This window comes from Gopherus flavomarginatus, chromosome 4 (genome assembly GCF_025201925.1).
Source record: "Gopherus flavomarginatus isolate rGopFla2 chromosome 4, rGopFla2.mat.asm, whole genome shotgun sequence".
Classification (NCBI taxonomy): domain Eukaryota; kingdom Metazoa; phylum Chordata; order Testudines; family Testudinidae; genus Gopherus; species Gopherus flavomarginatus.
The window spans coordinates 9,161,031-9,233,119 of record NC_066620.1 but is presented as its reverse complement, the minus strand read 5'-3'; the positions used below and the strand labels follow the sequence as shown (position 1 = coordinate 9,233,119).

General features: G+C 43.6%; 1 protein-coding gene across 1 annotated transcript; it reads left to right on the top strand.

Moving 5' to 3' along the window:
- The first annotated feature begins 12,455 nt into the window (after positions 1-12,455).
- Positions 12,456-61,255, top strand: HAO1 (hydroxyacid oxidase 1). Its single transcript, XM_050952203.1, has 8 exons — positions 12,456-12,836; positions 21,346-21,497; positions 40,982-41,237; positions 46,047-46,222; positions 49,157-49,248; positions 54,841-54,999; positions 55,217-55,286; positions 61,046-61,255. The coding sequence occupies exons 1-8, from the start codon at positions 12,700-12,702 to the stop codon at positions 61,114-61,116; spliced, it is 1,113 nt and encodes a 370-aa protein (XP_050808160.1). The 5' UTR covers positions 12,456-12,699; the 3' UTR covers positions 61,117-61,255.
- Positions 61,256-72,089: the final 10,834 nt, after the last annotated feature.

Genomic DNA, 72,089 nt, shown 5'->3' with positions numbered 1-72,089 from the left:
TCAAAGTGCTGTACAGACATTAATAACACCTCAGCTTTAAGAATGTCATGTTCCTTTGTCAAGTAGACTTGCAATAAAACAGTAGCGGCTCGTGGAGAAAATTTACTGTTTGGCTTAAGTAACAGGTGGCATTATAAAGGGCAGAATTCTCCTTAATGATTAATGTGGTAACCGTGCAATAATAGCAGTGTCAGTCCTGAATAATATATGGAAGGCTTGTACCTTTTCACTGAAAAATGTCTTCTTAACCTTAAGTCATGTTAGTATAGTATGGAAATGTTTACGTCAGTATTAGACTTGCAGTTTTAGCATTGTCTGTGTTTCTGGGTTATTTAAAGGATTAATACCTCTCATTTGTGCCAACTGAGAAGACCGTTGGTCATCTCATCACCTCCGTCCTCTGTTTTGATTCATTTTACAGAAGTAGAATTTGTCCTTGCATTTGGAATAAAGACAAAATGTCTTTGAAAAGAAGCTGTTTTTCACAGTTAGCTGAAATGGTTTGAGTAAATGTAGCACCGTTAACGCTGGTAAGATCCGTTGATGGGGAGGGCACACTTTCAAAGGGTGTCTAGTGATTTTGGATTCCCAGTTTAGAGACTTACTTTTCAGAGGCTGGTGCTCAGCATATTCTGGAAATCAGACTCCTGAAAGTGCATCAGCATGAGCATCCAAAAAGCAAGACATCCACAAACCAACAAGTTAGTCTTGAAATGTTAAGGCTACATTTCTAAAGAGGGCACAAATGAAGCTTTGCCTTTTCTACTGATGCTTCCGATAAAGTTTCAAGTGAAATGCTAATCTGTGTAAATCTTCAACTATAATTACTCTGTTGGACAACATTTTTTGTTACACAGCTTTTTCCTGGAAATATTATGCAAAATTACTTTTTATACTAAAAATTCTGCGAATTTAAGCCATGGGTATTTGTACTGGAATTCCATATAAATTTTTTTATTTATGATTTGGTTGTGGCTAGTTTTTATTTTTCAGAACAATTACATTTGATTAAAGAATCCGACTGTGTCTCCAGGTTGCATTTGTAAATAGTTTATAAAGGATTAATAAATTAAGATGTTTTAATGTTTAATCAGTTAGTTTTACAACACCTGTTGATGTTTAAAGCTATCTATAACACATAGTGGTGGTTATAACATGCTTATAACATTTATATATCATTCTTAACCCTTTAAGTGTACCATAGATATGAAATCTGACCAATTTAATACTGCATTCTCCTTACAAGTATCTCTGCAAACCCAATTATGAAGTTGATAGAAGTATTTTCCTTAACCAAAATCAGGCATAGAAATAAGAGAGCCTAAGACACAGTTATTTTGGTAATTATTTTTAAAGCAACAGACTTTGTAATCCCAAATGGCTCAGTATATTAAGATGAGACGTAAAAAAAAAGTATATTCAGTAAGGAAGCAGAATTCTTGCAATGCTCTGAAATGCTGACTGTATTTATTTGCTGTAGTTGAAATTTGTAGTTTCGTGTTTTGGTACAGAGTTAAAGCTCACTCTTTGTTCATTCAATGAGTTGCTAATATGGGCTGAAATTTCAAGTGAAAGTAAGACAGCTGATGGGTTCTAATATTAATACGAAACCAGGTTGCAACTAAAATGTCTCTTTAAGGTTTTGCATTTTTCTAATCCAAAACACAGTGAAACATGAGATGCAAACTCATGCATATCAAAATATTCTCATATGCCCTTTCGGTGAAGCATCTGAGTTTTGCGAAGCTGTCACCTTTTCACTTGCCGTAGATGAGTGATCTTTCTCTTTATATCTGGGCTGCATGTTTCTCAAATTAGACCCATGTGGCCTTTGTGAAGGGGTTTGCTATCCTAGCTAAGTTTGGTTTGAAGGGTCTCAAAGTCAAATGGCCAGTGTGTGTGTGGTTATAAATCTGACGTCAAATGCCTCTTCTTCATTTTGAATCCATGCTCCCTCCCTCTTTGACTTAATTGACTTCCAGAGAGACTTTCAAATCCAGGTATCTAGGCTAAAGCTGTCTGCATTTGAGGTTCAGCGTGACTATTTTCTACAGCTCCACGGTTTGAATCTCAACATGAAATGTTAGAATCTTGTTCTCCACTATAATAAAGCTGTGGCTAGCTGCAATGCCAAAGGCCAGTGTAGTCAGCCTGAAAGCACTACCGTCCTAGAAGTTAATAAGGAGCCGTTACCATTTATTCAGAGTCTAAACTCTGAGCCTAAGTGAAATATCGAGGACAAAGATCTATTCAGTTTAGTAAGTGGCTCAGTAGTGCAGGTAAGTAGGGATTTCCTCACGCTTCATCATTGCTCACCACAGCTTCTCATTCACTCATTAAACTATCTGGGGCCTGAGAGAGAATACTTACTAAGTAACTGAAGCACTCTCAACTCTTTATCAACACTTATGAAATATTAATTCATTATTCCCTCAGTGTTTCATTAGACAGACCTGCTTTGTGGAATGGAGAAGGCCGTATTTTTTTTTAAATAACTTTTTTAGTAGCTGTTTCCTTGACTGGTATATGATTATGTGGTCTTAAAAAAGAAGAGAGTGTGTGTGTGTGTATATATAGGACAATTGGAATAGCAGATTACAAATTCCTATCAAATCCTTAATTTTCCTCATTGGGAATTATGTGGGGGGCGTTTAATGGATAAGGATTTAAATCAAGAATTACTCTGTTTGGAAAATGTCTGTTGGAAATAAACCTGCCATAAAAGCTTAGTTCCCAGTAGTCATTCCCGAGCACACTGTGAATGATGTCAGCTTTGTAGTTCTCCCTTCTTTCAGTAACCTCTTGCACAGTCTGTAGAATTTGCTGTCTCAAGAGATCATGCAAACGCTGGCTGGATTTTTGTGATGGTCTGGATAATTTTCTGACTATTAGCTACTGGAACACGTCAAAAGATGGAACTTCCATCCCAGAAGAAATTCTAATATTCTAATATTTGTGTGTTCTGAATAGGGCCAAAAACTTAAAATATCAAAACTTTGTGTGGAACAAAAAGTTCCATAAAATTCAGAAACTAAGGATTCAGAAACACCAACGCATTTCAATCAAAATGAGACATTAGGAGATTCCCAAATTGAAACATCCCATTTTTGGTTCCTCGACCAAAGTTGAAACATTTAATTTTGGATCCATTCAACTTCAGTCTGGATCCACCTGAACCATGGTACCTCGTGCCGCCATTCTCCTCTAAGGATTGGACTGCTCTGCCATGTTACACCTCCCACAATGCATCCTGGCAACTTAGGCCAGTCCCTCATGGGAGGTACAGTCATGCCAGGCAGCCTGGTGCATAGTTTAGAATAAGGTGTGAGCCTCCCCATGGTGTCTCAGGTAGAGGTGAGGGGATTTTTTTGCTGGAAAATCAAAAATTCATTCAAACTGACATTTTCCCAAGGAAGACTTTGTGTCTATGGAAACCAGACCTTGTGAAAAAGATTAGACCAGAAAATTCCTGGCCAGCTCTTTTAAAAATCTTTGCTACTGATAATAGGGGAGATCAGACTTCAGGGCCTAGGCTGACTGCTGCAGAGGGTCAGTAAGGAGGTTTTTCTGTTGCCTACTGTATAGCACAATTAGGTGTGTTTTTGCCTTCCTTGTAAGCATCAGACATTGGTCAGCATCGAATGTGGGTCTCTATTTAACCAGCTCTTTTAAATATGGCAAGAGATGAGATCATCCGAAGGTCAGTGGACAAATGTCTGGCTCATTTCAGTAGCATGTTACTTGGAAGCAGCTCAGACTTGTTTACTTTAATAACAGGGTGACCTTTGCCATGGTACAAGGATGCATCTCACATTAAAAGCAAACATCTTGATTTCTGAGTTATAATCAACGAGTTGTAATTCATCAGACAGTAATCCATTTATCAATGTGTGAGGAATGTATTTCCCTGGCAGTTGAACATGGCTTTTCTTAGTTGTGTTGGTCCCTGAAAGTGGCTCCTCTGTAGGACGGCTTGACGGGTGGCACTCGTAGAGCAAGTGGCCATCCCACTCCCTCCCCTCCTCCTTGTCTTGGGCCAGTATATTCCTCCATGACACACCCAGAATCCATTGGCATGGGGAGTGAATGGACTATTGCAGTTTCTCTCTGCCTGGATTTTCTAGATCTCTAACACAGAGCTACAGCAAAGCCACCTGCCCATCATCATGCTGCTAGTGAACTGGGCAGTAGTAGAGGAAATTAAAATTGCGACTTGCTCCAGCAAAAGTTTCAGCTCCAAGAGGGGCTCGTTCCCTTTCCGTCCCCATCTTGAGTGTTTAACTTCACTTTCCAGTTCTTCACACTCACCATAGGCACTGTCCCGAGAAGTAAGCAAGGGGCTCCTGGTTCCCAGCATAAGTAGTTGTGCTGCCGGGGCACATGCCTGGGATGTGGGAGAACCAGGTTCAAGTCCCTGCTCTGAATCAGATGGAACAGGGACCTGACTCAGGTCTCCCACATCCCAGATGAACGCCATAACCACGGGGCTGTCAGCTCTTCCAAATAGCGAGCAACTCCGTTGAACTGTGAAACCTAACCCCCAATGTGAAGTATCTCCTCGGAATTCGTGCAGTGAATATAGCTGGAGCGGTGGAGTGGTGTATGCCGTTCAAGATGAGCAAAGAAAGTGGGCTGTTTTCATGGAGAATGAAGCCTGTTCTCGCATTCTTTTGTTGGTGTCTAGAAGGATGCTAAAGCTCTAGGCCAGAGGTTTTCAAATGATGGTGTACATACTTGATCTCCAGGGGCCCACAGAGTCCTGGGTTTTGGGAGGAAGGAGAGAGGTGGAGAATGCACAGACTGAGGCAGTTGCTGGCTGAGAATCCCAAAAGGCTGTTTCTCTTGCAAACCAGCATGTGAAATGGAGTGGCCCGGGGAACCTGTGCTCTGATTATGCGTTTCAGTTTGACAAGGCTTGTGCCCTGCCACTTCACACTACGCACCTGCCCTCAACTCACAGGTTGCCACTGGGGAGGGTAAAATTCATGCATCAGTCCCTCACCTCTCTGTCATTATCTTAAATTTCAGTTTGAGACTCTGGCTGCAGCTGGGGAAGGATTTTCAGACCCAGGCTTGGTCACTGTTACAGTCTGGCAGAAAAAAGATCCACACAGGAAAGTGATTTGTTTAGATAGGCATGGAAGGGAGCATATACATGGTAACCAATGTTGTTAAGGGCCTGCCCAGGCCAGGCCAGACTTGAGAGGCATGTAGCTATGTAAATAAAAGGAGATATTCTTTCTGATTGAAATGTAGAGAAGTCCCCCTTCCTGACTGATGTGCTGGTGCAAATAATGTATATCCAAATACAACAATGGATCAATATCTGGATACTGTAGCATGTAAAACACTAGACTTTTGAGACCTGATATTTCAAAAGACCTCTGCACTCTGGAGTTCCCATGCAGGCTCCTGAGTGAGTGGCTGGATGTGCTCAGAATCCCGGAGCTCCTCTTGGGAGTTCTGGCCACTTCATTTAGGAGCCAAAATGGGAATTTTGCTCTTTTGAAAATCAAGACCCCAATTGTGGATGCAGAGTCCTCTTGAAAATCTGGCCCCTGGTGTTCAGTTCATACAAATAATCCTTTGCCCTCACCAGGAAGGGACAGCTTCCAAAGACAACTATAATATGGAATGCATTGCTTGGCTGGGGTAGGGAGAGGACATCTTAGCATGAAATGGAACATTTTTTTTTTCAAATATCCTCTTCACATGGCATAGTGACTATCTTACAACGGAGGAAGGACGGTTCTGTGGATAAGATGTGGAAGTGCTGGGTTGAATTTTCAGCTCTGACTGTGTGGTCTCACTGTGTGACCCTGGACAAGTCATAGAATCTCAGGGTTGGAAGGGACTTCAGGAGATCATCTAATCCAACCCCCTGCTCAAAGCAGGACAAATCCCCAGATACATTTTTGCCCCAAATCCCTAAATGGCCCCCTCAAGGATTGCACTCACAACCCTCAATTTAGCAGGCCAATGCTCAAACCGCTGAGCTATCCCTCTCTTAACCACCGTCTGTCTGTTACCCAGTTGTAAAATAGGGATAATTACACCTGTCTGCCACTCTGTGCTTCTGAGCATAGATTCATTAATGTTTTCAAGGCATTCTGATAGCACCCTAGAAAAGCTTTCACATAAATAAGCAATTTGGCTAAACAACTTGCTGCAATGCTTTTAAGGAAGCACTGAGGCATTCTACCAAAATATGGAGTATAATTACACTTGAACTGTGGATAGTAGTTCATCTGAGAACAAGTGAACCATCAAAGACCACCCCATCTGATTCTAACTCGTAATCGCAGAGTTGCCTGTAGAACTTATCCTCTTTGATTTGCTTCATTAAACAAAGAGCTGATTGGTCCTATCTTTCCAGAAGTGCTGGGCCATCCTGTCCCCAATATAGAACACTGCCTATTTAAAAATGGACTTGCCTGGCACTCTGACAAGGGTGGGAGCAGTAGGAACCTTTCTATGGTTGGCCCCATCCTAGCATACATCTGCCCCTGCACTGAAGGCTGATCAGTGGAAGGGTGTGAGAGTTGGTGGGTGGGGATTATGTACTCACAGGATAGCTGCCTTCTGACACGAGGGAGCCCTGCTACTCAGGAAGAGTCTGGGGAGCAGCACAGAGGTGTTAACTCTGCAGGACTGGGGGTTCCCTGAGCCCTAAGACCTGTGGAGTGGCAGCTGCACCCCCTGCAGAGCCTGCATGCCCAAGTGGCTGCTTAGACGAGGACTTTCATGTGAACCTCGCAAAATTTCCTGACCCTGTCTCCCTCCCCCGCTTCCAGCAGGTGCTATCACTAGTGTGCCCAATTTGGTGCTTCACCCAATCCACACGGGCTGAACTAAACCATGCTCTAACCTAATTTGGCCACCTCCACGGTTGAGAGCCCCTGCCAGACTCAGCTGCTTGGCTGTGTGGATCAGATCTTGCTTTGGGAGGCCAGCTTCTCAGGGGACCTGCCGCGATACTTCATCAGCCTTGAAAAAGGAAAGTTCAGCTTCTGCAGAAAAGTGCTAGAATGTAGGGTATAACTCAGCTGCTCTCCTGTTGTAAAAGCATTATATGCTCTAAAGGAACCAGGCCTGTCTGACTTCATAGCCAAGGTGAGTGAGCGGTAAACAAAGAGCATAAACGCGAAAACTAGGGTTAATATCACTCTGATTCAGTGATCAAGAGCCCTCTGTAGGAACCTGAATAGAACATCCTCTCCACTTTAATCACTGGAGGCGCTTGTAACACAGATAAAGATTTTTTTAAAAGAGCACATGATTTCTGTCTTCATTGTCTCTTTAATCCTGGGAAAGGGCAGGGTTCTGTGACAGCCTGGCTAATCTTTCACTGCGGTGTCACTACCATGGTAACTTTCCAGTATCTGCCAGGGAAACAAATGAGAAGCAGTGGTAGCTACAGAATAGGATGTTAACATTGCCTTGATTTCTATCCCCTTTCACCCCCCCTCCAATTACATTTGAATGTTTCAGTTGGATTGCGCTTTGACTTTTATCAGCCATCTTTGCCCTTGTCATTCCAGCGAGCTCTTTGCTGTGCCTCAAAATGCCATTGTCTTTCCCTAAGGTGACAGACCGTGGAGGTCTCATTAAGCCGACAGAAGGAGACGTTCATCCTGCAGGACAGCAATTGCATAGGTTCATTAAACTAAAGGAGCCAATTACTTGTAAAGAAGGACTGTCAGAGCTAGCATATAGATCTTTTTCAGATGCAGCGAGGAGGCTGTTCAGTGTACCGGGCTGTACCTGCAAGGCCAAATGATCAGACCCATTTTTGACGTGCTTTGTAATAAATTTGGAGGTTCCCCCGGGTCAGAAATGATCAGATAGCAGTAACCACACACTATGCATCTCATTGGTAGCCTAAGAAGACCGCTGTGCTGCTTAAGAATAAGGAGTGCCGATGGGCAGACTCGTAAACCCCCTGTTCTCATGCTCTGAGAAGGGGGGTGGGATAACGTGTTCACAGTCAATGCAGAAAGCTCACTGCAAAGCACCTTTGCTGGGCAACATAAATGTATCCTGCCTCGCTGGCTTGAGCTGCCCCACCCTCTACTTGATGGTCTTGGGTTGGTCCCAGTGGGTGAAGCAGACCCATCTTGGTGGGGTACATGACAATCTGATACGGATCAGTACCAAGCTGCCCATGGCATCTGGGACACCGATGTATGATATCACCTGCTGCTTTCCCAATGCAAGACATAAAATTAGCCCCTATGTGTAGAGGTCAATTGCCACCCCAAACTAGGAGGCGATGTTACTGAAAAAGCTGCTTATCCCATCCTATCTCCATCCTGGCCTGGTACCGCCTAACAATGCTATTCAGAAGCATGACTATGGCATTCATGTGTGGTAGTCTGAGTGTGCTGTCCAACATGCACAATATATCAAACTCCTTCTGAAATTAGTTGGACCCCTTCTTCTAAGCCAGTTCCTTACAGCCATAGGGCACAGGTACTTGATGACTTCTGCGCCTGACATCATTACAGCCTTGCCGTTTGGGGAAGGACGTGTTTAAACAGTGGTGCCTTGCGGCATGCTTCATAGGCGGTGTGAGTGACATCTCTAACACCTGAATCAGTGAAAGCAGTGCTGCTGTGGAGATGGCAGGAGCGCCAAGGGTGATTATACATTTAGTACATTTTTTTAAAAAAGCATTTCATTCCACCTTCAAGGCAATTTGCTTGGATTATGGCATATCTTTTTGCAGTACAACAGAGTGAATTATTTGCTGTGAAAATGAATTTGAAAAAATGTAGCCATTCTTTTCTGCTTGCTGAATGTTCATCTATAATCAGAAGATGCACACAAAGATGTATAAATTACGTCTACATCAAAAACATGGGACAAATTCTGGCCTATCATGGAAGTAGCTCCATAGTGCAACCTTTGCAATAGTGAGCTTAGTGACCCAGCCCTATCCACTGGCCTTCCTTACCCACCTTATCTCTGCTAAGAACATGAATGATCTGCCTGATGTGTGTTCATAGTCACCAGTGCCGGGTCAGGGTGGCCTATGCATACGAATAGGTGGACCACATTTTCTTAGACTGAGGCTGCAACCAGGAGTGTCCTTCCATGGTTGCCTGTCATGGGACAGTCCTGGAGCAGCTTTCCCACATGCTTTGGGAGGGGTTTGAAACTGAGGTGGAAGGTCTCTCCCGTTCCTTGAGGATTTTCTGGCATATGGCTCTATGCACAGAGCAGCCAGAATTTGGTCCTACGTTTACCTTCTTAGCAAGTCTGGACTGAGCATTCTTCCCTGGTGTGTGTGTCTGTGTGCGCGCGCGCACACGCTGTAGAATGGGAGAGGAAGCATTGGCCTGTGCACCAAATAACTTAGTGACATAAAGCCCGTCTCATTTATAAGCGTGACTAATGAAATGAAGTAGTGGATGGGGGAGGTGGCATGAACGGCTTGCGAAGAGCAAAGCAGCTAAGCCAGGGGTGGCCAACCTGTGGCTCTGCAGCCACATGTTGCTCTTCACAAGTTAACATGAGGCACCTTGTACAGGCACCGACTCCGGGGTTGGAGTTACAGGCGCCAACTTTCCAATGTGCTGGGGGGGGGTGCTCACTGCTCAATCCCTGGCTCTGCCACAGGCTCTGCCCCCACTCCACCCCTTCCTGATCCCTCTCCTGAGCCTGCCATGCCATCACTTCTCCCCCTCTATCCCCTGAGCCTCCTGCATGCCACAAAACAGCTGATCAGGAGGTGCGGGGAGGGAGGGGGAGGTGCTGATTGGCAGGGCTGCTGGTGGGTGGGAGGCTCTGGGAGTGGGGGCAGGGGGAGCTGATGGGGGCTAAAGATGCATTAGTGTGGTTCTTTGGCAGTGTACATTGATAAATTCTGGCTCATTCTCGGGATCAGTTTGGCCACCCCTGAGCTAAGCTATTTTCAGCAGTTTTTGTGCAAATTATCAAGATTATAAACAGACATACAAAGTAGCTTTGAATGCAGCTGCCTGTATTAAAATGTCTGGCTATCACACAGTATTTGTTCTGTGGTGTGCATTGGGGTAGGTGGCCTGTTTAGCATAGACTGTATGCTTTTGAAATAGTAAAAGTAGGATACGGCCCCAATTTTGTATCACGAGGGGTGAGAGAGATCAATTAAACCATTCTGGATTTTGCTTGAAATTGACATGGATGTGTGAGCTGCATTCCTTAGATAAAATATCTCCTGGTATAATTACACCTACGTTAATATTCATCTCCAGTAATTCCTCTCATGAAAGTTCTCAGCAGATAAATACCCATAAGAAGCATAAACCTTTCTCTCGCAAGCCTCTTAGACTAATCTTCCCTTCATATGGGAAAAGCAATTAGAGATATACAGCTTTCTCTCTAAGTGCTGTAGTTTTCTTTAAATGTTTCCCAAGGCTGACTGTATGGCCAGCACTACCCGTCCTGTTCTAATCCCTAAGGTGTTTCTCAAAAGATGTTAGAAAATCCCTGCTGAATTGTAAGTGGTTTTTCTCAGTCATCTTTGGACCTTATACTCTGGACAGCGTATCCATAAAACAGCGATGTACCTTTAAAACAAGACAAAGGCACTGTTCTAAAACATAGAATCTCTATCGTGTTACAGTGCACTAGGACATATTGTGATTCAGTTTTTATTTGTTTGTTTATTTACTGTGCAGCCTCATTAAAGAAATATAAAGCCATTCTAAAATGCAAATGGTCGGGGGACTGGTGGATGGCTTTGTTTTTTGATTACATGCAATTCCTGATTGGATTGCACATCACAAGTAGATACTGAGCCTGATTCATCAGCATGTTACTCCAGTTTGAAGCGGGTGTAACTTCAATAGTGGAGTCATGCGGTGAGAAATCAGGCCCTGTGTTGACCTGTGGTGACTAAAATGTGACCTACAGAGCTTGTAGGTAACGATCAAAGTTCTACTGTACCTCTTCCTATGGCTTGGAAGGATTACATTTTAATTAAATTCTAGATTTCTCCCTCTACCCTAGTGGTTCTCAAACTTTTGTACTGGTGACCCCTTTCACATAGCAAGCATCTGAGTGCGACCCCCCCCTTACACATTAAAAACACTTTTAAATTATTTAATACTCTTACAAATGCTGGAGGCAAAGCAGAGTTTGGGGAGAGGCTGACAGCTTGTGAGCCCCATGTAATAACCTCATGACCCCCTGAGGGTCCCGACTCCCGGAAAACATCTGCATCATTAATAATTGATACCTACAGAGCAAGAAATTTAAAAACGTAAGATCTGTTGTGCTTGTAAGTTACAATTCTCTCTGGCAAGCTGGTAAGAAGAAATTAATGTTATATAGTCAAAGTACTATGATTTAATTTCTAAATCTTGACTTGTTTTACAGTTATTGCATTGGGGATAAATAATAGCTATTAGGTGAGTTCATTTTATTTCCAGCAAAGGCATAAATCTCGGTTGATTGCAGAGTTTCAAAAAGACTTTGCAAATCATTACTTGTAGACAATGTCTTTAGGTTTAGATAAAAAATAAATATAAATGTTATCTGTTCAAATAGTGAAAAGTAGAATCCTGCCTAACCTATGCATCTTTATTTTGGGACTGCAACCATATAGAAACCACTAGTCCCATCATGCACTGCTCCTCCCAGTATGGAGAGAGATTTAAGGCTATGGGCCGGACAGGCAAATGAACTGGAGTTGATGAGGTCTTAATAATATGGGTGAACATGGAGTTTGGGTATGGGGGGAGGGAAGACACAACCAGGAGTTGATGGGGTGGGGGAGGGTAGCTAGTTAGAGAACCAAGGTCACCCTCTATCTACCCCCGCCCCCACAACTCCCCATCACAAACCAACAACCCTCCACTCACTGTTCTGACCCCCTCAACAACCTCTCCTTTTGCTGGGGCATTCAGCCTTCTTCCCACTGGGGTTCTCACAGGGCTGGCCCCCACCTGCTAAGCTTGTGTCTGCAGAGGAGGAATGGGCAGAGGCTTCTGCTGCCCACAGCCCCTCCTCCAGGGGAAAAGAGAAAGCACAGCACCATTGATCTAGGTGTTGATCAATGAAGCAGTGAGGGGCCAGTTTTTCAAGTTACGAGTGGTTTGTAGAGGTGGGATTATTTATATTACAGAAGTGGGCTCTGCTGTGCTTGGCTCTGTACAAACACACAGTAAGTGCTTTGGGGCAGGTATTGTCTCTTACTGGCTGAGTGGACAAGATGGGGCGGGAGAGTGGAAGGATTATCCCATTTTACAGAAGGGGAACTGAGCCACAGGGAGAAAGTCACTTACCCAAGGACAAGGAGTCTGTGGTAGAACTGGGAATTGAGGCCAGATCTCCTGAGTAGAGGCCCTGACCTGAGGGACTAGCCTAGGTTAAGCTTTAATTCATACATCTCTATAGTGCCAATATGTTTGCTTATTTATTCATTTTTATTTCTTGTTTCTCCTTTTCCCCACTTTGTATATCTTTACATCCAGGATCTGCCCTGAACCCACTGGGCACATACCTCAAACTGTGAATCAGAACAGAATGGCAAAGTCCAAAGAGAATGGCCAGACTCACGCCAGGATTGTTTGCACATTTTTAAAAGTCAATTCAATTGATTCAGATACTTGAACTTTGGAAAAGTTCCCACATTAATTATTTACAGGCTGAAAAATAGAGCTGAAAAAGAGTGGGATATGAGAAGAGACTTATCCTGCGGGGTCTGCAAAAATGTCTGGAAAACCAGTTTGTGTTGGTGATTTTGAACAGTATGCCAAGAGAGTTCTTCCAAAAGCGGTGTACGACTATTACCGATCAGGAGCAGACAATCAACAAACATTAGCAGATAATGTAGCAGCATTTTCAAGGTAGGAAAAAGACAGAGTCACTCTTTAATATGTTGAAAGTCTTTACTAGGAGTAGAGCTGGTTGGGGAATATTTTTTTTTCTCTGCAAAAAAATAAAAATAAAAAACCCAAACAAAAAAATACAAATGAAAAATTGTTCATTTTCTTCGATATTTTTCTTTGAAAAGAGAAAATAAATTAGATTTTAAGTAACTTTTTTGTGAACATGGAATTTCTTGAAAATTTCATTTAAAAACAAAAACCAAAAATATTTTCCATCCAAAGATGGAAAATATTTTTGGCAGAGTTTTGGTTTTTGTTGGGTTTTTTTGACCAGCTCTTACTGGGAGCCAGATCAATTTTCCATTGAAGTCTGTAGAAAGACTTCTATTGACCTCAGTGTGCTTTGGATCAGAACTGGGATAAGCACTATTTAATCTGCTAATTGAGATTTTAATTTTTACAGTCGTCTTCACATGTCTGCTATCAGGGTATATTTCAGCCTCCTCATTTTTTCTGGGGGTGGGGGTGGCAAATGAGAGATGTGGGAAAACTTCAAAACTGGATTGCACTCCAGCAAATTTGCAACCCACACTCATGTTTGTTAACTCGGACAAATATACTAGCAGCGGTAGGTAGCAATCTTTAGATCAGTTTCAACCTTCGTCAGATTCTCTGTGCGAGGATGAAACTCAAAGGGATTTATATCATATCTCAAAATAATGAATTACTGCTCCTCCATTCAGTTATTCAGACTGCCAATGACGTGCATTCCTGCAGAGCAGCTGACTCCAAGCTGTGTCCTATTGGTGCATCCAGGGGCAAACCACAAAACCTAGTGCACATTCTGAGTGCTTAGGTTGCATGCTAGACATCTCTACCAAGGCCAGCCATTACTGGCGGGCAGTCAGAGGACTAGACCAGTTCTGTTGGATGGAGGGTTTTCTCAGGCCCGGTCTATGCTAGAGCTTTCAGCCGGCTTACCTTCACCGCTCAGTGGTCTGGAAAATGCACCAGAGACAAAAAGCTGCTTTTCTGTCTTTTCTGTTTTCTTTTCTTTTCTCTTTTTGAGTATGTTTGTCATATTTTGTCTTAAAGAAAACAGGATCAGACTTCAACAACCATCTAAACTAACTTTTCTCCAAAAAGGGCCAGTTACTACCATCTTTTATTCTGTCTAAAAGCCAAACAAAGAGGGACATTCCCAATAAATAACTCTGTGCAGCTAAAGGGAAGATTATAAGGGATATGGCTAAAATGAAAATCTTACTCTTAATAGTTTGTATTTCTAATGCTGAAACTGGTTTTCCTTCTTTTTCTGTATCTTTAATAAAAGGTGAAAATGATGTTAGTGGTGGTGGTTATAACTGGAGAAAGCCAGCCATAACTTGACATGAAATTTTGGGGCCACACTTAGCCATTTAATATAACAGGAAACAACTAGAAAGAATGAAATGCAGTGTGTGTCAGTTTCTGTAGCTGTAAAGTGTGGACAAGAATTACTACCTTCCCTTGTAAAGTGCTTTGAGGTCTAGTGTTGAATAGCACCATAACAGACCCAGTTTTTCTTAGTATTAAACCACAACTGCTGTTTTGGATTTTTCCAACAACAATTCCCAATAGCAAAAAGTAACACTGAAAAAATATACTGGGTCTGCTTCCACTCGCGTATAAATGTCCACGAGAGACCAGTTTTTATGCTAGTCATAGTAACTTTCTTGTATTCGTTGATTTCTCAGTGATTGTTAACACCTCTCAAGAACTTGAGTCCGTATTGCAATAAGAGCCAAGGTTCACATCCTAATGTCAGGATTTTATTGCTAACGGTAGAGCCCTGGGATAACATGGTGGTGATTGTTGTAAAGATGAGATTTTTAAGGTCCGAGAAGATGTTGGGATGTCAGAGCACGTCATCCCTACAGAATATGACCTTGCTCACCTTGCATTTGTTTTTAGCTCATGTCTTTCCCAGGCTGTGCTGCCTGGTGATTAAATTCACTCTGAAAGTTTTCTAATTACCAATCAGGGTGAACAGAGAATGGATTTTAGGACAAGGTCAGGATGTCTTTGGCTTGATGGCACTCAAGAAATCAATCTGAAATCTCTTCTTTCAGCATTTTAAATGAAGAGCGAAGGGGGAGGGGAATCAAATTTCTGATAACCTGTTGTGACACACTCTGCCGTGGACTTTGCAAAGGCATTTGGAACAAGCGATGTTATATTCCGGGACACATACATGGAACAGTGACCTCTTGTTTACCAAAGACACAGCAAAAGATCATTGCCTGGTGGCTAGGTATTAAGGTCATTCAAATGACTGGGCATATGTATTGGGGAAGACTGAGAATGCAGTCAGGTTCAAGCAGGTATTTATATTCAGTTAAAAAACCCCCCAGGAATGTTTTGTATTTTATACAGAAGTTCAAAGGAACAAAGAGGAACATTGCCTCTGGAAAGCCAAAGTACTTCACTGAGTAGCAACAAGTCACTGCATTTGGCATCTCCCTCTTCAAGAGGTGTGTTTGAACTGGGGATGATTTATGGCTTGCGCTCACTTACTCTGGTCAGCATCTTGCTTAAGCCTGTCAGGTGTAAATTCTCAACACCGAGTGCTGCTGATGGAGGATAATCCCATACTGTGTATAGCACATGTAGGAATTCCATCACACTGCCCTGGGAGACTAAAGAATCTACTGTGAACACATGCATCGTGCTCTCACCCCATCGATAGCAAAGGGGGAATGAAATATTTTCTTGTTCCTACTCCAGAGGGATCTCCAGAGAAGCAGGTGGGACGTACCCACTATTAAATGGCTTGTTTGAATAAATCTATGGAAATTTCCACCAGTCTTTCCCCTTTTAATGAGGATACGCTGGCTCATTTCTCTGATGTCTGTCATCTAAGGATCTCCAAGTGCTTTACAAGAAAATTAACGGATTCAATTCAAAACAGCCTGTGAGAGCTAATACGTTTCCTCTGGGTAACAGCACCAGCCGTGACAGTTTATGACAGGAAGTGCAGAGCTGTAGAGAGAAGTAAGGTAGCAGAATGAGTTAGAATGTGCCTGGGATAAGAAGCTTGATTTCACAGTATGTTTATCTAGCAGCACAGAGCTGGGGCATTAATTAGCACTGACTCAGAGGGAACGAAGGAGAGTTGGTTAGAATGTATCATATTTAAACATTTCAATGAGATTTCAAATACTTGAAATATGAAATCAAATAGGCGGAAATGTCAGTGATTTTTTCCCCTTCTTGTTATAAACCTAATTTAGAACTGATTGAAATTTTTCAAGTTTTGAAACTTCAATGGAATTCAAATGTCAAAATTAAGAAAAAATGAAGCAGGGGAGAGAAAAGAAATTCCTTAAATTCCTCCTCCCTCCTTTGTTTTAAGCCGACTTTGGAAGAAAGCTACTGTGACATTCCCCAGGGTACAATCTGGACCGTTTGAACAGCTGTGTCCCCTAAAATCTCTACCCTGGAATGCCTCTTGGCCTGCTCACACTGACTTCAGCATGCACATTCACTCCCAGCTAAATACGTGAGCACTCTGACCAGTCATTCATGAATTACTTACAGGCCCACACCCACTAATTCCCAGCCCCGGATTTTCCCCCAGCAATGTGCGTCTTGTACTGTCCAGCACACTACAGAACAATGCACGCTCATAGACAGTCCATCATTTCATCAAAGGAAATCATGTATGCGTCAGCCTTGCTATTCCAAATGGAGTTTTCCTCACACTCTAATCCAAACACACTGGTTAAGATAAAACAATGAGATACATTTATTAACTACAGAATGATAGATGTTAACTGATTACAAGTGACCATCACAGCCACTGACATCACAAAAGCTACTTCCTGTATCACTTAGATGTACAAAGGTGTTTTCCCATCCCAATGACTGACCGCACAGCACATGGTTATGCAGGTTACATTAGCTTGGGAAAAAAAAGTGGATGCTCAATAGATGATTATTAAAAAATATATATACACTGTCTTGAATATATGTCCAGGAAATGCTATTGTTCCAGGGCCCGGAGGAACCACGTGTCATTTTCTTTATTTTGTAAGAATGGATGACCTTGTAAAACCACTGCTGAAACGGGAGCATTGGTCCAACATCTGTCTAGAACTTGCTCCATGAAAATGTTTAAAGGGGAGAAGTATCAAAAAAAGGAAACAAAAAAGAATATTTTAGGAGCCATATATTAGTGATAGTAGAGGTCCAAGGGGCTGGGAACTGAGGTTATTTTATTGGTTATTCTCCTAAAATGTGGATGCTTATAAACAACAACCGAGCCTCCTGATTCTGCAAATTTAGGCTGGAAATCTCATCAAAACTGTCTTTTTAAAAAAAGGGATTTTGGTACTTCTGTGTCTGTTCCTGGCGAGAGTTGTGGTATTTTGGCATCTACGGCTTGATCCTCAGTGGTATCCTTAGGCAGAGCTACATTGGTTTACAGCAGCTGGGGATCTGAGCAGGGGTGCTGGAACAATGTGAATAGAAGGGGTGCTGAGAGCCATTGACCCAAACTGTAAGCCCTGTATATAATGGAAACCACTTCATGCCAGGGGATGCTGCAGCCCCCCCAGCACCCCTAGTTCCAGCACCTATAGATCTCAACCTGACAGAAGAAAGCATGGCCAAAACCTGAAAGTAGAAGGTCTGGGGGTGGAAAACCTTTCATAGACTATAAGGTCAGAAGGGGCCATTGTGATCATCTATTCTGACCTTCTGCACATTGCAGGCCACAGAATCTCACCTACCCACTCCTGTAATAGACCCCTAACCTCTGGCTGAGTTACCTCAAATCATGCGTTAAGGACCAAGTTACAGAGAATTCACCATTAAAACTGCCAGAACCATAAGGTTTTATTTTAAGTTTGCCTGGAAAAGTGAGCAAAGGTTTTAGAGGGATTTACATTTTCTGCCCTGTTTTGCCCATCCCTGCTTTATAAGCACTGGGAAAAGTTGACTCGGAACATCAGAGGAGACCAGTTGCAGTAAAGCAAGGAGTAAGTGTTGTTTGGTGGCAGTAGAACACACAGTTCACACCAATCTTCTAGTGTCATCTCAGGCCAGAACAGAAAATGGACCTATGGCTTCATATAGGAAGTCTCCGGAACTCTAGGTTGTAAGTGCCAGAACGGAGAGGCTGATGGGGGGAGAGGGAGAAGGAGCAATGTCCTCTTCCTTGCAACCCTCGACCTATCCTTCACCAAAACACAACAGTCAGATTGGACAGGAGGAGGTCTTGATGGGAGTGGTAATTCCTTATTTAGTGGGTTGCTAGGCACAAGGCTGAGGGCCGTGTCTTATGTGAATGTAATGGATGAGAAATAGGATAGATTGTAAACTCTGCGGGGCAGGACCCATCTTTTTGTTCTGTGTTTATACAGCCCCTAGCACCCTGGGGTCATGGTCCATGACCAAGGCTCCTCCGCAGTCCAAGAATGCAAATAACGCTCGCATAGTTAAATCACACGGCTACTTCTTCACTTATTCCTGAGCACAATCTCTTGAACTAAAGAGACGGTAACATTTTTCTCTTCCCAGGAAGAGAGCGCTTTCCTGGAGAAGTAGGATGGTCTCCTGGGTAAGACGATGCAGGGAATCTGGGTTTAATTCCTGGCTCTGCCACAGACTCTGCCTATGTGACTGGGAAAAGTCACTTCATCTTTCTGTGTCTCAATTTTCCCTCTATAAAACTTGTTTTGTCTACTTAGATTGTAAGTTTTCAGGGTAGGGATCCTCTCTTATTATGGCTTTATAATGCCTAGCATAGGGCTTCTCAAACTGGGGATTGAGACCCCTGGGGGGGTCACACGGTTATTACATGGGGGATCACGAGGAGTCACCCCAACCCTGCTTTGCCTCCAGCATTTATAATGGTGTTAAATATATAAAAACGTGTTTTTAATTTGTAAGTGGGGGTCGCACTCAGAGGCTTGCTGTGTGAAAGGAGTCACCAGTACAACAGTTTGAGAACCCCTGGCCTAGCACATTGGAGCATTTAGAAGGTACCCTCATATGAATAATAATAATAATAGAAGTGGTGCTTGAAAGGGAATCCGTGACTCTAGTGCAGCCTGAGTGGCTGGACTCAGCAGTACTACAGAGGTAGCCAGGTAGCTTTTAATTAGTTTTCTTTAGTTAAAATTCAGGAGCCACAATCTAATAGCAAGCAGCCATGCCTGGTTGTGCATTAGCAAGACACTGATGTGTGTCTTGTCACTGCATGCCAAAAGCCCCCAGCCCTCCCTCCTTGTGTCTCACAACGCACTCAAGACATGCACCAATACCTACTAACGCACACCCTCTTGTGGCTGGTGGTAATAATGGCTCGATCTTTACTGTTGTCTTTCGGAACTCAGCCTGTTGGTCGCAGTAAGCGTGACTTGACAGACAGCCCAGCGTTAACGTCACCACATGCATATTTGTTATTTCTATTGTGATATCAGGGGGAGGGAGGGGGTGAGGCACGGAGGGGCCGGGACCCCACGGTACTAGGTGCTGTACAAAGACTCCCTATCCTGAGTTGCTTACTGTCTAAGCACATGATATTCAGCTTTATTGCGATGCAATACATGACTCATCTGGTGCCTGTTTTGGAATACCGTTTCGTGGCATCCATTTTGGGAATCTGGCCCTTATAAAGAACCAGAATGGTGTGCTCTTCATCGGTGTGATCTCCGGGCATTGAAATGGATGGGGCCCAATACAGAGGCTGGGATGGTCAGGCGGATTCTGGTCATTCAAGGAGTAGAGTGTAATTTACCCATTGGCCCTACCTAAGAGGGAGTGTGTGGCTGTGCATAAGCAGACCATGCAACAAACGGAGCATTTCAATTCATTCCATCCTGCCCCACTTGCTCCAGGAAGGAAGTAATCTTGCTGCTGGTACAGATCAGTAGCAGGTGACTTTCCCCTCTGCACTGGGCCATTGCTTTTAAGTGGAGAGGGTGAGGGAAACCAAGGCTCTACTCATTTCCTTCCCCTCCCCCCCGCTACTCAAACTTCTCCCCGTTGCTTGAAAAATCAAAGAAGCATTTTACCATCCAATGTATTTACATGCCACTCCTCTCAAAATGTGCATGGGGCCTACCCAGTTACTTGTCACATAATCGCTCACCTGCTAGGATATTCACTGATCACCTGTCTACTCATTTGTCACTTAATGCAGCCATTGAGTTGACAAAAATTAAACTGTCAAACTAATTTAGCTCGTCCCACAGAGTAATCTTGCGATTTGCATCTAAAGAGCAAGCCCAGTGGAGCGTGTTCTCCCCACAGGGCCACCAGTGATAACACAGGTAACCCATGCCAGGGGATGAAAGGCTTACCTGGGACTCCCTTACTCCCCCTGACTGGGTGCGATGCGAGGAAGATAACCTCACCTTAAGGAAAGAATATGGCATATTATAGACAGCCAATGCACAGAGTGTCAGCCGCACAGGGACAAAAGTGCATGAGATCACTGACCATGCTGTACCATTTTCCATGAAATGCTCGTTTCCAGAGGCTCGCAGTTCCACAGGGGGAAATAATCGAGGGATGTTGAGATGAGCAATAATAACTTTTCTTGCTATCTGACAGTGACAGACACCCATTTCTGCTCAGGGATGGAGACTCTCATATAACTGTTTTGCATCTGTTAGCTGTTTTTTTTAATACTGTGTCAATTGATAATGTTCTGAGGCAGTGGATTCTCAACCAGGGGTACACGTACCCCTGGGGGTACACAGAGGTCCTCCAGGGAGCACCTCAGTTCATCTAGATATTTGCCTAGTTTTACAATAGGCTACATAAAAAGCACTAGTGAAGTCAGCACAAACTAAAATTTCATACAATGACTTGTTTATGCTGCTCTATATGCTATACACTGAAATATAAGGACAATGTTTATATTCCAACTGATTTATGTTATAATTATTATGGTAAAATGAGAAACTCAGCAATTTTTCAGTGATAGTGTGGCTGGGACACTTTTGCAATTTTATGTCTGATTTTGTAAGCAAGTAGTTTTCAGGTGAGGCAAAACTTGGGGGTGCTCAAGACAAATCAGACTCCTGAAAGGAGGACAGTCTTCTGGAAAGGTTGAGAGCCTCTGTTCTAATGCTTTTCACCTCTTTCTCCCTTTATTGATTCCTTTCCCACCTTGCTTGGTACATTTCATCAGCTTCACAGAAGCTTGGGATAGTAAATTAAATTTAAAGAACAGGGAGTCCTTGTGGCACCTTAGAGACTAACAAATTTATTTGAGCATAAGCTTTCGTGGGCTAAAACCCACTTCATCAGATACATGCAGTGGAAGATACAGTAGGAAGATATACACACAGTTAAAGCTGTGTTCCTTCCTAACTTTTAACTAACCCCTGCCTACTTTTCAAATAGCTCTCAGGGCTTCCTTCTCTTCTCAACCTTTCCTGACGATTGCCCCGATGAAAGGAAACCTGATCTCATTTCTTGTGAGCTGTGAATAATATAGTTCATTTTTTCTCCCACCTCCCCTTTCTCTCAGATTGAGGCTGTACCCACGGATGCTCAGGGATGTGTCTGTCATGGACCTGTCAACCTCTGTCTTGGGGCAGAAAATCAGCATGCCAATATGTGTTGGAGCAACTGCCATGCAGCGCATGGCTCACGCAGATGGAGAAACCGCTACCGCCAGAGGTAAATCACCACAGCAGAGAAACCCCTCTAGCAAATAAAAGAGATGAATGGAATGAGACTGAGCATGCAGCTCTTGAATCTTTGCTCTGTTTCTTGCTAGTGATTCTTTTCTACAGATGGCTTTTAGTTGTTGCTGTCAAGTTTTTTGTTTTTTTTTTTGTTCTCTCTCGGTGTGCATCAGTGATGAGCATTCCAACCTACGGTGGGGAAGGTTTCAGCAACTGAGGCAGAGGGCCCAAGTTAATAACCATTTCATAATCCCTGTTTCAAAACAGCTATGCATAATTGACATAGAAAAGCTGTAAGAGCGTTTTGAAACCACTGATCGTTAAGCCCATATACAAGCAGATAATAGCCTCCCCTTGTTTGAGTTGTATGCACACCTAATCCCCTGCTAGTCTAAGTGGTGTAACTGATCCTTGGTCTGGGTCAGGGAGAGATGGGGTAGGGACAACAAATATTTCTCTGTCCCCAAGAGAATGACATTTTTCAAAGAATACAGGTGCCTACATATTAATTCTGTTGTGGATGGGTCGAACTGGGACACTGTGTGTGATCAGCGTATCTTCCACCATAGTCTCTTTCAGCCAAGTAAGTTCTGCTTACTGGTTTGCTGTTCCTAAGGGAGTCACCACAGTTATGCCCATATGGTGGGGGGTCCCCTCTCTGTGGAGTTAGAAACTCCCACCTCTTGCCTTGGGATGGAGACCCCTACATCAATCTTTGGGGAGACAGGAATTCACCCATAATCACTCCATCACTGTGGTCAGTAACAACCTATCATCAGCAAACAGCCCAAGTGTTGCTCCAGCATCACTCCCCAAGTCACCAATCGGGGCACCTCTTTCCTTTGGGCTGAGGCTGATTCTCTGTGCAGTGCAACCTCATTGTGGACAGACAGACCAGCTGCTCCCTTGGCCTGTCCCCTGTCCCAAGCTCTGTGTCCCTGCAACGGCAGCAGGCATCCATCTGCAATGACCCTCCACTGTTCCTTCCATAGTAACTTTCTCAAGGTTATTTCCATCTTCTAATGTGACCAAACTACATCCAGTTGCATCTGTTGATTTCCAACATCAGGGTCTGTTTCTCTACAATAGTATCTCTAACCCAGGCATTCGTCTTTTTTTTCCATCCAGGAGATACGCAAGAGTCTTTGCCAGCACCACATTTCAAAAGCTTCAATTTTCTTCTTGTCAGCAGCATTAACTTCCCAGGACTCACATCCATAAATCGCTAGAGAAAAAATTAGGCTTTTCACCAGTTGCACCTTCGTACATTCCGAGATACACATTTTTTTCCACACTTTCTTAAAGGAGGCTATAGCTGAGCAAGCCGTCACTAGCCTTCTGATTTCTTCAGAGCAGCCTCCTTGGTTGGTGTGCCTGATCCCAGATAATTGATTTCATCTACTGCTTCTACAGCTTGTCCGTTAATTGTGGTGTCCATTGGCATCCTGTTTTGTTAGTCATGCATTTTGTTTTCATTGCATTCAGGAACAGTCTATATTCCTCACAAACTGTTTTTGCAGACTTGTTGCATTGCATCTGTGTTGTATCAAAGAGTATCCACCAGCATATCTGAAGTTGGTTAAGAGGTGTTCCCCAGTGAAGATCCCAGCTCCTTCCACTTTGTCAAAACCTTCCAAGGCTTGTCTCATAATAAATTCTGTTTATATATTAGAGGCTTGGATACAATATACACCCTTGTCTCACATCCCTCCCAGTGGAAATCCACTCATTGTCACCGATTGCTGTTTGCACTGTGGAATGTTGTTCATGGTAGAGACTTGCAATGAGTTCAGTGGTATGCTTTGAAATCCATAGATCTACCAGTACCCTCCAAAGGCAGTCGTGTTGGATGGAGTCAGATGCTTTTGAGTAGTCCATGAAGCACATGATCAAGGGATGATTGTACCCATTGCATTTTTCAATGGTGTGACGGATATTCGCTATTCAGTCGCATGTGCCTTGACTCTCTCTGAAACCAGTTTGTTGTGGTAGAACTTCTGCTTTTATCCATTTTGTGTGATCCTGAATAATATAAACCAGAACTTTGCTCACGTGTGATATCAGGGAGATGGTATGCTAGTTATTACACTCTGTATGTCTCCTGGTTTAGTTAGAGCAGAAAAACTTTTTTTGTCTGGTCTTCTTGCCAATTTCTTGTCATCTATACATCATTCTAAATTTTCAACATAAGATCAGTACCCTGTTTGCTAATCTCTTTCAACAATTCTGCAGGCACATTATCTACCCTGGTGCATTCCCAACCTTCATTTTCCGAAGAACATAAGAATGGCCGTACTGGATCATATCAATAGTCCATCTAGCTCGGCATCCTGTCTTTTGACAGTGGCCAGTATCAGAAGCTTCAGAGGGAATGAACAGAACAGGGCAATTTTGAGTGATCCATCCTCTGTCATCCAGTCCCAGCTTCTGGCAGTTAGAGGTTAGGGAAACCCAGAGCATGGGGTTGCACCCTTGACCATCATGGCTAGTAGCCATTGATGGACCAGTTCGCTATGAACTTATCTGATTCTTTTTTGAACCCTGTTATACTATTGACCTTCACAACTTCCCATTACAACAAGTTTCCCAGATTGCCTGTGCATTGTGTGAAAAGGGATTTATTTTTGTTTGTTTTAAACTTGCTACCTATTAATTTCATCTGGTAACCTCTAGTTCCTGTGTTATATGAAAGGGTAAATAACAATTCCTTATTCAGTTTCTCTACACCATTAATGATTTTACAGACCTCTAACATATCCCTCCCTCCTTAGATGAACAGTCTGCTTACTCCCTAATCATTTAAGTTGCACTTCTCTGTAGCCCTTCCAATTCTAATATCTCTCTTTTGACATGGGGGTATTCAAGGTGTGTGCATACCATGGATTTATATACCATGGGTTTATATAGTGGCATTAAAGTATTTTATGTTTTATCATCTGTCCTTTTCCTAATGGTTCCTAACATTATTAGCTTTTTTCACTGGTCAGGTGGTCTGTAGTATATTCCTACTGCTATACTCTTATTATTCAAGCAAGGAATTTCTATCCATTTCTACCTACAGTACAGTTCGATTCCTTTAAGAATTTTATTTTATTTGATTCTATGCTTTCTTTCACATATAGTGCCACTCCACCTGCTCTGTCATTCCTATATATCTTGTATCCTGGTATTATCATGTCTCATTGATTATTCTCATTCCACCAAGCTTCTGGGATGCCTATTATATTAATATCCTCATGCCAGGGACTGTGGTTCACCTATCTTAGTATTTAGACTTCATAATAGTACCCACTGCTTCAGCTTGCAGCGTGGATGGATCTGGCGCCATACTCTCTCTTCTGTCATCCTGTATTATGGTTCTGGTGAGGGATACAGAGTGGTGCAGTAATCTCTCCAATTGCATTTCATGTGACCTTCAGTGAGGACTCTGCCATCATGATCTTTTATTATATTTGATCACAGAGAAAACCTGTGCATAAGAAGTCTGACCACTGCAAACACATTACTCTTTATATTTCTCAAATTCCATAATTCTGCCTTTACATGTTCCCTCATGTCTTGTCTAGTCAGCCTTTGAATCTGTCTGCTCGGTTGCTTATATTCTCTCCCATGTTCTTCCATCTCCAAGCCATTCTTTTTCAGTCTTGTGTCATTTTTGCACCAATTCAGACACCTTCTTAGTTAACTATGGTGTGGTCTGACTCTCACTTTTCAGAATGTGTGCTTTGACTGTTCCAAGTGTAATAATTTTAATTTTGTTTCAAAGGTCATTTGGGTTGTATTCTCTTTCACCTGATGACACTGCCTTAAACCCATTCTGGACAGAGGTTATATAATTTTTGTTGATTTTGGACAAGTCCAAGTGCAGTGGACCTGTTGAACATCATATCTTAAGTTTTAATTTTATTTTTGAAGCTAACAGCTGATGGTCTGTCCCACAGTCTGCACTCAGGACAGTCTTTGTCCAATGGACACTCGATCTCTGGTATTGCTACATCATTACATAGTTGATTTGGTTTTTTGGCATACACTCCCATGTGTAAATATCTAGATTGTTGGGTGAAGATGGTGTTTGTAATGACCAAGTGAGCAGAGGAACAAAATTCAGCTAAACACTTTCATCTTTCATTTTGTGAACCCAGACCGTTTCCCCCCATCAGGGCTGGCTCCAGGCCCCAGCACGCCAAGTGCATACTTGGGGCGGCATGCCGCGGGGGCAGCAGGCGGCTGTGGTGGACCTCCCGCAGGCGTGCCTGTGGAGGGTCCGCTGGTCCCGCGGCTCCTGTGGAGCTTCTGCAGGCACGCCTGCGGGAGGTCCCCCGGAGCCGCGGGACTGGTGAGCGGCAGAGCGCCCCCCGCGGCGTGCCGCCGTGCTTGGGGCAGCAAAATGGCTAGAGCCGGCCCTGCCCCCATGACTGTTTTAGGAAAGCTTACAGCTCCAACTTTAGTATTCAAGTCCCTAATTACAGCAATGATATCTTTAGGTTGTGTTTTAGTGAGTGTCTCTTCAAGTTGTTCACAGAACTCATCAATCATATTGTCATCAGCTGCAGTTGAATAAACAGGCATAAACCTATATACTCAACTCATTGGCAGGCTACCCTCAAAGGTGAATTGTAATGATTCTGTTGCTGATTGGGTTTTCTCCAATCACACACTTCGATGTTTCCTTCGATGACATAAATGCAACCTCATTTTCTCAGATCTGGAATAGTACACTTGTATCCATCCATTGTCATGAAATGACCCTACCCTTCCAATGCAGCTCTGAGATTCCATATATTTTTGTCTTATACCTTTCCATTTCTTTGGTCACAATAGTGAGCTTCTTTTGAGGATTCATTTATGAAGGTTCAAGTCATTCTTTTCCTTGGTGCAAGGATTTGGTACAACATCATCGTAACCACAGCTTGTATTGATGGCTGGAGCCTTTTCTCCAGTATAATTTACCACACTTTCTGGCCTGGGGAGCCACACATGGATTACTTTGCCTTTGTTCTGCTATTATAATTCTCATGGGTGAAAGTACAGAGGGTGGTTTCCCATTGCTTTCTCTCTAGTTTGTGGCTGCCATTGGTTAAATCATGATTTACCTTTTCTGCCTTCTGATGACATTTCCTCCATCGAGGGTTCTACTACCTTCCTCAACTGCTCCTCCATCTGAAGGCTTTGGCACTTGTTGAGGTTTGCCAAGTCACTCAAGTGCTTCTCTGCACACAGCATTGCAGGTGGTACCATCTACTGTCATTACAGTAGCAGGCTACAAAGCCTGACCTGACCTACAGGAGGTAGGCATGGGATTTTCAGCCACCTGCCTAGCCAACTGGGGCTTTGGGCACAGAAGGCTGGCCCTTCCCACTGTTGATATGTGGAGAAGAGAACTCCACACCAGCATAGAAAACTCAATTTCTGGTGGGTTTACACTGATGTAATTGAGAGTAGAATTTGGGCCTGGTTTTCAGGCTCAACTAGATGCTTCAGCAGTAGTCCGTGGCTAGACTGTTACATGTATGGGAACAAGGCTAAAATATCCTCTAGTACATTTAAAGGATGATGGGGGTGAACTTATCAGTTCACTGTGGCCAAGATCTCATTTTTAAATGTTTTTATTTGTATTGCCCTTCGGAACACTTTAGCCATGCACTTCCCATTACTGTCAAAAGGAATTAAAACATGCATAACTCTGAAGATGTGCCTGTTGTTTCTTCCCTGCACTTCATACACTAACACAATCCCTTCTTCTCAGAACAACTTGCTCAGCTACAACAGAATTATTTTAGAATTAGGGGTCAGATCCTCAGCTGGTGCATATCAGCGCAGCTCCACTGGAGGAGCAGTCGAAGATCTATCCCATTGTTCTTAGCACTACATATTAGCAACAATTCCTTTTTTTCTGACTCCAGTTCCTGAAAACGTCAGCCAGGTAAGATGAGCGTTGGTGGGAAGCGAATTGCCATATGAGCCAGTTCTTCAGGGAGTATAAATCAGCATAGTTCTGCTGAAGTCAATGGAGCTGAACCAATTTACTGGCCTATCATTTTTACTACTTCTCTTCCTTCCAGAAACAGGCAAGCGCAGAGGCACAGAATGAACTGTGACATGTTAACTGCTGTCTTTATTTTCTCTGTAAAGGAGAGAAGGGACAAATCATGAAGTGATTACATTCTTTTGTACCTAATGAATCCCATTTCAACAACAACATGGGCCAACGTCTGCAGACTTTTGGGATCTAATGTCATGCACTAATTTAATGTTGAGGGACTTAAATCAGAGTGACCTTCAAAGCTACTGAGCACATGCATCTCCATCTGGCTTCAGATGAGAACTGTGTACACCCAGCACCTTTGAAAAGCAGGTCATTTTGATTTAGTTGCCTCTCTTTAGGCGCACAGATGTGAAAAAATTTGGCCTTTAATTTAGAAACATTCTTCTTTAAAAGAACATCTGTGGGGGCACTTGCAGCCTGATGGTGCTTCAGGGTAACAATGGTTTGCAGGAGAGAGAAACATGGAAAAGTGCCATCATCTTAAATACATGGCAAGGAAACAGGAGCAAATGACAGGTGTTTGCATTGTTGGTACTATGAAGTGCAGATGGTTGTATAGAATCCCCCCAGAACTCCTTGAGATTCTGGCAGAATCTCACAGGGTGTCAGTCATCTGTGTATCAATTTTGCTTCTATGTTTCACCCTTTTCTCTAACCCTTTCTCTCCTTTTCTTTTGTAAACTTACTGGGACAAAGACTATGACTTTCGAGGTGTCTGCACATCATCACATGCTTTTTGGAATCACCTGTAATATAAATAATGCTTAATAGATTCAGAGATTTTAAGGCCAGAAGGGAACATTCTGATCATCTAGTCTGACCTCTTGTATAAAACAGGCCAAAGAACATCACCCATGAAGATCTGCCCCAAACCCATAACTTCTGCTTGGGCCATAGCATGTCTTTTAGAAAGACACCTGGTCTTGACTTGAACTCTGAGTGATGGGGAATCCAGCACATCCCTTGTGTGCCCGAATTCTAGTCTGAATGTCTCTCGCTTCAGGTTCCAACCGTTGAATCTTGCTATGCCTTCGTTTGCTAGACTAAAAAGCCCTCCAATGCCAGAAGTCTCTTCACCATATAGGTACTTACAGAGCTGGAGCAAATCACCTCTTAACCTGCTCTTCAGTAAATTATATGGATTGAGCTAATTTAGTCTCTCAATATAAGACATCTTTTCCAGGCCCCTAGTCATTCTAGTTATCACTCATGATACCTTGAGCTGGGTTAATGATTCATAACAGATAATTAATTCAAGGCATTTTGCATCTCTTTTGTTTGTTGGGAACTGGCTCTAAATCGGTCACAATTTCCTAAGAAGGGCATAGTTCACCAGACCAATGGTCCATCTAGCCCGATATTCTGTCTTCTGATAGTGGCCAATAGCAGATGCTTCAGAGGGAATGAAAAGGACTAGCAACCATTGAGTGTGAGCCATCCCCTATTATTCACTCCCAGCTTCTGGCAAACAGAGGCTAAGGACACTCGGAGCATGAGGTTGCCTCCCTGCCCATCTTGGCTAATAGCCATTAATGGAACTATCCTCCATCAACGTATCTAGTTCTTTTTTTGAACTCTGTTATAGTTTTGGTCTTCACAACATCCCCAGGCAATTTCCTCAGTTTTGTTATTCAAAATTATCCTCCCAACACATTCTATGAATATTTTTTTGGCTGATAGCTTGCTTGCAAACAGCTTACGAAGGGAGTATTTGATATTCAGCATTTAAGTTGTTTTCATTTTACATGCCAGTGGTACAGTTTCTGTTCCCTGATTGGAGGAGCATAATCTTCAGAATCAGGTTTCTAGTGTTTGATTGTGAATTCAGTGTTTACTTGGCCCATATGTTCTGCAATAGCCACTGACAATTAGCTGCTTCTGGGATCATTCTTCTTTGTAAAGTCCTTTGCTAGAATACTTGCATGCAGAAGGGTGTGTGAAAGCAGTCAATACAACAATTCACGACAAATAAGTGCATAAAAATGCCCACACAGATTAATGGATTGTCTCCCTGGTATTACACCACCTCTACTGGCGGTCATGGGTCTGTTAATGTACAACTACAAGAATCCATGCCTTCGTCTGTAGGATTTCAGGAGCCTTTGCTTCACCATAACGGTGCCACCTGCTCAAGGAATTTAACCCTTTGAGTACATATTAACATTTCACATTTATATTGCGGTCCTGCCAAGGAGTTGGCCAAGCTGGGGCCTCATTGTACAAACGGATAGTAAATGATGATCTCTGCCCCCAAAGAGCTTACAGTCTACAAGACTGTAATATAGAACTAAAGTCCTGGGGCATTAACCAGTATTCAGTGTCCAGCTTGGGAGCTACTTCTTACTCTGGGCTGTTTGTGTCTAACTCAGCCTAACCCTATGGAATTACAGAGAGCACCCAGTGTGCATCTCGGAGGCCAGGCAATAACTGTACATGAAAGAGGACCAGTCAGTACCTTTAAATTGTTGTAATGTAAAAATAATGAACGAGGCTATAAAATCTGGGATAACGAGATAAGACCAGCACTGTCTGGGAAAGGTGCATACATAAACTCTATTTTGAGCTACATCTCCCATGCTAGAAGCAGACAAATGCCAGTGTTTGTTCCTTATTAAGGGGCAACTTTGAGTCTGGCTCTATTCCTATTGGAGGATTGAGTTCTCCATGAAAAACGTGGTTTGAGGCACTGCACACGGGGTCTGCTACGGTGAACTGCAACACAGCTCAGCACAGTGTTCAAGGACTCGATCGATCGTAGCCCTCCGATGAAGACTAGCCTTCATCGCTCGTTAGCCTTCACCCTGAATCGGAAACTCTGTAAGAGCAAGTTGCTTTCATGAAGATTTATACCATGTTTAAAGATGCATAGTTTCCATCCTGGGATATTTATTAGCTAGTTAATGGTTTCTGAGATCTCTCTACAGTTATACAGATATGTTCCACATGATGGAGCTCTAATACCTTTAATAGATAGGAGAAATTAGCAACCAGGGCTTCCCACACTGTCAGTTTTCTTAGAAATGGCTGGTCAGCTGATATTTTTGGCCTCTGTTACAATAATAGGACATTGCTGAGGAAACTGAGACCCATAATGCTTTTAAATGCAACCATGGTAACTCCGTGTTATGGCTGAGATTTAAAATGCACAAAATTCAGGACATTCCATAATTGATTACCACAGAAACCAGGACCTACTCGCTTTCAAGGCATACATTAACTGGCATATACAGTACAGCGATACAAACTACTATCCGCAAGGGTTGAGTTGTGGTTGCGGCAGTCTGATATACCTTCATTTTGGAATGTCCTGGGTTTGGTGCACCTAAAATTTCGAGCTTAACAGATGATCTGACATTTAACTGTCTTGAGTTTTAAATAAGAAAAGGAAAAAGTATGAAACTTGCTGCATTAAGTGCTTTGAGATCCAGTGAAGAAAATGCTATATAAAAGCTAGTTATTAGCAGATTGTGTGCTCAAATAAGTCTCTACCCCTGTGGATGCCTGAGTGGTATCCCTTCCAACTACAGAAACACGCAAAAGAGATTGCCAGTTGGTGTAAATCCACATGACTTCGGTGGAGCTACGGTGATTTACACCAGGTGAGGACCTGGGCTAGTCTCTTGGAAAATACAACACTCTGTAACCTTGCATTCCCTGTAAGATATACAGAAAAAATAGATTTCATATTCCTCTCCTATTGTGAGAACGTACTCCTCCCAGCAGGAGAATGGCTGTCGTGAGGGGTCTCAGGAACTACCCACCTGCATGGGGCTCTCGGCCGGAAGAAGGATGCCCTTTAGTTCCTTGGAGAAGCTGTTGCCTGGGAACTAAGGATGCCCTGATTTAATCTCAGTGAGGAATGGGGGAGGGATGGTGGCAGGTTGCAAGCACAGTAAGTCCAGCTTTGAGATGTAGCAACTCTTCTAATTAATACATCTGCTTGGGGTAGCTGGCCACCATTCAGCAGGCACACCGTCATAGGGGATTGGACTCCAAGAGACAGCACGATGCTGACTTTTCCAACACAATGGGTTGTATGGTTTGTAGAATGAGCAGTCTTTCCCCACCTCTTTGTTTTTCAAAAGCATGTTCAGTCTGTCTGATTTGCTCAGAGCATCAGCCCGAGATGGGGAATAAGTCATCTCCCAATGATTCTGACTACTGCTAGATAATGAACTGCTCCTCACCCCACTGGCTCAGCTGGACAGGCATGTGAGGTGGGGCCGAGTCAAGGTTCCAGCCATGCTCATCTCTTTCCGCCCACCTGCATGAGGTGTTGTTGAGCCAATCATGCAACATTTCTTTTTCTCTCTCTGCATCTGCAACACGAATATGGGAATGCTGTGCACAGACGGTGAGTTTCTTATACCTACTTAGGCTCTTGGGGCGGGGAGGGGTCACTTACGGCCGGGCCATAATCTGGCACTTAAAAACCAAACCAGCTAGAAATCAAGGTCAAAGTTTTTCCCCTGCGCTCTCCTATTTCGTAGGGAAGGAGGGAAGGTGTATTCCTTAAGCATCTGTAGAGAGAACAGATCTTACACTGTTTTTGTGTGTGACTTCTCTTACGTACTTCCAGTCTACTGCAACTGGCAGATCTGGGTGCCGCATTCCCCTTTAGGTCATTGGCTTCTTAGCTGTACTTCTGGAAAATCTCAATGGAGTCATTTCATTTGTTTAACAAACAATGTCAACACTGGCAAAAATGGCTGGTCTGAGCTAATCAGAGCTCCTGCAGCAAACAGAATCATGGGAGAGGCTGACACAGCCCGTGGCCTTCACGGTGCACATTTGTGGAAATGCTCCGGAATGACAGTCCTGAATTTTTTAGATCAACTGAAACCATTTTGTACTTCGTCATTGCATATTTTCCCCACTCCATAATGACTTCCTGCACAGATGACAAAATTCATTTTGTCAACGTAATTATTTTAGGCACAGCTGGCACAAAGTGTTTTGTTGAGCAATTCATTGCAGGGACTTTCTTGGCCAACTGTGTTTCATCAAACAAATAACTTTAGGCACTTCAAACAATTTTCTTTCTTAGAAAATACAACTTGGAAAACATGGTTGTTTCTCTCAGAAAATTACTGCCAAGTTCTAAGGGCATCATGTTGAACCAACATAATGCATTATCCTGTTACCTAGAGATGATATAGTTAGTGATGGATTTGGGTCAGACTGGCAATTCAGGTTGCCTTTTCCAAAGGGTTCCCCAAGACCAGAAATGATGGGAGAATCTCCCTGCGAGAAATGAAGAAAATTTAGTCACCCTCCCAAGAAACATACAAGGCAATGAACAACCCGAGTCCCAATATGTAAACCAAACTCCAGGGAACCTTAAACCCCAGGGGGTCTGAACCTAGAGGTCCTGATCAACCTATCTTGCCCATCTGGCTAAATGGGAGTGGGATTCCAGCTAGATTCTGTCTAGGTGAGAGGAGAAAACTGTGAAGGTGGGCTGCTAGTATGGAAAAAGTTAAGAAACGCTGTGTTACCTCTCGCCACGTTCCTTGGTGGGGTTTTGGCCCCGCTTCTTGGTTGATCTGGACTCATTAAACTTTAATCTGTCCCTTTATCCCATTTTTAAAATAGAATTCTCCAGCAGAATCACAATTGATTATTATTTATCAGTTATGTTGTGGTAGTGTCCTGAGGCCTCTCACTGGCCTCAAGTGGATCGGAGCCCCTTTGTGTTAGGCACAAACATAAAGGGCTCTGCCCTACAGAATTTACAGTCTGAAATGTACAATCTGAACCTGAAATGACCTTGATGCATGCCTAACTTTTGGCAATTTTAGTAGCCCCTTTGCTTTTAATGGGAGTAATCAACATGTATCTAGTTAAGGACGTGTGTCAACCAGAGTAGGATCGAGACCTAAAAGACAAGAGGTAAAAGGTAAATGAAAAACAAGTGAGTGGGCAGGCTAGCAGAATTAATCTGATGTGTTAGCTCTGTCCAAAGGTCTCTTGCTAATACAAGAGTGTCCAAAGTGGGTGTCAAGTATCAGAGGGGTAGCCGTATTAGTCTGGATCTGTAAAAGCAGCAAAGAGTCCTGTAATACCTTATAGACTAACAGAAGTTTTGGAGCATGAGCTTTCGTGGGTGAATACCCACTTTGTCGGATGCATGTGGGTGTGGATCCAGGAGTCGTTTGTATAACTAAGCAAATAAAAGCACATTCTGAAATGTAAGGATAAAATATGGTTGTTGTAGTAGCTAATTTCTTCTATCATAACACTGTTGCTAAAATAAAATACTAGAATGGGGTGCATATTTCCAGCAACAGCTAGATTATCAAACCTGACGGGATCATTGCAACCATCTGGTCTGACCAGTGCATGTGCGATGGCGTGTACAAGACCCACACTGGGGAGGTAAAGGTTAAAGAGCAGCTCTGGTCCCAGAAAACCCCGGCTGGCCATGCTCACAGTGCAGGCAGCTCAGCTCAGTCAGGGTAGATGGAGCAGGGGAGCCATTGTGTAGTGCAGGATCCTACTGAGAAGCTGCAAAGGCCCCATGTGGTTGGGCCCAGGCCTCACTGCCAAGGTGCCCCAGGCCTTTAATGATGATGAGACGTGACTGAGAGGGGAAGGCCCTTTGGAGCACAGAGAGGGAGTACTCCAGGAGGGACTCGGAGGCGAACCAGGGACATCAACAGAGGAACCGAAGCTGGAGTAGGAAGTGGCTCGGGGAGCAGACATAAGGGCAACCCACCCCCTTGGCCTCATATTTCAAATTATTGTTTCATTGGGCCCTGGGTTGGAACTAGTGGAGCAGGGAGGGCCCAAGTTCCCCTACCCATGGCTGTTGACTCCAGCTGTTGACTCCATCCACCAGGCGACATAGCCCAGAGTATCACCTCTAGGCAACATTCCTGTGTGCAGACACCAAACTCCTCCCTTCCCCCGACGTGGTGAAGAATGCAGGCAATGCCTAGGTCTTGCTAAAAGGACCCCTGGAATACTGACTGGACAACCCTCTGGAGGCCATGGGTACAAAAAAGCTTCTGAAATGGATGCTAGAGAACCAGCAACAGCTGGTGGCCCGGCAACAGCAAGGGTACATACTGCAACAGATTGCAGTCCAGCAGCAACGACAAGCAGCCAAATGGTTAATTTGGTAGCTGGTGGCCCAGCACCAGGCATAACAGGAATGTCTGATTCAGCCGGTAATGACGTTACTGCAGCTTCAGGGAGCATTCAACTCCACAGTGCTTGGACACTTAGGATATGTCCTTCCCGTCATTCTGACCATCTGGCTTACAAAAATGGGCCCCGGAGATGACCTTGAAGCCTTCCTGGTCACCTTTGAGTGGGTGGTCACTGTGGTGTATTAGCTACCAGAACATTAGGCTGTCTTGATAGCCTCATACTTGACCAGCCCTATGCAAGTGACCTATTGAGATTGGACCCAACTGAAGCATTAGACTATGCCAAAGTAAAAGTGGACATACTTGACTACTAAGATATCAACCCTGAGATGTTCCACCAGAGGTTTCTCAGAGAGCTACCCAACTGGAACCTGTCCCTGGATGGTGGCCCAATGCCTGAAGGAAAAGTGTTGGCACTGGTTGGAGAAATGGACCAGAGTATGGGTGGCACAGGCTGTAGTGTTAAAGCAGTTTTCCCAAATTCTCCCAGCCACTGGGAAGGAGTGGGTGAAGTACCACAGACCATTGACTCTGGAGGAAGCCATGACCCTGAAGGAAAATGACACAGCAGCTGAAGGCCTGGCCTCCCTGACCCTTAGGTCGGGGGCCCTCAGTACTTTTTGCCATAAAGGGGTCCCCTAAGCCTCCACTGGATTCCTGCCCTTTGAACTTCTATATGGGAGACAGCCCAGAGGATTTTGGTCCCCCTCTGGAAAGCCTGGGAAGAGCAGGAGTCTTGGGTCAGAGCCCAGTGCCATATTTGCTTCAACTACACAAAAGACTGAAGACACTAGGGGTTTTTGCTGAGGAAAACCTGTCGAAAGCCCAGCAAACACAGGAACTTGCCTATAACCAGGGAGCCCGGTTGCGAACTTTGGAACCAGGCTGTAGGATGTTGTTACTACGCCCGACCTCCGAGCCTAAACTATTGGCCCAATGGCAGGGCCCATCTGGAGTGGTGAAGAGGTAGGTCCAGTTGACTATGAGATCGATCAGCCCAGGAGATGGAAGGAAAGGCCGATTTACTGTGTCAGTCTTCTGAAGGCCTGGAAGGGTCAGGAAGGCTTTCTGACAGTCCTGTGTTTCCCGGAACCCAAGTAGCACTTCAAGCTGCACCATCACTAGACCCAACAGCTGTGCCAGTGGGGTTGGAGCGGAGCCTGGCACAGCAAGCTCAGTTGCTGCAGCTGATATAGGTCTTCCTCGCAGTATTCTCGGCCCTGCCAGGAAGGGTGCACCTAATCCACCACCACATTGTGATGACCCCTGGACAGAAGGTACATGAGAATCATTGATCACTGCCGAAGAATATGTGGGCAATGGTTTGAGAGGCGCTCCAAGCTATGCTGACCCTAACGGTTGTCGAGGAGTCCTGCAGGGAATGGAGGATTCCCATCGTACTAGTGCCAAAAAACAGTGGCAAAACCTGATTCTGTATAGACTTCAGAAAGGTCAATACGATATCATGCTTTGATGCCTACCCAGTGCCCCAGGTGGATGAGCTATTAAAGGGAGCACCAAGTACTTCTCCATGCTGGACTTAACAAAGGGTTATTGGCAAATCCTGCTGATGAGGGCATCCTGGGAGAAGATAACCTTCCCAACACCACTTGGTCTCTATCGATTCATGACGATGCCCTTCGGCCTGCACGGCTAGGCTACAATCTTTCAGCGACTAATGGGCTAAGTGCTGTGACCGCACAACCAATACGTGGCTGCCTGTGTTGATGACATAGTAATTTACAGTAGCAGAAGGAAGGCCCATCTGCATCACATCACAGCGGTCGTCCAAGCTCTCGAGAATGCAGGGCTTACCACAAACCTGGACAAGTGCTGCCTGGGGCAGAGAGAAGTGACATACCTTGGGTACGCAGTGAGGCGGGGCTGACTACACCTCCTTTTGGATAAAGTCCAGGCACTAAGTGACTGCCCAGCCCTTACAAACAAAAAGAAGATTCGGTGTTTCATCAGCCTGATTGGCTATTATGGAAGTTTTGTGACTAGCTTTGCCACAATAACAACCCCTCTTATAAACCTCGTAAAGAGGACCCCACCCAGGAAGGTGCAATGGATGGAGCCATGTGACAGAGCCTTCTAGACTTTGAAGGACCAGCTAATCCAGGGGCCAGTTCTCTTTTACCCTGATTTTTCCCAAGCCATTTATCCTACAGACAGATACATCGGAGGTGGGCCTCGGTGCCATGTTGTCCCAAGAAGCAGACAGCGAAGAACGCTCGGCATTATATTTTAGTATGAAACTATTCCTCCAAGGGACAAACTCCAAGGTGCTCCACTGCCTTGGAAAGGCACAAGCAAACATTGATTTTTTTCTCTCTGGATAGGGGAGGAGAGCAGGAGAAAGATCCACCACTGGGTTCTAGCTTGAAGGGGAGGCTGTGTGATATAAGCCCCACACCGGGGTGGAAAGGGTTAAGGAGCAGCTCTGGGCCCAGAAAGCCCCACCTGGGCACCCCTACTCTGCCTGGTCACAGTGGTGGCTGAGATCCAGGCTTTTCAATCATGGAGGTACTGCCTGGTGTGGACACCAAACCCCTCCCTCAACAGCATGCTACATCGTCATTAAGATTCTATCAGTGATGTTATTCTCATGGCCATTCAGATCACGTTAGGCTGGGATTCATCTAACGGTCTGTTCTCCATTACCCAGACTGTAACTCCCAGGAAGGTTAATGGTGCTTATAAGGCCACATAACTTTTAAGAAGCTGATTCTTCCATTATCAGATCATTTCACTATTTGTTAACAAAAAAGGTTTAAGTATCTGAAATTAGTTTAGATCAGCCAAAAGCATTATAGTTTTTTGGAAGGCTAAAAATATTATTTTTAAATGTTTTAAAAGGGCCAAGATATTTAACGTGTAGCTCAGCTAAAATGGGAACTTCGAGTCCGAACAACTATGAATTTTTGTGTGTGGGTGTGTGTGGTTTGATACTGCAGATCCCAAATGGATGCCTGTAGTTTTGATTTTGGATTTGGCCCATAATAATAGGCAACCTAAACAAGTGTGTCTTTGGTGACCCCCAGTGCAAGGGATGAAGAGGCAGATCTAGAGGCACACTCGGTAGCACAGTGGTGAGTGGAGCAGCCTTTCTACGTCTGAATATAAAAGAGCTGGACAAACAAGCCCAGGAATAGGGGTGATTTGCACCATCTGGCTTCTGCGTTATGCACCCGATGGCATGGGAAGAATGATGATGACTGATTTTAGTCCATACCCAAAAGGGGTTAATTTTCCATATATAGTTCAGAGGAGGCTGAAATTTTATGAGAATTTGGCTCCTTTTAATCCAATTTGGCACTATTGAGCCCGGATTCAACTATGAACTCAAACTGCAACCTAAATGTAATCTGGATCCAGATGTAAACACAGTCTTTCCAATTCATTTCCATATGTATAGTTGAACTGAAATGTTTATTAAAAACTAGTCAAGATCTCCTCCTATTAACTGAATATATATGAACGTAATAGGGTAGATTATGTTCTCATTTACTCGTTTGTGGTAAAACTTATGTTACCAGGGTTGCAGAGGTTCAACTAAGGGCGTGTCTACATGGTAGGATAATGCACTTTATGGGAGGTGGGGGGTGATTTCTAAAGTGCAGTAATGTGTTGCATATTAATTGGCCCATGTAGACTCTGCTGTGCGTTACAGGTTCCCAAGTGCACTTCACTATAGTAATGTTTCAAGCAGCATTAATTAAAGCATACTAGCAGAGTCTACATGGTCCAATTAATATGCAACATGTTAACGAGCTTGAGAAATCATACCCCTATAGAGCACATTACTCCACTGTGTAGACAAGCCCGAACAGTAAATAACTATCTAAATACATCTGAATGCAAAATATTTACATTCTCTCCCATTATTAGATTTCAGGTCTGCTATAGCTGAATTACCAACATTTACAGGCCATGATTTTGCAAAACACTTTGGTGACTTTCTGTATCCCACTGTAAGTGATTTAGGTGCCTAACTCCCATTGATTCCAGTCGATTCTCTGCAACTTCGTTAACTCAGCCCAAGGTTATGGGCTTATTACAGAAGTGGGTGGGTGTGGCACTTCGGCCTGCAATTTGCAGAGGCTCAGATTAGATGATCATGATGGTCCTTTCTGGTCTGTGTATTTATGAGCTTAGTCTGCTCAGGCACTGTTGATTATGCCACTATTAAACAATTAAATTTAAGCATCAGTGCAGTCCCATTCATGACAAATTAAAGTATGTACTTCAGTTCTTTGCTGGATCTGAGCCAAAGGTGTGTTCTATCTTGAAAAGCTGATGGCTTTCTGAGAGATTCCATCATGATTTGGTTAGCGCATGAGTAAAAAGATTTTTCTTTGAATGGCCAGTCACGTGAAATCAAGCTAGGATCTTAAATCAGTCTGGATTCTTTCTTACACCTTGGCTCAATTTAGACATTATGGAAGAGTTGCACAGATTTTTCTTTCCACAAATATTTTCATTAAGTTTTTTGGTAGGAATATTTGTTGACATGGTGAGTTTCAAGGTCATATTGCAGAATATTTGCTGAAAGCGAATTTCAAATATGAGAGGATTCATACCAGACATCTAACTGTTAAAATGATTCTCATCTAATCATGTGACAGAAATGTACCAGATTACTTACGTGTCCAACCATATCAACTTGATTTCTGAATATTTTCAAGAAACTGCTTTGTGAACCACCTGACATTTAAACCAAGAATTATTTAGCACGTAATTTTGAGCAATGAATCCGTTGGCAGAAGTCATTATATGGTTGCTGCTAATTTGTGAAAAAAATAAGAGGCAAAGTTTTTCAAATAAACGATTTGCAATTTACAATTTTCTGAGTAGGCCAGGGAGTGAAAATTCTCTATCATTTCTCTCACTAGTGGTTCTTAAACGTTTGTACTGGTGACCCCTTTCACATAGCAAGCCTCTGAGTGCAAACCACCTTATAAATTAAAACAACTTCCTTACATATTTAACACCATTATAAATGCTGGATGCAAAGCGGGGTTGGGGTGGAGGCTGACAGCTCACGACCCCCCCATGTAATAACCTCGTGACCCCCTGAGGGGTCCTAACCCCCAGTTTGAGAAGCTCTGGTGTAAATGCAAGAGATCCATCTGTTGTTCACTTTATACAGTTGTCCTTCTACTGAGTTAAGCAAAAGGAGAATATAAATAAAAACAAACGCTTAGTAGATTCTGATGGATCATAAATGCCTATCTGTTAGCTATATTTATCCTGCTTCATGGATTCTGTAATTTATGCATCCCTCTGTGCTTCTTGGAGTAGCAAAACTTGCAAGATGGAAGACCAAAGCATGCTTGTTTCATCCATTGAAGGCTGCTGAGTGGTTGTGGGAGGGTGTAACCAATTTGTTTGAATAAACTGTTCATAAGATTCCACTTTGAGCGATTTGTAATCCTTATTTAATCAAACGTCCTCATAAAGACCACTTTTTAGGGCCTGGAAAGTATGGAGATGAGGTTTTTAGACAGAGGACCATTTACATGAAAAATATGCATGCTGTGGTGCACCAAGAAAAAAAGCAGGCTTTATCTGATATTTTAGAGCTTTACTGTGTGTTTCCCTCTGTTTTACATTGCAATAGATTGCCCTGTTAGATTGATAAAATATGATTGTGCGAGGTTAGTTAGTTTGTCAAGCACCCTGGGGTGGAATTCTCCTCTGTGCAGAGAGCTAGCACACAGCCTGGGCACCACCGACCCCCTATTTGGAGCTTTTAAATGATATATAACTCTATGGCTAACTTTCTGCACAGGAGGGGATTTTTCACCCATAAGATATTTAAGTTCTAGGAGGAAAAAGCTCAAGAGGTGCTGCGGTCTACTAGACAGGGAACTAGATTAGGAGGCAGGAGACCTAGATTGTATTCCCAGCTCTGCCACTGACCTGCTGTTTGACCTTGGGCAAGTCACCTCTCTTTTACCTCCCATCCTTACTGTGCCCACTATTCAGGGTATCTTTTCACTGCAGGGAAAAAGATGCATTCTTAGCCCAAGTGAGCTAGTTTGGGAGACAACAGCAGTGAAGACATGGCAACTCTGCTTTTAACTTGGGTTTGCCGCTTTGAGTCCAACGCCAGACTTCCCTACAGGCTTTAACTTGAGCTGCTAACCTGAATTGGAAGCAGAGCTGCCGTGTCTTCACTGCTGTTTTAACCTGGTGACTCCTGCCAAGTAGCCAGCTCTAAAGAGGTCCCACTTATGAAGAACGGGCACTAATCTAACTTCTGCTCCTCAGCTTGCAGGTCGCTGGGGACAGGGATGATGCTCAGCTCCTGGGCCACCTCCACCATCGAAGAAGTTGCCCAGGCGGCTCCTGATGGCCTTCACTGGCTGCAGCTTTATATCTACAAGGACCGGGAGGTCACCAGGTCACTCGTGCAGCGTGCTGAGAGAGCAGGCTACAAAGGAATCTTTGTGACGGTGGACACGCCACTCCTTGGCAAGCGCTTTGACGATGTCCGCAACAAATTCCAGCTGCCCCCGCACCTCAGGTACTTACCAGCCTATTGCTCTGGAAAGTCCATTTTCAGCTAGAACATACGCATCTGTTGCTGCTGCTGCTGCAATGTTGTGTGTGGTTTTGGCTTGCCCCCTTTCGGGGGGGAGGGAGGGAAGGGAGGAGGAGGTTCTTCCAGATTAGGTGTGTCACATTTTCCTTTATGACTCAGGAGCTGAGCAAGCTTCCTCTGTCATGCTCTCTCCTCTGCCACCTCTAGGAGTGTACTTGACACCAACACTGAGGTAAATGGTCTTGAGTGTCAGTGGGAGTATTAAAAGCAGTGGGAAGGGGAACTCCTCCTGATTAAAAACAAACAAATACAAGTACATAAAAGGTTGTTACAAGGAGGAGGGAGAAAAATTGTTCTTATTAACCTCTGAGGATAGGACAATAAGCAATGGGCTTAAATTGCAGCAAGGGCGGTTTAGGTTGGACATTAAGAAAAACTTCCTAACTGTCAGGGTAGTTAAGCACTGGAATAAATTAACTAGGGAGGTTGTGGAATCTCCATCACTGGAGATTTTTAAGAGCAGGTTAGACAAACAGCTGTCAGGGATGGTCTAGATAATACTTAGTCCTGCCTTGATTGCAGGGGGCTGGAGTAGATGACCTCTCAAGGTCCCTTCCAGTTGTATGATTCTGTGAAATCTGGATCTTTTAGTGTAATGAATTGGACTGGAGAAAGAGGATCCAGGTTCAGGAGGCACCTTGTTCAGCCTGCCACCAGGGGATTCCACGCTGAGTCAGGATTGCTGGCTCTCAGCACATAACATGAGTCAATCAGCACACACAACGAAGATCTGTTTCCTACAACTCTTCCTGTCTGCTGCGTCCCTTACTGCTAATGAAACAAGTCTTACCTGTGAGCCTCTGCGCGGTCAAACTGGGTAGAACATTTCTGAAACAGTTTTGCTCAAGCTGTAGAATTACCTTGATGACAATATGCTTTTTCATCAAATTAACCCTGTAAAACTTTCTAAAACCAGGGGATTATTTTAAACACTGAAATAGTGTAATTCAAATGAAAAACAGAAAAAGACATCCGTGTAGCTTTTTGTTTCAGAGCCATAGGTGAAATTCTCCAGTATGATGCTTTTGTCAAGTGATCTGATAGCTTTTTCTTGGCTTCAGACTTTCAACAAAGTTTCTGAGTAACAACAAGGTGCCATTGTGCACCGAAATGTGTGTAAGACAACATTCATTCAAGCGTTGATCTGCGTTTCAGAGTCCAAGAAAAACAACAGTTATTGCTATAATCGGCTCCGTGGTTCTGTTTTTTCCTACCCACCCCACAAACCAAGTGCTAAAAAGCTGGATCTTACTTGGAGAGGGGAAGCAGGACGCAGACTGTTCCCTTCTCGTTTTCTTCTAATGCTACAATTAGAGCGGCACAATGACAACCTAAAACCAGGTGAAATTCAGCTAGTTTCAGGTACGAACAGAGAAGTGAAACCAGTTGGTTTCATGTGAAAATTGCTTGGTTCCTAGAGCTGTTCATTAAAGGAACTTCCTGCCATCACAGAATGGGCCCAGTTTCTGAAAAGGCAGAGTTGTTTGGTAGATAGGGCACTGGAGTGGGCCACAGAAGAGCTTGGTGCTATTCCTGGCTTTGCCACTGGGTGACTTGGGTAAGTCTCTTGTCTAGTAAGATAATGAGCTCGGTTTAAGGACTGTGAACCCTCCTATACCCATACGCAAGGCACAGAGCTTAACAAAGCCCAGTGTGATCCTCCCACCCTGTTTCGGAATGCTAAACTGTGCAATAGTGTTCAGCCACTAGGTGGCACCCTGTGCAACATCCCTTACTTGGGTTAGTGTAGCTATAGGCAAGAGGGCATTGAAGGATGGTTATGAAAGACACACCTCTGGTGTATTTCTCAGTGGAAGAAGGTCTATAGTCGGCCCATATCTGGTATAAGAGTCTGACCTGCTGTTAGAAGCCCTGCAACCTACTGTGTACAAGAATTCCCTGACATGCCCTTTTTCATCTTACTCAAAAAACAGTGGAACCCTCATTTGCTCAAACTTTCCAGAAATATTCACCTTCAGGCAGTGACCTGTGCAAGGAAAATTTCAGCCCCAAAGATATGCAGTGTTGTTGTAGCCATGCTGGTCCCAGGATACTACGGAGACAAGTTGAGTGAGGTGTTACGTTTTATTGGACCTACTTCTGGAGAGGGGAGGAGTTAGTCCAATAAAAAAATATTACCTCAGTCCCAAAGGTAAACATTTCGGAAAGTTATGTACAACTGTAAGAAGGGGTGTTTGAATTGAATGTTAAGCAACCTTGATTGTTAACAATTGCTGCCACTCCCACTATAATGCTAATAAAGCCTAGGTGAGCTCATCTGATGAACCAGACTATGAAGATTGCACTGGGGAAAATCCCCTTGATATCTCTCTTGCTTCAAGCTAACTCTTGAAATGTAAGTGGGTTAACTAAAGCCTGGTCTACACCTAAAACTTAGGCTATGTCTACATGTCAGACCTTACAGTGGCACAACTGTACCATTGTAAGGTATTCCATTATGCCTATGGGGGAGAGCTGTCCCTCAGCATAATTAAACCACCCCCAATGAGCGGTGGTAGCTATGTCAGCAGAAGAGCATCTCTCGCCAACATAGCGCTGTCCACACTGGGGCTTTTGTTGGTGAAACTTATGTTGGTCATGTGTGTGTTTTTTTTCACTGACTGACATAAATGCTAATGTAGACAAAGCCTTAGGCTGGCCTAGCTGTGTCCCTCAGAGCTGTGAGACATTTAATGCCCTGGGCAAGATATTTAGGTTGACCGAACCCCCACTGTATAAGAAGCTAGGTTGAGGGGAGAATTCTTCCATCCACTCAGCTATTGCCTCTGACAAGTGGATTGCCTACACTGATGGAAAAACACCTTTCCGTTGAGATAGGAAGCATCTACACTACAGTACTACAGCGACACAGCTGCAGTATAGACATGGCCTCATTGTCTACACTACAGGGATGTAGCTACAGCTCTGCTGCTGTAGTGCTTGTAGCATACTCTTAGGGATACCTGTAGGCCAGATCCACTGGGTGAGATCCTGGCTGCATTGAAGTCAACAGGCTTCAGTGAGATCAGGATATCACTCATTGTGTTTCATGGGCTTTGGATTAGGCCCTAAAATAGCAGCTCTGGTCCAGCAGAATGAGCATTTATGTATTTTAGGTACTTACATGGGCCCTGTTACCATAGTATCTGAACTCATCACAATCTTTACTGTATTTATCCTCACAACATCCTTGTGGGAGGCAGGGCTGTGGTGTTATCCCCATTGTACAGATGGGGAACTGAGGTACAGAGAGACTTGGTGACTTGTCAAAGGTCACACAAGAAGCCTGTGGCAGAGAAGGGACTTGAATCCACTGTCCTAACCACTGAGCCATCCTTCCTCTTCATAGGTTCTATTCCTGACCCTAACACCGACTTGCTATTGGACTGGGGCCTGATCTTACTTCCCTTGAAAGCAAGGAGAGTATTGCTATTGATTGCAATGATAGCATAGGTCCTTTGTGTGCAAGCTATGAGACACATGTCTGGCCATTTTTTTTTGGTTGATATTGAATACTATCCTAAATGCAAGGATATGTGCCTTTGCTAACTGTGTGTGATGGGGTGTATCAGTCCCTGAGGCCCCTTGCTGGAGGCCTCTGAGTCCTACCACACCCCATCCCAGAAAAGAAGCAGCAGAGGTGACTCCTCCAGGCTTCCTAGAGTGGCAGCATGGAAGCAGCCAATTAGAGGCTGCAGGGGTAACCAATCACAGCCCATTAGGCTACTATAAAAAGGAGATGCTGGACAGATCAGACCAATCACTGGCTGGATCCTGGGGAGCAAGGAAGGTGCTCTTGCTGACTGCAGTGACTCAGCAAGACTTCATCCCTGAGCTAAGGGTGAAGGTACAGGTGAAGGGACCATGGGGAAGTGGCCCAGGGAACATTAGTCACAGAGTTAAAAGGGATGCAGCAGGTTGCTACTATTTATAGGGTCCCTGGCTTGGGACTTGGAGTAATGTGTGAGCCTAGCAGGTACCCCTCCACCTGCCACAGGCAGAATGGCCAAAGCCCAAAAGAAGGGGAATTTACACAGGCCCCAGGGAGCAGGCTAAAGACCCCAAAGAAGGTCAGCGTTTGTGGACTTTGATAACCCCCCGGAAGGGGACTGAACTAGTGGCTTAGCTGAAGAGCTGGGGCCAGTGAGCCTTGCTACCGAGTGAAGAGTCTCCAGGAGGGAGTCTTGGGGGTACTACTCTATAACAGAGCAGAGAGTATTGACAGCTAGCCCAGAAGCGGCTGAGAGAACCGAGCCCAGAGGTAGGGCTAAAGAGACCAGCTGAGGGTACTGGGATAGGCCCTGTTGGACTGATTAAGGACTGAGCCCAAGGACAGAGCTACTGATAGAGACATAGCTAATGGCACTGTGAGAGGCCCTGTTAGGCTGTGTACCCCAGAAAGGGTTGGCTTGTGTTACACACCCACAGACGATGTGTGACTCAGCTGGAGGGCTGAGTTGCTGAAAACCTGCTTGAGAAGTTAACAGCATAACAAGGGTCACCACAAGTGATGCAGCTAGAGAGAGAGAGTGCAGGCACACACCTGCCCGATAGGAGGTGCTCACGGGAGGTGACAGGCCCCATCACACTGTGCAATATAAGCCCCAGATTTTGCCATGAGATCTGTACCAGTGAAGGGATCCGCTGGCATGGAACTCCTTGCAGGGCGAATGTGGGTTTTTAAATATTTTTTTTTCAGTGTAATTTTCTTTTGTCTCTGTGTAACGCTAGAATGAAAAATTTCAACACCGACGATTTGGCATTTTCCTCCGAGAAAGGCTACGGCGAAAATAGCGGACTGGCTGTTTATGTAGCCCAAGCCATTGATCCGTCCATCAAGTGGGAGGATATTAAATGGCTCAGAGGACTGACATCTCTGCCGATCATCGCTAAAGGAATTCTCCGAGGTTTGTAGCAGCGAAGGGTCAGCAACAGGCTCTCATGAGGCTTCCTTTATTTAACTCCAGTACTGATAGAAATAAACACTTTTATGTTGCTTTATTGGCACAGATTTTTCTGTAGGATGAATGTATAGACTTAGAATAGACATAGGGAGTGCACGATTTTCGTTTATCTTTTAAAAAATATTCTTATAACATAGGCTACCAGAACTTTAAGCAAATGCTGAAATCTCCTGGATTTTAATGGGAATTTCCATGCATGCTTCAATGATTTTCTGAGTAGGGAGGAGTTGCCCAACTGGAGCCTAAACCAGCTGAAACAAACGGTTTCGTCTTCCTAACTGGGGGCTGGACTGGGAAGTGCTAACTGTCTTTCTGTGCCAGCTAGTTCAATGGGAGTTGAAGGGCATTCTCTCTGCCTTTCTTTCTCATGTAAACTCTTCTACAGCATGCCTCATTGTGCTATGGGAGTCTCTCCCAATGTTATGAAGCATATGCATAGATGTATATTGCTCTCTCTTTTCCTCCTGGTCAGCAGGGGCTGGACATCATTATTTTTCTGGTTGTGGGAAGGCTAGGGCAAAGATGTGGGTTTTGTAGTAGGCACTGAAGGCATTGTCAGAGGTCCGTGGTCATCCTGGCCAGGAAATGCTCATCGCCTTCAATGATTGGGCCCTAGGAGAGTGCGAGCTAACAGAAATTATATCCTGCTTCTTCATCACACAATGCATAGTTTTTATGGGCTTCTGACGTCAGTGCAGTTACAGAGGTGTAACCTGGGTAATGGCAGAGAATTAGCATCAAGCCTGGCTGCCGTGCATAGTTACAGACCATCTCACCACTGCTATTAAGCATTTACATGGTATAGAATTTTGTGGACCTAATTCTGATCTCACCTGTGCTGGTGTAAAGTGGGTGCAGCTCCCTGGAAACCATTGGAATCAGACCAATGTCAGTGACGTCAGAACCAGGACCTTAGGTAGCTACTCCTCACGTTACTCTTGCAATGAGATGAAGAGGGCTGGGTTGTGTTTTTGCTCACACAGGTTTCTGACCACCATAACTCTGCTGACCTCATTGTAGTAACTCCTGATTGAGTAATTGAATCAAGCATGGAGATGTTGTGGCTAGCCCAAGGTCTCATGGCAAGCCAGTCACAGAACCAGGAATTAGCATTCAGTACTTCCCTATTCCGAGTGCTGTAAATCACACTGCTTTCCCGAGAGACCACCACCACCTGCAAACAAATCAGTGATGTATATGGGACCCTTCATCTCAGCTCTCTTCACATACTGCTTTGCAGACTGGACAGCCAAAGGTTGGCTTTGAGTTATTAACTGTTGCAGTGGTACTTAGGAACGTCATTCATGGGGCAGAAACCCATTGTGGTAGGTACTGCACCCCCCTCCCCCGGGTTGTTTTTTGTAGAAATCAAGTTTGTATTGCTTTGTGCATATCCCGTACGCTGTGTATTATTGCAACACAGTTCTGCCTAATGTCAGAGATTCTCACAGCTCATTTACATGCATAAGGGAAGGGTCATTGTCTCGTGCACTTGGAGTCTGGATACTTGGCTTCAGTTCCTGACTCAGCCCCTGTCTTGGTGTTTGGGTAAGTTGTTTGACTGCTCATGCGGTGAACCCATCTATAAAATGTGAACAGTAATGTTTCAACGTCACAAGGATGCTGCGGGACGTAATTAGCATGTGGAAAGGACTTTGAGATCCCATTAAAAGGTTTTTTAGTTTGTGTGTGTGCGTGCATGCTTAGATACTATGGTAGTGGGCACCATGGAAGTACTATAAATAGTTCTACATGTTTACCTACTTTAATATGTCAAACTCAGTATGATTTTATCTATAGTACTTATAAAGCCTGCTAGTGCCATAGGAGCTGAGCACTTCACAGTCTTTACTATATTTATGCTCACAACAGCCCTGTGGGGTAGGGAAGTGCTATTATCCCCATTGTACAGATGGGAGGATTGAGGCACAAAGAAGCGTTAGGTAAAATGGTCAGAAGTACTCATGTGACTTAGACACCTAAGTGCCTGTGTCACTTAGGTACTAAGTCCTATTGACTTCTGATGAGACTTAGGCTCCTAAATCCCATTTTCAAAAATGACTTAGGCACTTGGAAGGCTTGGTCATTTAGGGTCATATTTTCAAAAACACCAGCGTGACTTGAGCAAGGTCACTCAGTCTGAGCCAGAGCAAAGATTGGAATTCTAAGTCTTAGACTATGGCCCTAACCATTACACCATCCTCCCTCTGTCTAAGTTCTAGATGAACTTATTTTCCATTTTAACTGATATTCCCAAATCAATAAAATATTCCATTTTCCATAATTGTATAAGCATTCATATGCTGGCATTAATTTAGGGTGAATCTGAAATCAGCTATGGCAGGAAACGGGAACAAATGGATGTATTCTATCCATGGCACGTACAGACCCAAGCTCAGCTCTGAGTTACATGCTGCATGTGTAGAAGTGAGAACGGGACTTTTTTTGTTTCTTTCTGAAGCTTCTGTAATCAGTCAAAAGGCAACTGAACATAGTCAAGTGATTACACACTGTAATGATATTAATAATTTCAGACTACAGTAAAACATGCAGCAGCAGGATTGTCTTAAGGATGATGAATTGCAGATTAGTGTGATGAAAGTACATGCCAGCCACCAGAAGAGATATATAACTGCCTACTCAGAGCTACTTATCTCCTCCAGTGTTCCGAGTGATACAAATGGGGCTAACTTTAATTCTGGTCAGGCCACAATTTATGGACGCAACTGTCTGCAGGCTGGTGCAAGGCCCAGCTATTAGGAGACAGAGCACTGGGTAGATTCTCATTACCACAATATTTTTACAGATGCTGTCATTGCTACGTGGACAGCCCTAATTAACTACAATGTCTGAAGGGCTGACTTTTGTTTCTTGCAGCTGATGATGCTAGAGAAGCTGTGAAGCAGGGTGTAAATGGGATCCTGGTGTCAAACCATGGTGCGCGCCAACTGGATGGTGTGCCAGCAACTGTGAGTATTGGTGAAACCACTTAGGAATGGCACTTGAGAATCTGTTTAGTAACTTTAATTGCATCTACAGCTGCTTGCTAACTTATTCTCTCTCTCCCTCTGCCTCACCGCCCCCCTGCTCCTGCCCTGCCCTGCCCCTTTTAAGTTGCACATGTGGTTACTGGAGAGGAAACATGTAAACGTGTGCTATATTTTTTTAAGCTCCAATGGTCTGTTTCTTTCAAGGTCCCTTAGAATTTCACAGCATGCATGTAGGCACTTGTAGCCTCTTACTGGTGTGTGTGAGGGCAGCCTGTGGATTTCTTTCTTCTGAGAAATCAAACCAAAAGCCACAGAAGAATTAACATGTGGGCTATTGCCTCTGGGAACCTGGGCAGCCTGCCCTGGCTGCAGGGCTCAGGAAAGCAATCCAAAGGAGTGGTTTCAGGGTAGCTCATTTAAGAACCCAATAAAAGGAGAAAAGTAGTCCTTGATGCTTGGCATACCATGGATAATTCAAACCTTTAACTGCACTAGGAGGCGCAAGTGGGTACGTGTCTTCTGACACGTTGAAACAATGTCTTACCCCATGCTACCTGATGGCAATACAACACAGTGGAATGTGGAATAAATAATGTAGCAGGAGGCCAGAGGTCACAGCTAAAGAATTTGTTGAATGGATTAGCCAGGATGAGAAGCCAACTATAGCTGAATTAACTCCGATATCTCCATTTTACTGTAAGCAGAAAGTCTGCATAAGTTTAGGGGGTTGAGCCTTAGTGAACTCCTTCCCGCTCCCATCTGTCTCTGTTCCCTCTGAAATCCATGAGCCCACAGTCTTTGGTGATCATCCACTTACACTAAGAATGATAGGGCCCAGCAACTTCTGTACCGTTACCTTCTCCTAGCCATACCAGTTAAGGATAGAGGCCTGGAATTCTGAGGATTTTATGCTAATTAGGCAATATTCTAATGTGAAGATTTGAATATGCATTTCCTTATTTGAATAAACCTTTCTACTACCAAATCTATCAAAGGTCTCCTGCTCATCACACCTAGCTTTCCTCTCCTTGGAGTTTCTCTACCATTTCCCCCTTCCTTTCTAGTTTCCCCCATTCACCCTCTCTCTGGCTCCTTGCTGCCTGAGATTCCTGAACTCCTGAGAGACTGAGTGACAAGCAGGAGATTTAGATGGATGCTCAGGTGAGCGGGAGAGGTTGCCCAAAATCAAGTCTTACAGGAAACCAGGAGTCTTAATAGAACTGGATGAAAATAGGAAAAAGTATTGGCAAAAAAAATTTCAAACTTGGATCAATGCAACAAAATTTGTTCCCGCTTCAGCCCCCCTTCAAAAAAATGTATGGAATATTATTTCAAAGTTTTCTGAATTTTAAACATTTAGAAATTCTTAGTATTTGTTTCCATTTTTCTCCCTACCCTTCTCTTTTACCATCTAGTGCAATAAGCTGAAAAAATCATGTCCAGACTTGTCCCCCCTGCTTTTCCTTTTGATACACTAAAACTTTTCAAACCCACTGAAAAGCTACAAGGCAGCAAAAGGAGAAATGAAAATTCCAAAGCCTGACACTTTGACTTTTCACTACTTCTCCAACTTTGGAAACCTTGCAGAGTCGTTGAGGCTTGGTCTACCCTATCACTTACTTCGGTGTAACTTACGTCGCTCAGGGGTGTGAATAAGCCACCCCTTTGAGTGACGTAATTATGCCTACCTGAGCACTGGTATGGCCTGCTATGTCAGCGAGAGAGTTTTCTCCTGCTGACATAGCTCCACCTCTCACAGAGGTGTATTTATTATGCCCATGGGAGAGCTCTCTCCTGTCAACATAGAGTGTCTTCGCCAGACATGGTACAACGGTGCAGCTGCATTCTAGTGTAGACTAGCCCTTAATGTTTCATTTTTCCTTTTGCTGCTCTGTAACTTTGTAACTTTGAAAAGATAGTGAGTAGAGTAAAAAGAAAAGATGTTTACCTGGGATGAATAACCATACAACTAGTAATCAGCCATGCTTTTGCATTCAGTGGCATAGAAGAGTAATTGGGAAAATTGTAGCTTTTGATGATAAACTGAAAAGCTTGATAAAAATGTTTTCACAGTAGCTCTCCGTTCTGAAGCACAAGCTGTTTTTCACTGAAAAACATTTTGAATGAAAAATTTCCAGGATTTGTGTTAGAACATCCCTTCCTTCCCTTAGAACCCTTTGATCTCTTCCTTCCTTTCTCTCTGGGGGGCCTGCCAATTCCCACCATTAACCCTCCTCCCCAGATCGTGTTGGTGTTACACAAATGACCTTTTTCTAGTTTTTCAGAAGAAACCTTATCTTAGCTTTCTATTCTAGCTATGATCACAGGTATTTCCTAAATGTTACACAAAGCAAGGAGTCAGCCTCTGATTGGCCCTAGCTTGGCCATGTGTCTCAGGCAGACCAAGGACTATTGATGATGCCAGGGTGGGAGGAGGAGGATTGGGAGAAAGCAGCTGTGCAGTGATACTCACCCTGGGAGAATGTAAATATGTCAGCTGGCAACTTGGCTCAGTTTTTAATTGTAACGTAGGGGTCAAAATTCTACTTTCAGGTCTTTCAGTTCTCAGATGTTCTCTGAATACTAGTGTGGCTCTCCCATTAAATCACTAGGAGACTTACTCCTATAGGGAGACAAGAACATGCTTTGCAATAAGTCACATGAACAGAATTTAGAGCTTATTTCTTCCAGCTAACTTCTGTAATTCGGTCAGAGTCAACAACAGGAAAGTGTTTGTATGAACATTTGTTTGCATTCAAAATGAAATTTAACTGTGATCATGACTTTTTAATATTTGCTTTCTGCAAACATTCACTCGGTCTGGCTTTGCCACCTTGAATGTTTGCAGAAAGCAAATGTCAAATGATATACTTGATTGTAAAATTCCAAATCTACATGGCGTCAGGCAGCACTTAAGACCCTCAACTGGGGAACTAACCAATACCGTGTGACTTGTGTTTACTATCCAATGCTGCAGGGACTCTGAAGTTTAAATGTAAAAAAAGAATTGGCAGTGAACTATCACTAAAATCTTCAAGAGTGCTTCATAGACTTTTAAGTCAAAGTCCCATTTTCATAAGGGACCTAGATCAAGATTTTAAATGTGTCCAGTGATTTTTTGGTAGCCTCGTTTTTCAGGTAGCCAGTTTAAGACACCAAAAAAGGGTCTGATTTTCAGAGGGTAAATGCTCAGCCCTTTCTGAAAATGAGGCCTCTTTTTAGGTGGCTGAATCTGAACACCCACAAAATGAGGCACATCTGAAAATCTACTTGCTCACTTCTGAAAATGAGACTCCTAAGTCATTTGGGCATTTCTGAAAATTTTACACTGTATGTGAGAGCTACTCTGAAATGACAGTAAAGAGTCCTGTGGCAGCTTATAGACTAACAGACCTTTTGGAGCATGAGCTTTCATGGGTGAATACCCACTTCGTCAGATGCATACCCACATGCATCTGATGAAGTGGGTATTCACCCACGAAAGCTCATGCTCCAAAACGTCTGTTAGTCTATAAGGTACCACGGGACTCTTTGCTGCTTTTACAGATCCAAACTAACACAGCTACCCCTCTGATACTTGATTCTGAAATGAACCATTCATGAAGGAATTAACAAATTATTTTGAATAATAAGGAAATTCAAGAATGTTAACATCTACTCACATTTTGCCAACTGAAATAGAGAAAAAATTGAACTGAAAAATGTATTTATTACAAATTATTTGCTTGTAATAAGTTAGCTTGGAGGAGAAGAAACCATTAAGTAATGTATTTTGAATATTCTGGTCTGTTCACTGGATTTTATATTGCAACAGTGGGGTATATATATAATACATTTTTCATAATATCTATTTGTACCAGATCATAAAGTGTTTCTATTTCTGCATCATAATCACATGTTTTAATTTGATGGGTTTTTGAAATCTGAGTTGAACCCAAACTGGTTAATATTTCCTAATGCCTAATTACACGTTGAGGAAATTGATGCAAACCATAATTAAAACATCTTACTTTAGTAATGACAGCCCTTGTATGGTGGTGAAGTTTGCTTGGATGTAGAAAGAGGGTGATATTTTGATCCTTTAAAAGGAAAATTAATTACATCCCTGTCTGAAAAGGGATGAATTTGGAGCCCACTTTCCCTTCCTAGAGCACAATGTTGTCAGCCTTTTTAGCACTTTGCTTCTCATCTAATGTCTCTCCTGCTTTGCTGAGATAGTACAAAGTTAGGCATGACAGGAAGGGTGGTCCTGCAGTTACGGTAGGAGTCTGGGACTCGAGGCATCTTGTGTGACCGCGGGCAAAATACTTGGTCTGGCTCTGCCTCAGTTCCCTGTTTGTAAAATAGGAATAATCCCCCTTTCTTTTCTCCATCCTTTCCCATGGCTAGTTCTATAGTAAGTCGAGTTGGCTGGAAAGTGAATTATTCTTTCTCTCTCTGCCACCCCCGCAAAAAAAATTAGACAAAACCATTTTTTTTAAATTGTATTATTTCAGGTTTTAGTTGAAATACTGAAAATGTTTTGTTTGTCAGTGAATGCCGACATTTTCCTTACAAAAATGGAAAATCAATCACAAAAATATGTTCATTAAAAAAGCCATTTTCACTGGTAAAAATGCTTTGATGGAAAATTTTCTACCAACTTGAACGGTAAATTCTTCAGGGTAAGGGCTGTCTCTTGCTATATGTATGTACAGAGCCTGGCTGAATGGGATCCCAATCTCTGATGGGCCATAACCAGGGGTGGCTCTAGACATTTCGCTACCCTAAGCACGGTGTCATGCTGCGGGCGGCGCTGTGCCGCTCGCCGGTCTCGCGGCTCCGGTGGACTTCCCGCAGGCGTCCACCGAAGCCGCGGGACCAACGGACCCTCCACAGGCATGCTGCCGAAGGCACCCTGCCTGCCACCTTCCCGGCGACTGGCAGAGCGCCCCCCGCGGCATGTGCTTGGTGTGCTGGGGCCCAGAGCCGTCCCTGGCCATAACACACACAAATGCTATCATGCACAGGAAACACGCGTATGTAGCCATTGTGATTGTGCATGTAAAACAGGATCTTTATGCATGTCTACTAGCACAATTAGAGAGACAAGGTGGGGGAGGTAATATCTTTTCTTGGACCATCTTCTGATGGTGAGAAAGACGAGCTTTTGAATGTGCACAGAGCTCTTCTTCAGGTCTGGTGTATCAGGTTCATCGTGACTGGTCACTGGGCTTGGTCCATCTCATACTGCACTGGGCTAAGAGAAAAATGAGTTTAATTTGGTTCTAGGTTTCATGAAAGGTGTATACAGCTTTAACCAGGACCTTGCGTTTATGTGTCACGAGAAAGACAGCATCTCCAACAAAGTGTCCCCTAGCACTGCACTGGGTCAGTACTAACTTCTGCTTACTAGTATGATTAGTCACTTCCATATTTGTACACACAACTGCATTATTTGTGCACATACATTAGGTACACAATTCAGGCTTATCTTCATTAAAGACTGGTTCCTACATGTGGCAGTTCGCTTAAAAATTCAGTAGTGTCATAAGTGACTGAATTGCTACTGTCCTGTTCTTGCTTTCCTAGATTGACGTCTTGCCGGAAATTGTTGAGGCTGTGGAAGGGAAGGTGGAGGTGTTCCTGGATGGTGGAGTGAGAAAAGGCACGGATGTTCTCAAGGCATTAGCTCTTGGTGCCACAGCGGTGTTCATTGGAAGACCTATCATCTGGGGGTTGGCTTATCAGGTAGTTCATCAAAGGCTGCAGTCCAAATTTTGACTATTAGACTAGCCTTTTTGACATGCACTAACATTCAAAAAGTATGACCAGGGACAGTTATGGGTGCACACTCAAGCCCATGAAATTTATGAAGGGCCAGAATTAAGATTGTCCATGAAACCTTAATTCAGCCCCCTGGTGCGTATATACGTTGTAGTACAATATATTGTCTTCAATCTATTAGGGTGAAGAAGGGGCAAAAGAAGTTCTCCAGATGCTGAAGGAAGAATTCCAGCTAGCAATGGCACTTTCTGGTGAGACACCAGCTTCCTTTCCATAGTCACAATCCTTCCCTGTATACTGTAATTGAAAGTATTATTTGCAGCTCAGATAGACCAATCTGTGCTAGATTTAATCTAGCGAGTGAGGCTAAAATATCTGTGAAGATGTGGCAGCGCAGTCTTCAGTGCAGGCTGTACAAGCCTACTTGGGTACCCAGTCAGGGAGGTAACCTGTGCTGGGGATCTGGTGGCACTATGTCTTCACGGCTGTTTTTAGCGGCACTAGCTAGATCAAAGCTAGCACGGATATGCTGCGCTCGCCCTGCTGACTGCAGCATAGGCCCAGCTGCTGTCTCACATTTGTATAACACCTTTCATCTCAAAGGATCCCCAGCTGTGGACGAAATCCGTCCCTTTGTTTCCATGTGAGAGAGAGTGGAGGGAAATGACACTTAGACACTCTTGTTCTCAGTGCTGTAACATGGCAGGTATGCCATATCTGGCCCAGTTTGGGCATCATGGGCCCCAGGAAGTGGACACCACCTACTGGTTTGGGGGCATGGTTACACTCGTGGCTATTCTCTGCATGTGCAGCAGTTAAAGGTGCACAGTGCCTCTTTTTAAAGCCCCTCTGGCTGCCCTAAGTCATCCTGGTCTCAGCAAGCAGAATTGCTCTGGGACAATCGGCACTCTTTCTCCCTCCTTCCCCACCCATGTGCATGGCTGTGCTGAGATTGCCCTTCTGGAAAAGTCTTATAGGATTGAAAAAAACTCCAAGGTTATAAAAACTGAACAGGGTTCTACAGAAATGGCTCTTTAACTGAGAATGCTCTTTCTAAATGTTCCTCAAGCCATCCTCCATAGGAAAGAAAAGATAGGAAGTATGGCAAGAGATCACTCTGGCTTAACCTGGAGATCTTCAATGATCCAAAACTCAAAAGAAGAGTCCTACAAAAAGTGGAAACTAGGTCAAATTACGACGGATGAATATAAACAAACAACACAAGCATACAGGACAAAATTATAAAGGCCAACACACAAACCAAGATTAAATTAGCTAGAAACATAAGGGGTAACAAGAAAACTTTCTACAAATACATTAGAATCAAGAGGAAGACCAAGGATAGGGTAGACCCATTACTCAACGACAGGGGAAGACAATAACATAAAATTTGGAAATGGCAGAAGTGGTAAGTGACTTTTTTGTTTTAGTTTTCACTGAAAAGGTTAGTAGTGATTGGACGTCTAACGCAGTGAATGCCAGTGAAAATGAGGGTCTGGCTACACTTGCAGCTGTACAGCGCTGCCGTGGGAGAGCTGCCGCAGCAGCGCTTTGAAGTGTGAATGTGGTCATGGCGCCAGCACTGGGAGAGAGCTCTCCCAGCGCAGCACGTACTTCACCTCCCCGTGGGGGTTAGCTTACAATACTGGGAGCCGCGCTCCCAGCGCTGGGGCACTGTTTACACTGGTGCTTTACAGCGCTGTAACTTGCTGCGCTCAGGGGGGTATTTTTTCACACCCCTGAGCGAGAAAGTTGCAGAGCTGTAAAGTGCCAGTGTAGCCTAGGCCTGAGGTAGGATCTGAAGCTGAAATAGGGAAAGAACAACTTAATTAGATGTCTTCAGGTGGGCAGGGCCTGATGAAATACATCCTAGAATACTTAAGGAGCTGACTGAGGAGATATCTGAGCCATTCACAATTATTTTTGAAAACTTGTGGAAGACTGGAGAGATTCCAGAGGACTGGGATAGGGCTAATATAGTGCCCATCTCTATAAAGGGGAATAAACCCAGGGAATTATGGAGTAGTCAGCTTAACTTCGGCATCCGGAAAGATAATGGAGCAAATAATCAAGCAATGAATTTGCAAACACCTAGAAGATAATAAGGTGATAAGTAACAATCAGCATGGATTTGTCAAGAACAAATCCCATCAAACCAACCTAATAGCTTTCTTTGACAGGATAACAAACCTTGTGGATAGGGAGGACGCTGTAATTGTGATATACCTTGATTTTAGTAAGGCTTTTTTGACGTTCTCAAAACCTAGGTGGAACTACTAAAAGGTGGGTGCATAACTGGTTGGAAAACTGTTCCCAGAGAGTAATTATCACTGGTTCACAGTCAAGCTAGAAGGGCATATCGAGTGGGGTCCCACAGGTATCAATCCTAGGACCAGTTCTGTTCAATATCTTCATAATTGATTTAGGTAATGGCATAGAGTACACATTTATAAAGTTTGCAGATGATACCAAGCTGGGAAGGGTTGCAAGTGCTTTTGAGGATAGGCTTAACGTTCAAAATGATCTGGACAAACTAGAGAAATGGTCTGAAGTAAACAGGGAGAAATTCATTGAGGACAAATGTGAAGTATGCCACTTAGAAGGACCAATCAATTGGACACATACAAAATGGGAAATGACTGCCTAGGAAGGAGCACTGTGGAAAGGGATCTGGGGGTCATGGTGGATCACAAGCTACATATGAGTGAACAGTGTAACACTGTTGCAAAAAAAAGCCAACATCATTCTGGGATGTATTAGCAGGAGTGTTGTAAGCAAGAAAGGAGAGTAATTCTTCCATGCTACTCCATGTCGATTAGGCTTCAGTTGGAGTATTATGTCCAGTTCTGGGCACCACATTTCAGCAAAGATGAGGACAAATTGGAGAATGTCCAGAGACGAGCAACAAAAATGATTAAAGGTCTAGAAAACATGACCTATGAGGGAAAATTGAAAAAATCGGGTTTGTTTAGTCTGGAAAGTGAAGACTAAGCGGGGACATGATAACAATTTTCAAGTATATAAAGGCTGGTACAAGGAGGAGGGAGAAAAATTGTTCTTGTTAACCTTTGAGGCTAGCCCGAGAAACAATGGGCTTAAATTGCAGCAAGGGCGGTTTAGGGTGGACATTAGGAAAAACTTCCCAACTGTCAGGGTGGTTAAGCACTGGAATAAATTGCCTAGGGAGGTGGTGGAATCTCCATCATTGGAGGTTTTAAGAGGAGGTTAGACAAACACCTGTCAAATTCCTGTCAGGAATGGGCTAATATTATGTAGTCCTGTCTTGAGTGCAGAGGACTGGACCTATTGAGGTCCCTTCCAGTCCTACACTTCTATGATTCTATAACACAGATGCGTTTTCTAATAATTGCTATAAAATGGTTAAAAAACCATAGAAAATGTTTAGTTTCTCTAAGACATTTTTATAAGGGGAATGGGGACGATTTTGTCCTATGGTTTACTTACCCCCCCTCCACCCAGCTCCTTCTAGGATGGAAGATACAATGTTTAACACTACACAACAGTTGGGGGCAGGATGGGAAGCAGCATCCCATATCCTAGTGGAACACCAAGGGGAGACTGAAGTAGCATGAATATTGAAAGTGGAAATGGGAATTTGGGCAGAATATTGGGGTTCATGCCTCTGTATTTGCAAAAAATACCAAATGATTTCTAATGCTTCTAGTGTTAGTGAGGAGTAGAGCCATCTGACAGTCGCTGAGTTCAGTTTGCAGGAGCCATCAGCAAAGGTGGGTCTCTTTTTTTTTTTTTTCCAGCAATGGGTTTGAGCTGCAACATTTGGATCCTGATCTACATTTTGAAATCCCAGAGGGGATTAGTGTGGGGGACCAGCTTGACCCAGTATCGAGATATGGGACCCCGATGAAACTCAGAGCTGGTTCCCAGTTCTGTGGTGTTTAGATCCAGGGCCTTGGTTTGGGCTGATGCATTTTCATCCCCAGTTTCAGGTTCAAAGGGGAACGTCGCAGAAAATGCTACGTCTCCCATATTTTCTGCTTGAAACCATATGCAGGGTCCCCCTTCTTCAGAACATGCTCTCCTCCCAGCAGGCCCCAGCTCTGTTTCTTTGTAGATGCTGTCTTTGGGGGCTCCTTCCGGCCTGGAGGCTCCTCCAACTCTAGCATGATCTGAGGGAAGAAGGTTGGACCCTTTCCCCACTCCACATCTCCAGGGATGGCCGACAGCTTTGTTCTCCCATCTTCCTCCTTCAAGTGGACTGTGAAAGCAAGCTAACTACTTGCAGTACACCAGAAACACCAGTAAGGGATCAGTTCCCTTCAACTCCACCCCAGCTCTGCAGCAATGAGCCCTGGAAGGGTGCTTTGGGTCCTACTGCTCTCAGAGCCTGATGCCAAGTCCAGTGAAGTCAATAGAAAGATTTCTGTTGACTGCCGTAGCCATTGGATCTAGCCATTTCATAGGGGCAGTCCCGATTTTTGGGTCTTTTTCTTATATAGGCTCCTATTACCCCCCCATCCCGATTTTTCACATTTGCTGTCTGGTCACCCTGTTTCAATCAGGTGCATAATGGCTGGTCACTGGACTTGGCACATCCCATACTGCACTGTACTAATAGAAAAATGAAATTAATCTGGTTCTAGGTTTCATTATGAGAGGTGCGTACAGCCTTAACCTTCCTTTTCTATTTCATGAGGAAGACGCCACCTCCAGTTTATCATCTCCTAGCACTGCACTGGAACACTGAATACTAAAACACCAGCACCGCTGCAGGTTTCTTTGTCACACAGAGAAGCCTTCAGCTAAACTTGTTAGCCTGTAACTATCACAGCAGAATATAGTTTAATAAAAACCTTCCCCGTCATCAGCTTTTGTAGGTAATAAAAAGGTCCAGTATCTAGCTCTTTTCAGCTGTTGGTGTCAAAGTGCTTTACAAAGGAGACTGGTATCATTATCCCCATTTTTATGAATGAGGAAACTGAGGCATAGGGCAGGATGTGCTTACTCAAGGTCACCCAGCAGGCCAGTGGTGGAGCCTAGAATTGAACTCCCATCTCCTGAGTCCCAGACCACTGTCCTATCCACTAAGCTATAAAAGTTAATGAGCCTGCACTGAGCTGTAAACTTAACACAGTTCTGTGTATTACAATTGTATCTATACACCCCAACAAAGACCCATTGTGCTCGGTGCTGCACATTCGTATAGCAAAACAGTCTCCATCCTGAATAGTTGCATCTGTTAGTATTTATTATGTTTATTACAATGATGCCTAGGGACCAGAGAGAACAGGACCCATGTGCTGGGCACTGCACAAATCTAGAATAAGAGTCCGTGCCCTGAAGAATTTGCAATTTACATAGACAATGCCAGGAAAAGGAGTATAATTATCCCAGTTTTACCGATGGAGTACTGAGGCATAGAGAGAGTAAGTGGGACTACACAGTAATTTTTTCAGTGTTGGTAATTACCAATTAGCACACAACACCAGGGATGTGGTACACTATTCACCACTAGGCATCTGCAAATCGAGATTGGATGTTTTCTTAAAAGGTAACTTGAGCTCAATTACAAATGATATGGCTCAATGCGGGAATCACAGGTGACATTCTCTAGCCTGTGTTATGTAAAGTGGTCAGATTACATCATCATAACGGTCCCTTCTGGAATTAAACTCTGAAAGTGCCATGCCCAAGGTCACGCAGGACATTTGTAGAAGAGCCTATGACTTGAGTGCTGTACCTATGCCTTAATCACAAGACTATCCTGGGGGAGGGATAGGTCAGTGGTTTGCACATTGGCCTGCTAAACCCAAGGTTGTGAGTTCAATCTTGAGGGGGCCATTTGGGGATTTAGTTGGGGATTGGCCCTGCTTTGAGCAGAGGGTTAGACTAGATGATGTCCTGAGGTCCCTTCCAACCCTAATAATCTACGACAACGGTCAAGGGTCATCTTTTGCTGGAAGACCAGATCCTGAATAATGCTGATTATTCTTCTAAGTATATTCACATATGTATGTAATTTCTCTCCCAGGATGCCGGAGCGTGAAAGGGATTGATGCATCATTGGTCCGAAGAACTTCCCCTGCTGTGTCCAAGATTTAGCACAAAAAAGGTGTGGCTCTGGACAAAGCCATCCTATTCACTGTGGCCAGGTTGTTCTGTTTGGGTCTCATCATGAAACCCTTACTTAGGAGAGTAGCCCTATTGGTTTATAGGGGGCTACTTCTGAAAGAAGTACATGGGCCAGGTTTTCCTCAGTGCTCAGTGAAAATCTGGCCCCTGGTGCGAAAAGGATGGCAAGAGTGGGCCCTAATTCTCTCCCGGTGCACACAATTGTAGTTGTTGTCCAGCTAACCAGAAACTGCTGACTTTTCAATATGTGTACAGATGCGAAGAACTTTTCTCAGATGTTAACATGCATGTCTGGAAGTAGCTTAGCTGTTAAAATGAAACTATAAACAGAAATGTTTTGATAGCAAACAACTACCAAAATATCAAAGTTTAAAGGATACCTCTTGTTCACTGTTTATAGAAGCTACACTTCAGATTGTTCAGATTAAATATTCCTTTCGTATCAACATGTCATCGTTTCCCCTAGCAACTACATCACTGTGTAAACAGCGTAGGCTGGGAGCTGTGTAAGTATCTTGGAGGCTTTTGAGATGCAAGGGGATGTACAGCCAATCTGGAGTTTGGAGGTTCACAGTCTTAACTGACACAAATCTCTTTGCACTTAGATTATAATAACATATGAATACCGACCGTAAGCCAGATCTTCAGCTGGTATAAATCCATGTAGTCCTAGTGACTTGAACACCAGCTGGAGTTCTGCTGTATTTTTACTTAAAAAAAATTAACATTGGTTTAGATGATTTCTTGGACAAATTTCACTTCCCTGAAGTATAAATACTAAATAATAGTAATGATACAGTAAGTGCTGAGTATGATGTCAGCCACACATCTTAAAGCATTTCACATGAGGAGAGTATCTGTCCATTATTTCACAAATGGGGAAACTGACATGCAGAAAGGTTATATGTAAACTGCTAAGAAAGTAAGTAAAATTGAATGTGTCTCCTCTTATTTCCATTGATGATGTATAAAGAAGGCCTGGACATGCGTTTCTGTTTTTTTTGGCTTGATATTTAATTTAGGAATATTAGTGCTGACAAGCATTCATTTTGCTGGAGGTCCTCAAGGTTGTGAACTGGGAATTTTTACCCCTCAGAGAAAGCAGGAGGAGAGTACTTAGATAATATGCCAATTCTCCAGCCTAGCTGCCATAAATTGCCTGACATTTCAGATGGGCGTATAAATGGTACTCTGCAACCATTGGGACAAATCACATTCCATTTACCCAAGTCCCATTAAACTCAACATGGCTCCTTGCTCGAGTAAGGAGAGAAGGATTTGACTCATCAAGGACTTTATCCAAAACCCATTGAAGTAAATGAAAATACTCCTGTTGACTTTAATGGCCTTTGGATTGGGCCCCCAAAAGGCTAATTCTTCCACTCCTTGCTTACATAAGCAGTCCTTTTTCAAATGATGAGTCCCATTGTTCATGTGAGGGCCATGGCTATTTATGGATAAGTGCAGAGTCCTACACTTAGGACGGAAGAATCCCATGCACCGCCACAGACTAGGGACCAAGTGGGTAGGCAGCAGTTCTGCAGAAAAGGACCTAGGGGTTACAGTGGACGAGAAGCTGGATATGAGTCAACAGTGTGCCCTTGTTGCCAAAAAGGCTAATGGCATTTTGGGCTGTATAAGTAGGAGCATTGCCAGCAGATCGCAGGACGTGATCATTCCCCTCTGTTTGGCATTGGTGAGGCCTCATCTGGGCTACTGTGTCCAGTTTTGGGCCCCACACTACAAGAAGGATGTGGAAAAATTGGAAAGAGTCCAGTGGAGGGCAACAAAAATGATTAGGGGGCGGGAGCACATGATTTATGAGGAGAGGCTGAGGGAACTGGGATTGTTTAGTCTGCGGAAGAGAAGAATGAGGGGGGATTTGATAGCTGCTTTCAACTACCTGAAAGGGGGTTCCAAAGAGGATGGATCTAGACTGTTCTCAGTGGTAGCAGGTGACGGAACAAGGAGTAATGGTCTCAAGTTGCAGTGGGGGAGGTTTAGGTTGGATATTAGGAAAAACTTTTTCGCTAGGAGGGTGGTGAAGCACTGGAATGGGTTTTCTAGGAAGGTGGTGGAATCTCCTTCCTTAGAGGTTTTTAAGGTCAGGCTTGACAAAGCCCTGTCTGGGATGATTTAGTTGGGGATTGGTCCTGCTTTGAGTAGGGGGTTGTACTAGATGACCTCCTGAGGTCCCTTCCAACCCTCATATGCTATCATTCTATGATTCTATGGCTTGACCTTCCAAAGCTTTAATTTGTGTATTTCAATCAAATAAGAACTACTTGTGTACTTGAAGGATTGATAGCCCTTAGATCTCACACTGTCTGAGGCAGGTCCATAAGTATTATTGACACTATTTGGTCTGAGGAAACTAAGACAAGGAACTTGGTCCTGTATGCCTTGAGCAAACTACACTTCTCAGGAGATGGGAATGGGAATTTTGCCTGGGTACAAAATATGGGAATGGGCACAGCAATGTTAAGTGACCTCCCCCAATCCATACAGGCAGTCAAGTTAAGATTCTAGTAGGTGCCTTCAGCTTAAAACCAAGATTGCTTGATACGTCTCAAGTGAACACGAAATACCAGGACTAGAGTTTTCTAAAGTGATCACTGTTGGCCTAACTCCACTCCCTTTGAAGTCAATGGTACCATCAGCTGGAGTGAAGGTAAATCAGTGCAGAATGCTTTGGAAAAGCCTGCCCTAGAAATCTAGTGATAAGTTTTTTTTTAAACGGGAGGTGGGGCTCTATCCCATTGTTCTGCATTCATTGAAGTCCTGGGGCATTTTGCCATTGATATAAATGGATGTAGGCTCAGACCCACAGCCATTTATCTCCCATCAATCACATAGGACTGATGCATCTTCATCCCCCCGATCCTCCTCCCCCAACTTCCCTTATGCACTATTTGAAATACCCCGGATTGAGCTTCACTCAATGAGTCATTTTTTTTGCCAAAAGCTTGAGTTTGCAAAAAGTTTTAGAATAAAATGATGGAATATTACAGCATGAACATAAATTGGGACTTTAACTCATAGGATAGGGGAAGGGGGGAAACAAAAGGCCACACGCTACCCTTCAGTTGTAAAATTCTTACTCGTATTTACTGCCGAGTATATTATGTTGCATGACGGTTGCACAGCAACAAAATAAAGTTTATCTGTTGGAGGAAATATGAGTGTTTCTCAGAGCATAAGGAAGCATAATTTCGACTGTTTACTGCACTTATCATATGTGTTGCAATGTGGACTGTGTCAGATGTCAATTACAGAGCAATTTCAGAAAGACTGTTTATTTTAGATAATATAAATGTTACTCAAAAGATAGGGGCATAGTATCTTATGTTTACATGTTTAAGATCTATTTCTAAAGTTTAGAAGATGCAGTTTCCTGTCCTTAACCCAACTTAATTTGAGGAAGGTCCCATAGTGTTGTGGCCCAGAGTAAATTTTGATGGTGAGGAAATAGACTTTATTCGTTGGGTTTATTTAACCATTTCTAGGTTACTGCTCCTGTGGGATAATGAACTTACTCTGCTTATCTCCTAACTGACTGACTCTCCATGTTCAAAGCTGATAAGCCCTCTTCATAAAGAGTGATTTCAGAGCCAAATGTTAAAAGGCTGGAGGACAAAGTTAATGCATTTGCCTTAAAACTTTCAGTTTTTTCAAAACTTTCATGGTGAAGTGGAATTCCCCTGGATCTTGTGATGACTAACAACATTGTTTCTGAAAATTAATGTGAAAAGACATAAGTTTTATATCTGATTTTTGATTATGGGGTGGGAAAGCAGGGGTTGGCTCAACAGATCACGGAGGAGCACGCAGATTTATAAAAACCCACACAAATCCCCCCAGACCCGTCCAACCAAAATAAAAACAACTTACGTTGCATACCCAATTTCTCCCCTGGGGCTAGGATGAGTGAGAACGAGCCACATGTGACAGATGTTAGTGTGAGAGAATATACCCCTGTATTCACAACTTATACACTATTGTAATAATCTTTGTACATAGTATGCCATGTGAGGTATCATCTGAAAATTTGTAGTTTACTGATCAGTATCATCCTGATAAAATGTGCGGTATCATATGTTAAGATTAGATTTCCCTGTATGATGATGATAACGTATAATCCAAACCACTGCCCTAACCAAGCAGAAGTTGACTGACCGGTCTGTCTCAAACAAAGGTATGTGTGTGCTGCTTGATTTGCATTTAAGCAGTAAACAGAGTAATCAAGTAGAAAGGGAAACTGGTGAGGAAAAAGCAGCAGGGAACATCCTTCCCCATAGACTTTTTGTCTCCTGGTACCCAAGAGGGGCATGGAAACTATAAAAAGGAGGAACAAACACCCCAAGGCACCCATCTCTCTCCCCCTTCCCATATTACTCTCTACATCTGAAGCAACAAAAAAAGACTTCATTGGATTCTGGGAGAAGAGGTCCTGATCTATAGGGTTTGGTCAGTAAGACTGCTGAACACATGTGGTGAGAAATTTTGCTTAAATCTGATACAGTTTGTTAGACACTAATAGCATTTTAAACTTTATTCCCTTCTAACCATTTCTGACTTTCATGCATCGTTTCTTGTACTCCCTTAAAAATCTTTCTTTGTAGTTAATAAACTTGTCTTATCTAATCCAGTGTGTTTAAATTGAAGTATTTGGGAAACTCAATTTGGGTGGCAAGTGTTGTGCGTATTATTTCTATTAAAGAAATAATGGACTTAATAGAAACTTGTATTGCCCCAGAGAGGACTGGGCAGTACAGGACATACATTTCTTGGGGAAAATTTAAGACTGGAAGTGTGTTGGGTCCCCTTCAGTATTACCAAGGCTAGCAGGAGTCAAGCTGTGGCTGGCTGGCTGGTTGCAGCACACACAGAGGCATAGCTGGGAGTAACTTGCATGCTGGAGGCTGTTTGTGAGCAGTCCAGGCTGGAAGTGACTGCAGCAAAGCATTGTAAAGGGCACCCCAGGTCAGAGGGCAGGGGTGACGAAGCTACTTACTGGTCGGGTTTGCACTCTGGTATGTCACAGTTACTCATGTAACTTATTGCATGATGGTGAAGATGGGATAGGATGCTGTGTCTTAGGCTGATAAGTTCAATTGTTCAAGTAGGGAAAACAGAAGTAATTGGCAATGTTGCCCCTAAACCAAAAAGCACAGTGGAGGATGTAAATGTGCATCCTTGCCTCTAGGGTGCCCCTTCACACCTGGGCACGCAGCACTGCATGGGACTTCACCTCTTGCTCACAACACCGATGGCCAGTTCTTTGGCCAGCAATAGCTTTTCTCTGTCTGCATCTTCTCCCCCTCTGGGTGTTCCAGAGGCCTTCTTGTCAAGTCACATAAAAGTCTAAGCCCCTTCTGGGACAGCATGAACAAGTCCAAATGAAGATTCTAACGAGTCTTTAAGTTAATAGCCCTTCTACTCCTCTTGGGCTTCAGTACAGTTCCCTTGTTGTATCCTACCAGTTAAGCCCTAGTCTAGGACCTTCTCCCCCAGGACCTGTCTCTTCTTCAGTCCCTCCCCCAACATCTTATACAGCCTAGCCTTGGCCAGGAGGCAATTAGATAATCACCTCCCATGTGTGAAGCATAATTAATTTGGTTATTTCCCTTGCTTTACAGGTGATGGGGATTAAGCTCATCACAAAGGGTGATAACCATCAATAGAAGGCACAGCAGTTGTAGCAAAGCAAGAAGCACACTGGGTATTTCACCCTCCAAATTGTATTATGTGGACAAGGAGGTAAACGAAAAGTGAGGAGGAGGAATTAGAGAGTTCCAAAATCTTGACAACTTTTCTGAAGAATTCAAGTAACTAGTCTGAGGCTTTGAGATGGAGGATTGGGCCAGTAGATGTTAGGAGACCCTGGCGGATGTTGGTAATATCTGAACCAAACAGTGTGACTTAGAGGGGTGGTTCTGCAAACAAAATACATTTGCCTTTGTTGCAACAATAACTTTTTCAAAAATCTGTCTTGACAAGTCTACTGCCCTAACAATCATGTATCGTGGACAGGCATTTCTCAGGTTTTGTGTACTTGGAGTTTTCATTTGGATTTATTACTTGTGGAAGGTCCTCGCTTGATAGCCCCAGGGACTAAAATCCTTATTTCATCTAGGACCTGATCCAAAGCCCAATCAAATAAAAAGATTTTCAATTTACTTAAACTGACTTTGGATCAGGTCCTTATAGATCAGGAACAGCATAGACGGAAGGCACATTAGCTTCTTCATACCACCAATGTGCCTCAACCCAAACCTCGAGAGGTAACCCACTGGGTTGTATTTGATTTGTCCCCTTCAGTCCATTCCAAATGCATCCCCTAAATGCATCTTCCTGGCATGATCATCTGATCATTTCACTCCCTTCTTTTATTGTCTCCACTGGCTCCACCTCTGCTATTGTATCACATTAGAGCTTCTTGTCAATGCCTTCAAACTCTGCCTGTCCCTCCTTCACATTGCCCCCCATCCACCAGCGCTCCTGACTTATCTGCTTGTTTTTTGGCTTTTTGCATCATCATCTTCATGCCTCCTTCCAACTGATCTCCTCAGATGGTGGTATAACTTCACCACCATCTACCTGTATGTCCTTAGACCGTGAACTCCTTGAAGCAAGGAACCACTCCTTCTTGAATGTTTGGAAAGTGCATCTAGTGGGTGCGACAGTAGGTAAATTATAGCAGTAATCTGACAATCGGGAGCTGAAAGGGAGTTACAGGGAAAGAGGTGAAACCAACCTCGGGAAGTAGGCGCTGTGTTTTTTGGCTTCCTGAATGGTTTTCAGCCCAAAATCAAATCCTAAGAGCACGGGAAAAGTTGCTTTCTGAAGTCGTGAACCTCGCTGTAAGGCTCTGTCTTATAAAACTACTTTTGATGTGGACATTCAGCTCCACCCCACACTGAAGACCATTATAAGTAACCACGGCCTTACAAGACACAGAGTATTTGGTGTCCTTGAACACTCCTAGAAAGTAGGTTTAAAATGATTGGACCAGACCCTCAGCTGGTATAAATTGGTATCACTCCAAATAGACTTTGTCAATCTACACCAATTTAAAGCAGCTGGGCTCTGGCTGCTTTATTGCAAGATGTCACTGCTTTCAAATTCTATCACAGTGGATTGAGCAAAATTGTTTTGAAAGCAAGTTGCCAATCCAGATTTAGATTCTAATGAAATGGCACTGTAATTATTTCATGATGCATACATGTTCCATTTTGTTTTCATTTTGCTATGCTTCTGTTTATCTTATCTCCTGCCAAACAGAGGGAGAATACCACATGTGTTACACAAAGAATTTTTCAGTGCAGCAAAACTTTTCTTCCAGATGCAAACTGGCTTGAAGTCACAGTTTAGCATCTTCATTTTCAAACGCATTGCGTTTTATAGATTTCAAGCAACAATGCTTAAATGGTTAATAAAAACAGCAAGTGGTCAATTGTGCTTGCAGAAACACAGCGTTTGCACTTAGATACCTGTACCTCTTGACAGACAAGCCTGGTACTTCACAATCTGCCATTTAGGTGGTAACAAATTCACTTTGCAAGCCTAGATTCCAGATTGCTTGGGCAAGGTGAGTGCATTCATAACATTATATTAATTCTTATATTAGTAGCATCTGCAAGCCCTATTGTGCCAGGCACTTACAGAAATCTAATAAGATACTGTCTCTACCCTGAAGAGTTTATGATCTAAATAGACAAGACAAATAGTTGGGGAAAGAATCTATTATTATCCCCATTTTACAGATGGGGAATGGAGAAAAAGAGAGATTAAGAGCCAGATTTTAAAGGTTTTTGGACACACAACTCCCATTGATTTCAGTGGGAGTCAGGCACCTAAATGCCATTAAAAATTTGGCCCTAAATGACTTGCCCAAGATCTCACAGAACCCAGATCCCCCACAGTCCCAATTGGAGAACCCAGATCCCCCACATTCCCAATCTGATGCATTACTGATGAGTCCTTACTCTCTAATGAACAACTTTGTGGATGTGCATTTGGGGTGACCGCAAGATGTCAGGAAGCTCCATCAACCATTCTGAGGGCACGCAAGCAAACCAACAGCTACAAATCACAGCTGGGCTGGCGCCAGAACTGCTTACCCCTCTACTCTTCCTCATGGATGCCGGCAGTTCTGATGAAGACAGATCTGAAATGCTACTCGTTTGTGCTTTGCCAAACAAAAATATGATTGTTGTGGTTTTGCAACCCTGTGGGGCCGTTTCTATTTTAAATGGACTAAAGCAGGAATAATTGATCCAGACTTCTTATCCTTCTCAAACTTCTTTGAAGGTTTGGCTAACATGGCAACTGCACAGCTCCCAGGAGTCCTTGCCTGGCCAGTTCTGATCTGGGTTTTTAACACATTTCCTGGGGAACTGGAGGCCTAATCCATATTTCCATCTGTGGAGCTGGCAGCCCTGCAAAGAGGTTTTGGGATAGGGAGAAGTCAGAAGAATTGTTTGATTTGGGGAAGAGCAGAATAGATTTGGAAGAGAATTGCTGGGGGATGTAAAATTGCCTTATTGATTGTGAGGGAGGTCTGAGATCGGCTTTAAATTTAAACTGAGATGCCTGGAACGTTAGGTTCCTATCCAAGCTGCATGGATTCATGCTTTCGAGTGATATGAACTCTATGTATGCAGTGGGGGGACTTTTCAATGGGATCTTAAGTGAGGCCTCATTTGCATAGACTCGATGGCAAACTATTTTGATAAAAAAGACCTGCACATATGCGTGTAGTTACGTGCCTACATTTTCATTCACAAGGATTATGACCATGAGCACAAATTGCAGATGCTCCCGCAGTGACAGTCCAACTCCTTGGCTTACTTGGAGACATGTCTCTTGCAAAAGGTTGACAGGTTGAAAACTACGGAACTGAATTTGTAATGTGCCTGATTTGGGTTTTATAAAGCCCGCACACCCCGTCCTGATGTTCCTCATCTAAAGTAAACAGCTGGCATTTGAGCTTTCAGAGTAACATTCGTGCAACAGAACTGGCCCCTTGGGTGCGTAGAACATTCTTTAACAATGGTTTGCAAACTCAGGGCCCATCTTGGAAACCCTCATTCACTTGACAAGGGAGTTGCAGGAGAAGGCTATAAACACACAAATCTGTGCAGAGACTTTCAATTTTTACCTTTCCTTGTTCAAAATAAAATAGCAGTAGCAGTTCCAGCAGCGTTATCATGCTAACTATGGGTTGAGCGTGGGGTGGAAGAGAGGTGTGTTTGGGGAGGAGGAAGAGGATGGTTGGAGGAGGCGAGGGTTTGGTGTGGGGGTGTGTGCACTTGTGATAGGGAGAAGCTGGACATTTAGAAGGAGGGCATGAATATTTGGGGAGAGGGAGGCATTTAGAGCTTCATTGGTGGTGGGGGTGTAGCAGGGGATTTATCCTGGTAGGGGGTGCTCAGCACTGAAGGTCTGTGCCCATTGCCTAGCCCAGACTTTGCTACTGGCAGTTACTCCACTGCTTTCCACGCCTGTTTTGTCCTCTCTGGCCTTGTCTATCTAGCAATTTCCCACTACAGGACCCTACCATTGCAAACATTGAATCTGGTCCTCCACTGGTAGCAATGGTGACAGTGCGCTTACCTGCAAGATGCTGCTGGTGCTTTAGCCAGAGTCTTGTGCAGGCCTGCTTAAAACTGCAGTGGTGACTTGAAGCATCTTCTGTCCCAGGCTACCTCTGGTGGAGCTGCGATGGTGGAGAACCTTAGGAAAATATCTCTCATGAAGACACAGCCCAAGATGTGACAACCAACAAGTTTGCAAGGCTTGGTGATGGCTTTCATGATGCAAAACATATTTACTAAGCGGAACACCGAAAAACCACCAGATGGTTAACATTTTCTATTTCCACTTGCCAAGATACACTGGAATTAACGACCCAGAGGGGAAAGGCCATTAGCAGTCCCCTGAGTCGTTCAGTCCCACTGTACCATACAATCATAATCCAGGGAATCTAGTACAGCCCCTGTGCTGAGGTGGGACCAAGTAAACATGGCCCATCCCTAACAGGTATTAGCCTAATCTGTTCTTAAAAATCTCCAATGATGGGGATTCCACAACCTCCCTTGGAAGGCTGTTCTGGTGCTTAACTATCCTTACAGTCAAAAAGTTTTTCCTAACGTCTAACCTAAATCTCCCATGCTGCAGATTAAGCTCATTACTTTTTGTCCTACCTTCAGTAGCTGTAGAGAACAATTGATCACCAGCCTCTGTGTAGCCCTGAACATATCTGGACTGTTATTGTGTTCCCCTCAGTTTTCTTTCCTCACGACTAAACATGACCAGTTTGTTTAGCCTTTCCTCACAAGCCAGGTTTGCTAAACCTTTGATCATTTGTGTTGCTGTCCTCCAGACTCTCCCCAATTTTTCCACAGCTTTCCTAAGTGTGATGCACGTAATTGGACAAAGTACTCCAGCTGAGGCCTCACCAGTGCCTGGTAGAGAGCGACAATTACCTCCTTTGTCTTATATACAACACTCCTGTTAATATACCCCAGAACAATATTTGCCCTTTTTCACAACTGCATCATCATTTACTCATATTCCATTTGTGATTCACTCTCACCCACAGATGCTTTTCAGCAATATTACCACCTAGCCAGTTATTCCCCATTTTGTAGTTGTGCATTTGATTTTTTTCTTCCTAAATGCAGTACTTTCCAGTCATCTCTATTGAATTTCATCTTGTTGATTTCAGACCAGTTTGCCAATTTTGTTAAGGTTCTTTTGAATTCTAATCCTGTCTTCCAAAGTGCTTGCAACTCCTCCCAGCTTGCTGTCATCGGCAAATTTTAGTAGCATTCTCTCCACTCCATTAACATGTCATTAATGAAAATATTAGATAGTACTTGATTCATGACTAACGCCTGCAGGACCCAACTAGATACACCACCCCAGTCTGACAGCAA

Bases quoted from the DNA above. Each gene is read 5' to 3' on its own strand.
- HAO1 (XM_050952203.1), top strand. From the start codon at position 12,700: ATGTCTGGAAAACCAGTTTGTGTTGGTGATTTTGAACAGTATGCCAAG. The intron at 41,238-46,046 runs GTACTTACCAGC...GTGTAACGCTAG, and splicing joins CAGCTGCCCCCGCACCTCAG to AATGAAAAATTTCAACACCG. The intron at 49,249-54,840 runs GTGAGTATTGGT...TTGCTTTCCTAG, and splicing joins TGGATGGTGTGCCAGCAACT to ATTGACGTCTTGCCGGAAAT.